General features: G+C 36.6%; 4 protein-coding genes across 13 annotated transcripts; 1 reads left to right on the forward strand and 3 right to left on the reverse strand.

Moving 5' to 3' along the window:
* Positions 1 to 13,003: 13,003 nt before the first annotated feature.
* znf217 (zinc finger protein 217) lies at positions 13,004 to 27,077 on the reverse strand. Of its 3 annotated transcripts, none has more exons than XM_053483256.1 (7): positions 26,900 to 27,077; positions 21,305 to 22,886; positions 19,864 to 19,983; positions 18,541 to 19,294; positions 16,664 to 17,211; positions 15,982 to 16,073; positions 13,004 to 14,677 (listed from the first exon to the last, which is right to left on the reverse strand). In XM_053483256.1, the coding sequence occupies exons 2-6, from the start codon at positions 22,620 to 22,622 to the stop codon at positions 15,988 to 15,990; spliced, it is 2,826 nt and encodes a 941-aa protein (XP_053339231.1). In that variant the 5' UTR covers positions 22,623 to 22,886; positions 26,900 to 27,077; the 3' UTR covers positions 13,004 to 14,677; positions 15,982 to 15,987. The 3 variants fall into 3 exon arrangements, with proteins under 3 accessions (XP_053339231.1, XP_053339232.1, XP_053339233.1); XM_053483257.1 differs by having other exon boundaries at positions 26,890 to 27,077; XM_053483258.1 differs by lacking the exon at positions 26,900 to 27,077 and adding an exon at positions 25,340 to 26,277.
* Positions 27,078 to 33,513: 6,436 nt separating this feature from the next.
* bcas1 (brain enriched myelin associated protein 1) lies at positions 33,514 to 52,742 on the reverse strand. Of its 8 annotated transcripts, XM_053483359.1 has the most exons (20): positions 52,507 to 52,742; positions 51,700 to 51,951; positions 50,942 to 51,193; positions 50,118 to 50,369; positions 49,289 to 49,540; positions 48,557 to 48,808; positions 48,018 to 48,269; positions 47,195 to 47,446; positions 46,478 to 46,729; positions 45,924 to 46,193; positions 41,012 to 41,152; positions 39,153 to 39,215; positions 38,401 to 38,436; positions 38,123 to 38,314; positions 37,918 to 37,980; positions 37,377 to 37,415; positions 36,948 to 37,073; positions 36,775 to 36,858; positions 36,207 to 36,419; positions 33,514 to 34,758 (listed from the first exon to the last, which is right to left on the reverse strand). In XM_053483359.1, the coding sequence occupies exons 1-20, from the start codon at positions 52,588 to 52,590 to the stop codon at positions 34,693 to 34,695; spliced, it is 3,393 nt and encodes a 1,130-aa protein (XP_053339334.1). In that variant the 5' UTR covers positions 52,591 to 52,742; the 3' UTR covers positions 33,514 to 34,692. The 8 variants fall into 8 exon arrangements, 7 of the variants coding, with proteins under 7 accessions (XP_053339334.1, XP_053339339.1, XP_053339335.1 ...); XM_053483364.1 differs by lacking the exon at positions 50,118 to 50,369; XM_053483360.1 differs by lacking the exon at positions 37,918 to 37,980.
* Positions 52,730 to 56,778, reverse strand: LOC128510355 (uncharacterized). Its single transcript, XM_053482578.1, has 7 exons — positions 56,619 to 56,778; positions 56,174 to 56,224; positions 55,592 to 55,670; positions 54,468 to 54,814; positions 53,889 to 54,140; positions 53,221 to 53,476; positions 52,730 to 52,758 (listed from the first exon to the last, which is right to left on the reverse strand). The coding sequence occupies exons 2-7, from the start codon at positions 56,210 to 56,212 to the stop codon at positions 52,730 to 52,732; spliced, it is 1,002 nt and encodes a 333-aa protein (XP_053338553.1). The 5' UTR covers positions 56,213 to 56,224; positions 56,619 to 56,778.
* A 6,955-nt stretch (positions 56,779 to 63,733) lies between these two features.
* On the forward strand, positions 63,734 to 68,228 carry pfdn4 (prefoldin subunit 4). Its single transcript, XM_053481919.1, has 4 exons — positions 63,734 to 63,822; positions 65,745 to 65,852; positions 65,969 to 66,109; positions 67,899 to 68,228. Exons 1-4 carry the CDS (start codon positions 63,796 to 63,798, stop codon positions 68,028 to 68,030), a joined length of 408 nt encoding a protein of 135 aa, XP_053337894.1. The 5' UTR covers positions 63,734 to 63,795; the 3' UTR covers positions 68,031 to 68,228.
* The last annotated feature ends 3,861 nt before the right edge of the window (positions 68,229 to 72,089 follow it).

Consider the following 72,089-nt stretch of genomic DNA (forward strand, 5'->3'; position numbering starts at 1 on the left):
GTTTGAATGGAGAAGAAGTCAGGAGACGTTACTGACATCAGCTCTGCTTCTGAAGCCCTGCACTTTGAGCTAATCCTGCAGAAGAACTCAATGATGGACAGCTGAATCTCTTTAGGCTTTGTTCTTTATTTACGACAGCCAGGCTGTACTACAGACCAGCGTGATTTCACAGGTGAATGCACACCAGTCCTAAAGAAAAAGCAATGAGGGGAGGAAGGGGAGGAGGAGTGAAGAGATAAAGACACTGTTTCTGAAGTGTAGATGGATGATATCTCACTTAAACAGCCTGCAAACCCCCACAACACGCTTCCTCTGCATTTAATAAACCCGGCTTATTCCTGCTTTTCTGTACAAATCATTAGCAGAGTGAATGTCGTTACATGGTTGGGGAGTCGAGCGGCTGCTTTGCTTTTGTCTTTTTAAGTGCGTTTGTTAGTAGGGAGAGCGAGACTCCCTCCTTGGAGCTACAGAAACCTTTCCCCAAGACTCCAGAGTGTTCAGTCCTGCTCGCAGTAATTTCATTCCCTCTCCCACCCATCCCCCAGTGATCTACATGCATAGTGCTTATCAACTGGATTACCGGCAGGTAAAGACACGTAACCCAATTTGTGGCTTCTCGTTTCGTGTGTGTGTAGTATTCAGTGTCAAGGCGCATTAGCCAATGCAGGGGATTGTTTCGGTGGATAGATGGTGCAGCAGCCTCCTTTCCAGCAGGCAAGCAGGGGACATCATAGTGATGCTCATGTGTGTGAAATTAAAAACCTGGCCCCTGAATGCAAATAATGTCTCAAACTTGCGATTCACTTCCAACCGCAAAGTACTTACCTGAGCAAGCCGAAAACAAAAAAGCTATTAGGCCTTAATTTAATATTCCCTTCATGTCTGCCAATAAATAAAACATAATTCCTGGATAACACTGTAGTGGAAGTGATTTTTTTTAGTCCCCTCAAAGGGCCATCTACTGTATTGTTTCTATTCTTTGCACGTCAACACAAAAGGTTTGTGGCAGCTCCTACAACAGCGACCCACAACACACTTCTCTATTATTGATTGCCCCACTGTACATCCAGCAACCGAGGTCAGCCTTCCCCAAACAGGTTTGGCGCTGCCCCCTGCAGTGATAACAGATAAAAGATGGCATAAACAGAATAAGTAAATATGCATAATTTCTGGTTTGCTGGGTGGTAGTGGGCAGAGGCCTAGCGTAATGTTTACAAGCATGCACATGTTCACTATGGGCAATTTGGAAACAACAGTTACTGTGTTTCTGTGGGGGAAAACCAGTGTAGATGAAGGAAATCCATCAATTATGGGGACAACATGCCTACTCCTTGTACAAGGTTCAGCCATAGTGCTAATCCTACAGTGCTAACCACTACGCCTCAGTGCAACGGTGGAAAGAAAAAATCCCTGAGATGAAATGAAGAGGAAATCTTGAGACACAAACATGGAATCTGTCATCTTCTGGGTGACTTTGAATTATTTAGTGTATACCTTAATGGTAAATGTTACTTAACATACCGAAAGTGTGTTCAGCATCTTGGATAATGACAAAACACCCACAATCCATCGTCAGCAGAATTTTTGTGTAGTAGATCCTCTCAGTCAGAAAATGATTCATCATGCTCCCAGAACCACTCTTTTCCCATTCAAATCCTGAAATATGCCTGAAGTAATCAGGGAAGAAAAAACTCCATTGATGTAATAAGCTGGTCATCTGTACAGAATTCAGGTCATCAGCTGACTTCATTTTATTGCCACATAACATTTCTGAGTCTAGACCTGACCTACTGAAGAAAGCCCAGATCATAACGCTGCCTCCAGAGGCTTGTACAGTGGCCACTATGCATGATGGGTGCATTGATTCAAGCGCTTCCCTTCTTCCCCTGACAGATTCATCAGATCACATGATCTTTTTGCATTGCTCCAAAGTCAAATCTTTATGCCCCCTAACAATTTTAGGCCTTTTTCTGAATAGCTTTAATAGCAAGTAGTTTTCTTATGGCTACACAGTTGTTTACTCCCATTCCTGTGGATTGTTCTCAAATTGCATGTTAAGCCCTGATCTCTACTGTTTGTTCTTTATAATGCGACTATACCGGGTGTTTAAGTGATATTCATTTATGATTTTTTTTCCCCCTGACAACATTTCTTTCAAAAAGTTGACAGATCACCACCATCTCTGCAGGGTTTAATCAAGTGTTGTTCAGTCCTGAACCCAATTCCAGTTATAAAAAAATTCTTAAATAGTTTTCTTTGCTAAATTCAACCCAATAATTTGACCCTTCTGAAACAGTAACTTTTTTGGGGCTAGGTAGTAAATATAACCTTTTAGCCTGAAACCCTTGCTTTCAGGTATCCATCATACACAGAGACTTTGAGAATACACACTGATAACTCATTATGTCATTGTCATTGTATATCAAAATGAAACACTAATAAGATCAAGTATGCTTGATCTTTTCAGCTTTTTAAGTTTAGCCTACAGTATATAACCACTATATAGTTTGCTCTCATTATTATAGGGAACTGTCTGCAATATAGGAAACATTTCTAAAAAAAAAAAAAAAGGACAATTATATTCCCAAGATAAAGATATTACATATTTTTTTACAACTTTTCATAAAAAAACAAAAAACAAAACAAAAAAAAACACTGTACTGAAAAAGCTTGTGCTTGCACATGTGCGTGTTTGAAATATTAGGTTGTTAGCAAGCGCCATTATGAAGTGAGAAAGTGAGGCAAACGAAGAGTGATTCTTCAGCGAGGAGGTGCCATGTCCTAGCCATCACAGTCCAATGGCACCTGAGGGGGAATCTCATGGCTGTCATCCCAGAAAGCCTCCTGCACTGATGCAGGCCTGCCATCTGCTCTCCATATGAGATAAAAATGAGAGATTGTCTCTGAAAAAGCATCTTTCGCTCTTTCTCTCTTACACACGCTCTCACTCTCCCACCCCTCCTTGGGTTAGCACATGCATCTGATGAATTGCTAAGACAACAGTTTGGATTAAAAAAAATAGACTAGCACGCAGACTTAGGCCAACAACATGGCGACAAATCATCGGATTCTTTTTTTGTTCTGCAGTTCTGTCTCAATTTTTAAAAAAAAGGCTAATACGGTATTTTTTTAGATACAGCCCAAACTTATCTATCCACGCCTTTGGTTTTAGCGTTGTGCACAAATTATTCTTAGCCCCAAATGAGTTGACAAGAAGCATCATTATTTTATAACACAGAGAGAGAAGAAGAAAGAAAAAAAATGTTAAAAAGAAGAAGATTGAGGGAGAGAGAAATGGAAGATGGGCAAAAGGGGGGAAAAAAAGGTCCTTCAGGGAACATGGTGTAAATGAACTTCCAGGAATGACACTGGCAAGCAATGAGGCGTGGATAGAAAATATACGCTGCACATCATCGGATAGAGATGCCGGTGGAAATGGCTTCATTGAAGTGTCAGCCCTCATCCATCAATCAATCATCCGCGAGAAACAATAACGGTCGCAGCGGCGGGGCGGCTTTTATGGGGCTTACTCATGGGTATCGGCAACAGCACTTAAGTGTGCCTCCGACATAGGCCGAGAGCGCAGGCCTGAGGTGTGTGCAGGTAGGGAGGGGGCACACTTAGCACACATGAGGTCCAGTGGTCTTGTTAAAAAAAATAAAAAATACTCAAAGCTCAGAGCAAAAGTGGATTAAAAAAAAAGTGTGTGTGGTTTCTTAGAGTTCATTATTTATGGTAAATAATAAGTTTTGTAAAGAAGGGAAGTTACTGGTAACTGGATCAGAAGATAGACACAGATTAGGCATGTATCCTAGCTTAAATACATTATTCAGGATGAACACAGGGCGAGAGGTGGGTCAGATTCAGTTAAACCCTAAACAGCCGTCACGGGGGTTTAAATAAGGTTACTACTATGTTTCTATTCTGGGGTCTTAATTTGTTCGGCAATATACCAGAAGCAAGTATATGCAAAAATAATAATAATAATAATAATAATCATCACTGCGCACATCTGTTATTCAGACCAATTGTGAATTGAAGTGATGAAGCTGAGGTCAGAAGACTGTCAGAGCCACGCTGACACTGCTAGCTTTTTCACCTTAGCTATCTCCTAGTGTTTTAAACAGATACTAATACAGATTACATTGAAAAAAAAATCCCATTGTGTGGATCAATTTCAAGCCCTGATTTCATAGATATATGTTGCCTTGTACAGTGACCCCCAAACTGCTTTTTTTTTTCCCCCTTACAAGGTAACAAGCACAAAGCTTGTAAAAGGAACATCTACCTAAGCCTTAAAATCCATACCTGTGTTATTACAGAACTAGCCTAAGTGCTTTGGGGAATACGCTGTTGTTCAAAAAGCATAACATTTCAGATCTATTCCCCTTTACAACATAGATGAAGCTCTTTTAAATTATCATTCCATTAATGGCGACTACAAACCGTTGAGTTAAAGAACGAGCGCAACACTCCAACAGTCACTTTTACTGTACGTGTGCCTTTTGATTTCCCCAAACTGAGTCTCTTGATGGCTTCTCGGCAACATGAAACATGACACATCATCCATTATTCGGAACGCATGCCTCGCTATCATAAGCCCGCTCCATATGGCCCTGGTTGTCTCCAGACACCCAAATCCCTTTCCTGAGGCCAGGGGCTGTTTTTTAGCAGGAGCCATTACATCGCTCGTCTTTCTCGGAGGGATTCGCTGACAATGATGAGCACTTGCGGCGAACACCGTCTTCCTGCCCCAAAATGTGACGGCAGATTCTGACGATCAGACCATGGCATGCTCTGCTGGCCCAATTGCTAATTCATGCAAGTTCACAATCTGGAAGCAAGGTATGTGAACGGAGAAAACAGAGAACAATGTAAAGCCTAGCTATTTGAAGATTTAAAAAAATAAGTAATAAATTACATAAACATCCTTAACAACCTTACATGATATGGAAGGCTGAGACTGATTGATATATACATCAATCCAAATTTTTTTTTACGATATTATTTTTTTATTAATTATGTAGAACACCCACCATACAAATCTATGTGGATTATCTGTTACTATAGAAACCTCAATACATTCGAACCAGCACATTAATTTAAACCTCTTAATTGAATTACAGCCAGAACTATTGTCAATCAGATTTGAGTATTCAACAGTGCTGCAGTATATATACACAGGAAACTTTGAGTTACTTAATACTTAATTACAAATCATTTGGATTGTACATTTGCAAGCCAGTTCACAGCTTGTAGTAATTCCTCAAGCATTCTCAGTTCCAGCAGTGCATTATGGGTAAAACACAGCGATTTGATTACTGACTCCACATCATAGGAGCACTTGGCCGTAATGATTATTAAATTGTCTTGTTAGAAAGGATTTTGTGCACTAAATTCCCCTGCTTGAGTAGAAACACTTATTAGGCATGAATTATAGTATATGTGACAAAGTCTGATCCGAATTGTATTTAAAAAAAAATTAAACATATTATATACGACCAAAACACAGTATTGGTGCTAATTAATTTTTGTTTTTTTATGTTTTACATATAATACAGGAAATGTGTGTGCCAAAGAAGCTTCTTCTAAAGTTTATGCCACATGAAAGTGTTCGATCGTCCCTAAAGATTTCAAGTTGCAAACAATCTGTAGTCATGTTGCAATATCTTAACAATTTTGCATTGTAGAATAATACACTTTTTCGGATTTATGTCCTTTCATGTGAAAGTTAAATTAGCCAAGTTTCTTCTTTTCAAAGATTTGAAATAAAAACAGGGAAAAATTTGTATTTAGCAAATGTTTTTCTTTTTATCTGATAAAAATATAAATGTGTATGCATATTTACAAAAAATGAAGCCTAGATCGGGAAATAATAAGCATCAAGTATTATGAAAAGTTGTGTTATATGATCCGAAAACCACTTTTACACCTAGGTGAAATTAATTTTTTTTTTAAAACAAAAATGCTCTGAATTTCTTTTTAACCAGAAATGCCTCATCATGATATATAATATGTTGAGTTTTTTGCAAGGATTGTGCAAAGTCTTTAAAGAAAATTTGAGTATGATTAGCCCCTTTATACCAAACAGCCATAGCCATAGTGGTGTGTGAGCTTCTTCAGATTGCACAGAACAGCAGCTAGAGTTTTACTGTATATGTGTGTATATATATATATATATATATATATATATATATATATAGAGAGAGAGAGAGAGAGAGAGAGCGAGAGACATATGTTTGCAATGAAGAGAGGCGTCCCTAGAGAAATTCTCGCCGCGCTCATACACATGTAGCCCATCTTGAATTTTGCTCTATTTAAATATAGTTTTTCATACAGCTGAGCAATTACTAAGGGAGGCATGAAAGAATAGTGGGAAGTGATTTGTGCACTAAACTAGCTACAGATTGGGCAAAGTGGTGGAGATGAGTCAGTTAGGAACAGCGCCATTAAAACACAATGGGTTCTTTGTAAGTGAACAGTGGAACAAAGTGAGAATCTGTTCTCAGTGGAGATCAGGCTCGAGTAAAGCACTTAAACCAAATAAGGTAGGTAAAGAAATAGGGCTTGAATTCTATTAAAGATCATTGTTCCAAAATTGAGGTCATCTGAATAAAATTTAATATTTGCTGATTTTATTTACTGATTTAAATAATTACGGATTTAATAATATTTATTCTGCAGTGCTGCTGAATTCTCACATCGAAATGGCCAGTAGCACGGCTGTAATGAAAACCACATAGTCACATTGTGGCTGGCTCACTTGGCATTGTATTATGGACATTCCACATAATTTATGCTTATTAATAAACAAATAAAAATAATAAAATGAAACATTCTTTTTCTCAAATTGCTTAACAGTCACAGAAAGACTTGGTTTGACTTTGAAGTCTGAAGCATGTCAGCACAGAGGATATTGCGTTTGTGGGTTCTTGTGAACATGCTGTATTTTTAAAGGGAACAATAACAGGAAGTAACTTATTTCGCAGATGATATGTTGTTCTTTATTAAATAAATTTTTTGGCAAATTGCTGTGGTGTAAGATGAGTAAAACATTTTAGGATATGCAACCAGCAACAACCAGCTTTGCGCTGAGACACAATACTACCCTGTGGTGTTTTATTCATCTATTTATTTATTCTTTATATAAGACAATACTTATTTACAAGAATAAATATATGTAAGTAATTTCATTTTTAGGCTACACAGGTTAGTCATGCCATAAAAAGATCATCTTCTGCCCTTTTTGTTTAGTCTGTACACCATGCCCTATGACTAAAACATGGAATGCGGATGGATAGTAATAAATAATATTCATTTATGGTGTGCGCATGACAGATTACAATGCCTGATACAGGCAAAAATAATCTCAGTAAAATAGCCCTACATCTACAGCAGGACCTTTTCTGTTCTTTTTTTTTTTTTCGTCTGCAGGGAAAACACTTTGCCCCATTTTTCCCCGTAACAACTTCTCTACCTTTAATGCCACAAATGGTAAAGCCTGCCTCCCAAATACTACAAAAGGCAATGGGATAACGACATGTGCCGCAGCCCCTGGTTGCACATAACTCTAATTAAGATCTAACAGTGTTACTATTCATTCTGTACATTACCTGCTGTGCGCCGGCCCCATTGTGCATGGCCCAGCATGCGTTGCAGAGGATGCCTGCGTCAGCAAAAAAAAAAAAAAAAAAAAAAAAACACCGCCTCCTGGAGTGAAGAAAGCAAGACTCCAAGGAAATTTATCTCTAGCCCTCGGGTGCAACCCCCCGGCACAAAATGGCCTCACAATAAACAATCTAGAGAAGGACAAATATTTACCCACTAATAGGCTTGAACTAATAAGACATTTATAATATAGTAAGACATTTCACATTTCAAATTCTGATTCATTTTCTAACTTTCATGTTCACTTCAAAAAGGCAGAGTAGCTTTACTGCAAATGAGATTTCTTTATGTATACGTATATATTTCTATAGCATGTATAGAATTGATCCATCCCATGTTACACAGGACTTTTAGAAGCATCTACAATAGAATAGGCACACAGGCATAAAGAGTAGAAAGTGTGATGCGGGGTCTGCAGAAAGCGCAGGCTTATTTAGCCAAGGTAAAAAGAATCCACTTACTCCACAACACAAGGTGATGCAACTTTCAACACAAACACGGTAACATTTGGGGCTTCCAATTAGAGCGAATAATTTATGTGTAGTTTATCACGTGCGCTCGGAATATTAAGAAATTAAACATCGAGGCTGGAACTAAAATACTGGACACAGTAGACCCACTGTGCTGCATGGGGTGAAAGCAAATAAACACAGGAAGATGAGGGGAAGAAGAGTGTAAACCACTGCTCGTTAAAATCACATCTTTTTGACATAGAACCCTTTAGCAAGACTTGAGAAGCGGAAAACTACGAAAATCATCATGGACTTTGTTGGTGGGGGTGGGGGGGTTGGGGGGTAGGCGAAACAGGAAGCGTGTCAGAGGTAGCGGCAGAAGCTGAGCTTCCTTTTCTTCTCTCTCTTATACTAACACACACACAAAGACGCGTTAGCATATTTATTAATGCAGCTACTAAATGCTTTATATATACTTAAATTTAATATCCATACAGCTCATTTAGATTAGTTTTTTTCTAATAAGCTGCAGTATTAACGCTTCCTATAATCATCACATGTATATGATCAGACATCATATGTTGGTAATAAAGAACGACTGCTGCATTTGGTTAATGCATTATACTGAACTTTGTTGTACCATGAACTATTATTTATTTCACTTGATTTTTGTTCTCTAGTTATTATAATATACCAGTAACATTAACAGGAAAGCTTCCTGTAGAAGTTTACAAATTCTGATTTATGAAAATATAAAGGCATTTTTATATTATACATGTATAGTCTCAGTGCGTCTACTAGAGAAGTTCTTATCCTTGTGAGGACATTTCATTCCCACAAGATTCAAACACACACACACAAACATACATACAGCTTGAGTATGAAGGGCTGCCAGGGTGATGCTAAGTGAAACGCTCATTTTGTGTTTGTGATTATCTGGGCCCATGGGCGATATGCCCACTAATGTGAACTAATGCAATAGATTACACAGCTAAGGCCCTGGGGATATGACAGCTAGCAGATGTGCTGTGGTTTAAAAAAATAAATAAAAAAACAGAGGAGGAAAAAAGAAAAAGGAAGAAGAAGAAGGAGAAAAGATCGAGTGGCTCTCGGGAGTGTTTAATGTGCCGAAGACTGTCCCTTGTAATTTGCTGTCGTCAGGATGTGCCAGGGTGAAATGCCCTGCCACAAGCATCACATCAGTGCGGTTCAAAGCGTGTCAGCCATTCTTCAAAACACTATTCATTAATGAAGCATTACAAAGACTCCAAACTTTTGCCCAAGTTACAGTTTTCTCTTGTGATTTATTATCGAAATCTTACTCTCATCATACGGCTTTGGTAACTAGGAGCCTACTGTTGAAACATTTCGTGTGTCGGCTCAAGTAAAAAAACTCAGCACTTTCACTTATTGGCAAAGCTTGACACCTAGTGGACACTACAATATACTGCACATAACACTTTTACCTTGTGCCACTACAACAGTTTAGAACTATTGAAATAAAGGCTCCACAAATTTGTCCCCAAGAAGTTAACAGCAGATGCTTTTTAAGCCCTGTAAATTGCGAGGTGTGGCCTCCATGGATTGGACTTGTTTGTCCAGCACATTCCACAGAAGATCCTTTAGATTGAGTTCTTGGGAGTCCAAGATTGTGTTCAGTATTTTTCCTGAACAGGGCACATTATCCTGCCAAAAAAGGCCACTGCTGTTAGGGAACACCGCTGCCATAAAGAAGTGTGCTTGGTCTGCAACAACATTTAAGTAGGTGATACATTCCATAACAATATAACAAAATAATAACAATGAATGAATTACAGAATCCTGGTGCCATTTTATTTTCTTAAACTATTTTAGCAATTTGTGCTATAGTAATTTTGTGTCGATTGAGGCCAGACAACCTTGCATTGGTACCCTCCAACCACCCCCCCGCCCTTTTTTTTTTGCCCATGACCCTATTGCTGGTTCACCGGTTGTCCTTCCTTGAACCAATTTTGGTAAATGCTAACCACTGCATATCAGGAACATGCTGTAAGACCTAGTTTTAAAGATGCTCTGACCCAAAAAAAATATATATATATTTTTATATAAAATAAATAAATGAAAACAATAATAATTAATATCCTTATGCTTGCCCACTTATCCTGTCACCAAAACATTAACTTTGACAGCTGAATAAAACAGCTTGACAGGTGCCGGTGTAACAAAATATTATTATTCACTTTGTCTTTCAGAGGTTTTAATGTTATGGCTGACTGGTGTATATAGTCAACTTAAGATATCTACCACAAAACTAAAAGTCTGAATTGGCAGTGTTTAAATTTACTAAAACTACAGAAATAAATAAAACACCCAATATGTCAGACTGTGCAATATTAAACTGATTTCTCAATAAATTAGTGCATTTACAATTACAGCATTAAAGAAAGCAATATGTGGGTTAAAACATACGTGTGCTTGCCTGGGAAATCTCTATACTACATACAATATACAGACTTTCCTGAACTGAAATACATTTCTTTCTTAAGTTCTGGCATTTTAAAAGTAAATCGGGAGAAAAGTAAAAAGGGAAAAAATTGCATTTGAGTATTCCATTTTAACGGCAACACAGTAACATTACAGACATTTTGACAGCCGGTATCTGATTATGAAACAAAATGATATAGCTGACGTCTGTTTCACTGTGCCATTCAGCTGTCCAATGTAACAACATTTTTGATTAAAGTATGTTTTCACCGTCTGATGAAAATCTAGTTTCTAGACATCTTTAGGCAGACTGTTTTTCACTATAGCATTTAGAACTGTGCAAAGGTCTGGAGTCCCTTCTCATTTCTTTATATCTTGCTACCAAAGAGCCAAACCTTTTTTTTTTTTTAATGTCTTAAGGCATAGTTCTCTAGGCTTCCTGAAGGACTTTTGTGGCTCTCGTTTTTAGTCCAGTCTCTGTACCAGTTTCAGAGAAAAGTTGTGACAAATTATTCAAGCATAAAAGAACATCTAATTTGAGAACTACTGAGAGATAGTTCATCAGGCTGGCAATTAGTAAACTGCTAATTCTGATTTGTTGGAGCAGATGAGAGGGGAAAGGAAGTTGCTGCTGAGGTTGTTAAATTAACAACCAGTTGTATATTGTATCTTTGGGCACTATACAGCCTGTTGCAGTAAAACATTTGCTCCCATTTCTTTTATTTTATCTACATCATTTAATTTAACATAAGGAAATGAGGGGTAGTGTACTGTATGTTAAACTGTAACAGGTCTTTCAATGAATATAGCCACAATATTTTTCCCCCTTAACAATGTTAAAATTTTATGTATTACTTGTTTTCAAGTGAATCCATTATGCAATGGGTCTGGATTCAATCTCTAAACTACTGGACACAAGGTGTGAATAATGAACTGTGAGTATATGAACAGACTTCCATGCACTAATTCACTCCAAAAGGCAGTGCTCCTATTGTATTTTTTTTCTTTAAGTAAAAAGACTTGTAAAAATTACTGTACTATCTATACTCTAAACTTTAAAGCACTTTTGTAAACTTTAAAGCACTTTTTGTAAGTCGCTCTGGATAAGAGCGTCTGCCAAATGCATAAATGTAAATGTATACTCACCTAAAGGATTATTAGGAACACATGTTCAATTTCTCATTAATGCAATTATCTAATCAACCAATCACATGGCAGTTGCTTCAATGCATTTTAGGGTGTGGTCCTGGGCAAGACAACATCCTAAACTCCAAACTGAGTGTCAGAATGGGAAAGAAAGGCGATTTAAACAATTTTGAGCGTGGCATGATTGTGAAATACTCAGACCGGCCTGTCTGGCACCAACAATCTGCTCAGTTACTGGGATTTTCACGCACAACCATTTCTAGGGTTTACAAAGAATGGTGTGAAAAGGGAAAAACATCCAGTATGCGGCAGTCCTGTGGGCAAAAACACCTTGTTCATGCTTAAGGTCAGAGGAGAATGGGCCGACTGATTCAAGCTAATAGAAGAGCAACTTTGACTGAAATAACCACTCGTTACAACAGAGGTATGCAGCATTTGTGAAGCCACAACACGCACAACCTTGAGGCGGATGGGCTACAACAGCAGAAGACCCCACCGGGTACCACTCATCTCCACTACAAATAGGAAAAAGAGGCTACAATTTGTACGACCTCACCAAAATTGGACAGTTAAAGACTGGAAAAATGTTGCCTGGTCTGATGAGTCTCGATTTCTGTTGAGACATTTAAATGGTAGAGTCAGAATTTGGCGTAAACAGAATGAGAACATGGATCCATCATGCCTTGTTACCACTGCAGGCTGGTGGTGGTGGTATAATGGTGTGGGGAATGTTTCTTGGTACACTTTAGGCCCTTTAGTGCGAATTGGGCATCGATTAAATGCCACGGGCTACCTGAGCATTGTTTCTGACCATGTCCATCCCTTTATAACCGCCAGGTACCCATCCTCTGATGGCTAATTCCAGCAGGATAATGCATCATGTCACAAAGCTCGAATAATTTCAAATTGGTTTCTTGAACATGACAATGTGTTCACTGTACTAAAATGGCCCCCACACTCACCAGATCTCAACCCAATAGAGCATCTTTGGGATGTGGTGGAACAGGAGCTTCGTGCCCTGGATGTGCATCCCACAAATCTCCATCAACTACAAGATGCTATCCTATCAATATGGGCCAACATTTCTAAATAATACTTTCAGTACCTTGTTAAATCAATGCCACGTAGAATTAAGGCAGTTCTCAAGGCAAAAGGGGGTCAAACACCGTATTAGTATGGTGTTCCTAATAATCCTTTAGGTGAGTGTACATAGGGTATTTTATGCAACTTCAAAATTGATTCAAAAATCAAAGATCAAATCAGACTCCCCCGGCTATCACACACCATTATTTTAATTTGCAACTGAACAGTCAGAAATACAAGTCTCACAGTTACAAAGATGTAGAAAAAAAAGAGTAAGACCAGAACGTAGGTACTCAACACTGCTGAAATCTTTGCGGCATTGCTGGTCATTTTTCTTTGTGCTTTCCTGTAGTCTGTAATAACTGTGGAAAGTCTATTGCATTTGCACTGTTCTGCTCAGTGCATGGACTTCCCAGAACTAGGACAGGGCAAAACTGCGCCAACTGATCGTACAAAAAAAATATATATATATTAGTAGTGAAAGTGCAGAAGAATAAAAAAAAAAATAATAACAATGGAGAGCAGAATAATAATCAAAACACACATTTACATATGGCGCGTATCTGTGATGCATCCATCTTAGCTAAACGAAAACATTATTAAACACTGAGAGAATCCAATACTGAGAGACGATACGGGTTAAACACTATGTACACGTACTCAATTTGAGCCACATTAATGGCTGACATGTTAATCAACAGCAGGCTTTTCTCCCAGTTAAATAGATTATGTAAATGCCGAAAAAGCACAAATTGCAGAGGAAAAAAGGTGGTCTTTCCAGTGAACCGCCAATACAAAAAACAAAAAAATTCAAGTTTATCTAATGCAGCTCACAAAAGCCCCCTAAATATCAGCAAATAAATTAACATTCCGATGCTTTCAGATTGCAACTGTAGGGAAGGTGGTCAAGGTAGTTTTTGAAAAGCAGACCATAACACAAGTTGGTCAGTAAATAAGCCACTGTCACAGGCTCCGAGAAAACATCCTACTATATATTTTCTAAAACAGACAAAGCAGGACAATCGCTCGAAAAATAAATATATATATATATCCTTAACTGGGGGGGGGGGGGGGGGGGATTTAAATCAAAGTGTGTGAAAACGCAACATTAAATCAATGGAAGCCCTCCATGGAGAGTTCCATCACAGTGGTGTTGTCTGTCAGACCTGAGGATGCCATGTCCGAGTGTCACAGTGAGAGGTTCCAAGCAAAGTCCCCATACAAAGTAAGTACACAGTACTTTGTGTCTCAGTTTCGAGACAGGAATAAAAAGAAAAACAGCAGCTTTCGTTTTGCACAAACAAGGGAAAACTGAAACGATTCAATTGCAATATCAAAAACTGCCAGAAGCTGCATGGCATAAAGTCCACCCTTTCTTCAGCACAGCATAAATAGAAATGTTTTAACATTTACAAAATATATTTTATTTATCTGAACTGAACATGGGTCAAGTTTATTTGGTCTATCCTACCTTTGTGTAACAGCATTTAGATCAAGTAGAAGAGGCACTTTTTTGATGCAACATTGTGGGTTAAAATCAAAGCTCCGCCCCAAAAGCATTTGATTTCAAAACAGGTTAAAACTTTCATAGCAAACTGGAGTGCATGATATGTTGTGTTCTGCGTTAAGTGCAATACCACATCTGTTGATATACTGGAACGTTTTGACATGTAAATTGCAACACTGTTCAAGGCGCAGTCTTGAGTTCACTCTGCCTCTTCACCAAGGTTGAGATAAGAAATGAAACCCCCACACAGCCTTAATGTCCAATCTTGGTCACATGTCTATCTCTAGGAGTAGTGTCAGGAGTAAACTTTTCTTCCAGCCATAGTTCCCATGGTTGGTTTTGTCCGAGTAGTACAAACCTAAGAAACACAAATGTGACAGGGGGCATTAGCATTAATATAAAATAAACCTGAAGAAAATTATAAAGATAGAGACGTTTAATGCTTAAATTATTTGCACCTTCATTGCATTTAAGATTTACCATTTAGGGTGTTATTCCTTTTTAAATATTGAAAGGTCCTGGAAAATACTGCAGAGGCAAAAAAAGAAAAAAATCCAACACTATCAGTTAACCTTGGTAATATCACTGCCAAAATGCATGAATTTTTTGATTAGCTGGTTACATTTCACAAAAGAAAAAAATGTGTAACAGCCAAAACTACCATGACCAGGCAATTTCAAAAGATAAAAAAGTGAATGCCTGATATCCTGATTGATATATTATATATATATATATATATATATATATATATTTTTATACATACACACAAAACACACACACACTGTATATACATACACGCACCTACACACAGACACTTTTCAGAAAAGGAAAAACTTGTATAGATAAATATCAATATTATGATATGATATTACTATTATATTAATATAATTTACATATACTGTATATTTTTCTTATCCTGAATAGTGTATAAATTCTTTGGCTGACAGTGTGCGTGCTTGTGTGTGTGTGTGTGTGTGTGTGTGTGTGTGTATTATATACATGCCAAAAAAGGTCACCATTTCAGAAGGTTCAAGGGTAAAAACCCTTCATTAAACATCAAAACCTGTAAGGATAATGCTGAACCATCAACTTTTTGGAAAAAATGTGTCAGGAAAAAAAAATTATCATCAATGGAAAAGATTCTAAATTAAAAATCACTTAAACACTTAGTCAAGTTGAATGGTGAAAGAAAAAAGAAAAAACATTAAAAACCAGAGCTATACTTAATAGTGAAAGTAAGAGCATTTCCATACACCCGAAATGTGATGTAAATTCACTGGAGTGGGACTAAACAGTTGTGTGGCCATAAGAAAACCACTTGTGAATGAGTAATAAAAAAGGCTTTAAAATGCTAGGGAATATAAAGATTGGACTAGAAATGAAAAAAAGGTCATAAGGTCTGATGCATTCTGCCTGCACCTTTGCCAGACTGGGTGGGGTGTGATCAGTGAGTCAAGAAAGTAAATGTATGAAGCAATGCACCCATTATGCATAGTGGCCAATCTACAAGCCCCTGGAGGCAGTGTTATGATCTGCCAGTGGCATCTGTTTGTCAGATCCAGGCTCAGCAGCGTTATTTAGCTTTTATTTATTCAATGCAATTATTTTTATTAATTTATGCAATTATTTATTCAGTTACAATTTTAAATAAGAAAAACCTACCATGGTCTAAGAGGTGGCGTCAGGAGGGTTGGGGTGGCTTCTCCGCTGAATGATGTTACCAGGGTAATGTGAGAAGGGCAGAGCTCTGCTCCCTAAAAAAGAAGACACGAAAAAGGCGTTAATGATATACAGCTTTCCACTTAATAATGTCATAATATTAACCAGTAGAAAGGACATTTTGTTTTTCATAAAAAAATTACTCATCTCATGGTTATTCCTAACAAAGAAATTAAAAGTAATTAAATGTACCAGATCATTAGACGTATGTTCACACTGCACTCACTCTACTCTCTATTTTACCCTGTTTAAAATATGCTAAGAATGATCATATACCGTTTCCTTAAGAAAGCAAGTTGCATCATATGGTCATAAAAGAGAACCAGTATTATGTACTTCATTTTAAATAATGGTAACAATAGTCGGTGTAGTGTTGGCTTACGACTTTTAGGAAGGAAAAAAAAAAATTTTCTGTTTGTAAGATACATTATATTTAACATAAAACCATTTCGTTTCATATATCATCTAATGTCGATCCTGAAATCTAAAATGACTAAACTAGGCTTGTTTTACAACACAGGCTTCACCAGAAAGAAAGACAAAAATGTGTTACACAATTCTGTGACAAGTGAGTACTAGTCCAAATCACTGCACAGTTTCATGGTTGCTTTACACCCTTCCTTACCAGCAGCGGGTAAATTTCCAGTCATGGCGTGGCTGGAGCCTGGTATAGCGGGTTGGTACAACGATGCACTGGGCGTGTATGTGCGCCACAGGTTGATTACGTTCCAATCTGCGTCCATGCTACTCCCTGACCCTGAGGGTGCCACACAAACAGAAGCCAAAGGCAGGTGGTTTTTCACGTTCCTGTCTGAGGGCAGTTCGGCGATTCTCCCTGTACCCTGCAGAGGCTCGGAAGGTCTCGACCTCTTGCTGGAAGGTTCGCCTGCGTCCATTTGTGCCAGGTTCCTGAATCGATCGGACAGACATGGCCTGTTTGCTTCTGGGGGCCAGACGACAGCATTCTTAGCTGGAGCTGGCTTCTGAGAGAGCGCAGGGGAGTTAAATTTCCTGTTTGTTTCAGCTACTGACTCTGGAAATCTGGTTTGGACGCTTATAACAGATTCGGCAGGCCTAACCCTCTGTGTTGTTTTCTGCTGCTCTCGACAGGTCTCTTTTGCAGGGGATATCTTTGAAATCTCTGGTTTCTTTGTACCCATTCCTGGAAGAGTCCTGTCATAATAAAAGTAACAGTTCAATGATTGTAAGGTTGAGTTGAAGTTTTACATGGACATTTAAAAAAAAAAAAAAAAATTAAAATCCCAGAATTATGTGAGATGATAATTCACAACAGCTTTGAAATGTATACCTGTACTTAAAGAAGAAGAAAAAAAGGAATAAAACAGAAACGATGTTGATGATGGGAGTCTACAGCCTCATTACGGTTATCACACCCAGGATCATCATTGACACATGATGTTTGAACCAGCCAACCTATGTCCACTTACTTGCCTGCATACTTTATGTACATTTCAGAAATTATGAGCAGCATCAAGGCCTTGTTCAGACTGCTTTGGTCCTGTTCAAACCAAATCTGCACCACATCCAGAGGTTGTTTGAAATCATCAGATTCCTAAAGATGTGTCTCAGTCTGGATGCCCTACCACCTTAAATTGGACTTTAAATACTACAACGCATTGCAGTAGTTCAAGTAGACACAATCTCTTGGGATGTCCATGTTTGAAAAAGTGGCTGGGAGATGAAAGAAATAAAGACGAAAATAAAAATATATATATATTTTGTAGGAAGTTACGTTATTATGCTTTAGAAAAATATGGCCATATACGAGAAGATATCAAATGCAGATAGGTTGACAACGTGTCAGATTTGGGCTGCCAGTCTACACAGAACTAAATCCGATCTGATCACTTTTAAATAAAAGTGTAGAAAGTCCGTCCTAAACAACAGATTTGGGAACAAAAGGGCTAAATGGCATAATAGAGCCATAATGTATTTAATGAATTCATGCTTAGCAGTATTTAACACACTGTTGAAGTCTTTATTAAACTACCTACCATCATCTTGACTCCCTTTTATAATCTACTTCTTAAATTAAAAAAATACATCTTAAAGTTAGGTAGGTCAGAAGGTTGGGTTTGAATTTAAACACTAACCACAACTCGTTTAATGCTATATACTATTTTAGCCAGATGTTTGCAGTGTGTATTTCATACACAACACTTGTTTGTTTAGCGAGTTGTAGAGACAGTGTCACATGACACTACACTCCCTCCACTAGTTAAACTGGTATTACCCCATGCAGACACCTAGAGTCAATCTCTGATGATACAAAGATGACCACAAGATCCGTGCTCATGCTATCGAGCATATGGAAGTATAATTCAGATCTAAAGGGCAGTTGTGTTTATGTTCATTAATTAGAATCAAACTCCCTGTGATTTTTCAGGTGATGCTCTTATACCAAAATATATAATTTACTTATTGTTATAAAATAAAAATATGATTAATCATGGAAGGCGATCATATGTAGAGATTCAATACCTGTACGTGTCCCGAGTTGGTCTGGAAGATTTTCCAGGTTGAGGTGTTGGGGATTTGGTCCGGCGCGGATGTTTTCGGTTGATGTGGGCCAAAGGGGCCACGTCTTTACCCTCGAGCGCTGGAGGACACCCAGTGTAGCGCTTGAGCTTTAGTGGGGGTCTGTATGGATTCTTCTTTGCATCAGTCTTCTCTTTATGTGAAAGCTTCCTGTGCATGAGCAGGACTTCGGGATAGAGGGTTTCATAAGGGCAGGAAGTGCAGGTGTTGGTCAGTAACATATTCCTAGGTACAGAGGTAGCAGATAAAGACAGGGACGCTTTGAGGGAGAGGTTTATGGGTGCCTCAGAGGCTTCTTTCCCCTCTGCCTTTAGGTTGATCGGGAAAGGGCCATTCACGTGCGGCTCGTTAGGAGGAGTGTAAGGAGTTGTAGCAGCCATGTTGGCACACTCCTCTTTGACGCGCATGACAGGGCTGGCAACAGGAATTTCTGCCTGGCTAGGTACCGCTTCATGTTTGACGCTTGCGCACACAACACTGGGGGCAGGCCATTGCTTAGGGGGTTTTGAGGCAGCCTTGTCATCCACATTATTAGGAGACTCCTGACCCTTGGCACTGTTAGCAGCAGGTGCTGTCACTGGAATGTTAGGGATCTCGGTGTAAGGCTTGTCTTTGTGACGTCGGTCCAGGTGGTATCTCAGAGAGGTCTTCTGAGCTGCAGCATAGTCACAGTATTCACATTTGTAAGGTTTCTCACCTGAAAGAAAAAAAAAGAAAAAAAAAGGAGTGAGACAACAGATTAGTGCTTACAACAAACAGTACCAAGCTGTAGAGCTGTGCGTGTTGATCATCAAAATTTAAACTAGAATCAAAAGCAAACATGCTTGCAGTGAGGAATGTTCTGATGATGTAATGTGGTAGGAATCTGATGATGGAGAAGAATATCAGAGATAGCTCAAGTATGTGCCATCATTCCCTTGCTGGATAGCGCAATAGAGTCTAGGCACAGACTTATGTGTATGCTTAGTTTCACCATGCAGTCCAGTCAGCATGGGTTTATATAAAATATCTCTTCTAGAGCAATATTTAGTACTTACAAATTCACCTTACATAAAACAACAAGTTTCAAAGTCAAATTATAGTTGTTTGCCATCCTAACAACATGTAACACACTCAGTGCCAAAGATATGTTTTGTCAGCAGCGTCATTAGAAAAAACTAAGACAACAAATGTAAAATGGCCTGTGGTGTGCTTACCACTGAAACCACTGGTTACAATAAATTTGCCTTTAAATGTTGAAAAAAAGTCCTAATTTATATCCGATACCTGTATGTGTCCTGAGGTGAATATTGAGGTAATAGTTGGAGCGGAAGGTCTTGCCACAGTAACAACACTTCCTTGGAGCAAGAATTTTCAGTTTCATTTTGTGAGAGCCTTCAATTTTATCTGCAAATAAAAACAACAAAATCATGAACTTAGACATTTTGACAAATAATAAATAAAGAAAGAAAGAAAGAAAGAAATCAGGTCATTCAATGTCCTGGAAAAATTCTTTTGCGGAATAACAATTTTAATAGCCAGAAGAGGGCGCTGTTGAGGACTAATTCCTGCCTAAGTCATGCCTTGGCCAGGACAGGAATGCAGAAGCTGTTTCTTCAAACATTCTTTAAAAGTTAATGCGCAAGCCTCAAGCCACTTTTGAAACCCTACAAATACAAACATTTATCAGTACTATTACTGCAAATCTATTTCTAAGTCTTTACAAGTGAAACTGAATCACTATTTTAGTGTGTCCTTTTTTTATTATATATACTCGATGGCTACTCACTGTATTTATCAGATCAGATTCCTCAGTGTCGCTGACTGAGCAGTATGAGTATTCAGAAGCCATGCATTATAATCATGAACAGACATTTATTGTCACACAAGTTGCTTAATTGAGACATTATTGCTTACTGAGCTCGAATTTTAATAGAACAAGTTATACTGGGCCTACAAAACTTGTTAGTGGTGTTTGTGAAGCAATACTACTAATATCTCTCAGGCTTATTATTCTTTTTTTCTGTTAATTATTCTTCTTCTCCCGTACAAAAGTTTGATGCGTAACTAGTTCCGTATGGTTTGTCATGGACCCATAAATGAGGGGTCAAATTGTGCGGCTTATTCGAGAATGGGGTGCTATGACTTTTCTAAGGGGTGGACGGTAAATTGTAGAAAGCTAAAATTCATCACATTTGTAAAGGTTTGCAAGCTTTGTTAGAACACACCCCGCAAGAGGGTATAAGTCGTACCCCTGGGGCACAAGAGGCGCCCAAATTTACCCTATTGACATATAATGGGGAAGGTGCTCCTAATTGAAAGAAGTACTCACAGTTGCATTCCCTGCAATGGTAATTTCCATAGAAGCTTTAAAACTGATCCTCACTGTGTGTCCCATGGTCATAGATATATGGGCGGGCCCGAGTTTTGCCACAGCAAGCACCACTCACATTTTCTTCAGTTCTATCTATTCTTTACCAATGTTTGCACTACATATGTTGAATCATACAAAAATGTAAGCAAACCACACCCAGGCTACTGCAAACTGGGCCGCATTCATAAACTAAATGATATGTGGAAAATCAGGATGTGGCTGTAGAACAGTCATGCCAAGTCTTGTTCTAGCACCTTTTTTGCATTAATAACACTTAACCTAACAGATTAGCAATTATTACATTAGCCATGTTATACATGTGTCCGGAAAAATAAAAGAAAAAAAAGTTATTACCAGACTGAAATGTTTCACCAGGACCACCTTCTTCATAGCCGTCCTCTGAGCCATCCTCTGCTCGATCCAATGAGGGACTCCCAGCAGAGCTGACGCTCGGAGTCCTCCCATCTACAGGTGTGGTGGGGCTCTCGGCTCCTCCTCTCTCTCTCTTGTGTACTCTGGAGTGCAGGACCAGCTGATGGTAGGTTCTGAACGTTTTGCCGCACTCCTCGCAGTCAGTGGGTTTGTCTTTGCGCAAGCTCAGACTCTTCTGCTCTGCCAAATCAGCAGTACCGAGTTTGGCCTTAAGCTCGTTCCTCAGACCCCGTCTTACCAGTTTGTCCCCACTGCTAGAGTCCCAGATAGACCCTAGCTCCTCTTTGTCTGAACCAGACTCCTCATTGTCAGAATTGGAGTCGGCATTGAGCTCTTTGCTCAGGTTGGGCCCTGCAGCAATCTTGCCTTTAGTAGCCAACTGCCAGGCCTGGTAGGTGTTGAACGGGTCCAGCTGTGCAATCCAGCGCCCAGGTTGGCTTTTTTGCTCAGCGTTCTCAGATGTTCTCTGTAATTTTACACACTGAAGAAAGCACTCCTGAGAGATAGGCACTTTAGGAGTCAGCTGGCTGTTATTACACGTGTTCTCTTCAACTTCCGGCTCCCTATTGTGCACTTTGCTGTGCTCTGCCAGCACCTCTTTGTTGAGGAAAAAAAAACCACAGACCATGCACATCTTGTAAGTCGTCATAACAGGTGATGCCGGTCGATCTTGGATGACGCCGTTGACCGTGAGGGGCGCCTCGGCATCCTGGCTCTTGTTGGATCTGGATTTGCCATGGGTCCTCATGTGATTCTTGAGGAACCAGGGCTCCTTAAAGCGCCTGCCACAAAGGCTGCAGGAGTAAATGAAAGAGTCTTTGTGCTTCCGCATGTGAGCCTCAAGCACAGCAATATTCTCAGTGGCTTGGCCACACACATCACAGCTCAGCTCCTCGTTCTGCTCATTTGGGCATGTTTTGGAGTGAGTCCTCTCGCTGGGCGGTAAGAACTCGGCCTCGACACGCAATACAGCAGGAGCGTGAAATGTAGTGGGGTGCTGGGAGAGGACGTGTGGCCCGAGATCATCCTCATGCTCAAATGTCTCCTCACAGAACATGCAGGCCAAAGGTGATCCACCCGTCACTGCCAACTGCATGTCAACCTTCTCTGCCAGGCTCTGGTGGGGTGTTACGCTCGAACCAGAGCCAGAGCTGGGCATAGTGGCACTGCTGTGGTTGAGTACGTCATGGCCTAGCCCATCAGGACCCTCCACATGTGGAATCAATGTTTGGGTGGGCATGGCAATGACAAGCCTTACTCAACACCTTCTTGAGATATGAGCCCTGTGAGGCGCTCTCATGTAATACAGTTATTGGAAAACACAAAATTCCTTTTCCAAAAGGAGAGAATGACGGTCAGATTTCACACAAACCTCCAAAAAATTGGATCCTCAAAGAGTTTCATGATGAACAGTTCAGGCTTGTCACCAGAAGGTGTTTACACGCCAAATCTCTTCAGATATCTTGTGATTCACACAAAGGAATTATGTCCTGGCAGGCAGAACCTGAAATGAAAGCAAGAGTAAAGAAAATGTCAGGTGTGGCCTTTTCTGAATAACATGATCGTCAACTTTAACAAGGAATTAACAACAGAAGTATTCATAATATGTACTTAAGCGACATACAATAACATTATTTAAAAACACAACTGATAATGCCCTGAAACATTTTAAACATGATATGAGAAGGGATTTTGCATATTATGGTACGTTCAGCTTTACTCATTACAACCTCAAACGCATGGAGCAGAAAAAATGCTTCCAGTCGGTATAATCTCTACCAACAAACTTGGAATCAAAACAAACTTGCAGATGTTGAGCCTATTTAAAAGTATGTCCCTGTTTACCGCAAAACAATCATAGTGAAAAGAATTCAGGATACCACAGTATTCAGGCATTTACTTTCACATCTGCAAATACTGTGATCCAAAATCAGAATAAGAAAAGACTACTTTCTTTCTGAACAGAAAACAATACAATAGAAACATAAATCTACCTTAAACATAAACTTTCTCAAAAAGATCAGAAAAGCCAGTAGCTCTACGTTAAGGTTAAAAGACTTGAAGAATAAAAAAAATCCACCCTGAATGATACAAATTTGAATCATTATACAAAAGTTAGTTCTGGTCCACTAATTTGATTGGACAAGCAACATCCCAAGAGTGCTGATAGTGTTGTCAGCACTGTTTCTGTTTACTCTTTGTATCACAAAGCATGTCAGAGCTTAAAATATAAAACAGATTATTTAACTGACACTGTTATAAACATGTTCTACAGGCTGACATTTAGTCTTTGAGTCAGATGGTAAAATATGAAGCTCTGTAAAAAACAAGCTTGGCTATATTGTGACTAAAAGGTCAAATGGGAAGCTTAACTTCTGATTTCAGTTTTTTTTCCCCTTTCAGCAACAAGTTGGTCAATTATAACTTTTATTACTGCAGTACCCACAATGCTGCTTGACTACCCTCTAATAGTGGTGCAGAATCATTAAGCCATTACTTAACCACTCTCTGCCTAAACACAATCAAGCACAAGTGCTCCAGTTCTTTGGTTTAAAAAAAAAAAAAGTGCTCTATAATTCATATGCTCCATGTATGCTTAAACATAAAGACTATAAACCTTCAAACTTGCATTATGATAATGCCATTTCCCCACTTCAAATGCAAACATGGAAACTTTAAATCCTTTTAAAAAGATTATTTTGCTTCATGAATCACCTCACAAAAGAATTTCGATAGGTAACTGAATTGCTTTTTCCTCCATCTCTACATCTTATGGTAGAAATCTTTCTCTATCTAAGCTGTTGAAATCTGGAACTTTGTTTCCAAGAATTCTACATTGGCTCTCTCATTAATAAGACTAGCTAGAAAATGGTAAACATGTAAAGAAGGTTCTTGTACAGGTGCCAGCAATGTTCTTCTGTATTTGTGATACAGCAGACAACCATTAACTTCCATTAATAATAAGTTCACGAAACCGGTCATGAATATTTCATATTTAGGGAGGGCTTTTCGTTTAAGATTTCATTTTATTAACCAGTAGAACAATTCTCTTTTAAGGTCTGATATGCTAATTTTATGTATTATTCCTTTTTTTAATACACTTCGAAATTCATTACTAACATCACTAGAATTGTGCAAAACTTAAAAAAAATAATAAAAAAACATGCAAATACGTTATTCTTTATATGACATCTCTATTTTTATTTTAGATTTAAGACACCTTCAAATCTGAAGACTGATCTCAGCGGTCTATTGCAAGCGAGCAAGAACAATAGTTGCAATAGAGAAGGAAATCATCTCTGCAAACTGTAAATATGTAAGTTCTGATACAATAAGAAATGTTTTTGGTTCATACACACATCGACTTGAGTATCTGCTGTACTTTGTGCTTATAAACACATTTCTGCCTACAGATACAGACATTTGGGTGACCATGGTTTTATATAACAGAACCTTGAATATTTATGGTATTTTTAGCAGGATTAACGTTTTGTGTGAAACCACATAACTGTGGTAGGGTTTGGTGAAAAATCTGAAGAAGATAGTTTTGTTTAATGAGAATTAATAAATTTAATTTCCCCTCTATCCTTGGCTACAGAAGGCTTAGACAATAATTTATTTGACAGAATGCATTAAATAGTCACCCAAAGCTAATTATTATATAAATATTAAGAAAATGCATTTAATCTATGTATCGGGTCTTTCTGGACATCCTGTAGTACTCATTCATTCATTCATTCATTCATTTCTTCCATCTTATCCTGCTATAGCATATTGAAACCACCAGAGGAGAAAAAGGCGTCCAAGAGTGAATGAATCACTTGCATCTAACTTACAGGACAGAATGGTGTCTGTCAAAAAGCGCATGTGCTTTATAATCCTGTGGAGGAATAATTGCTTTAATCGCTGCTGATAATAAACACAAATACACATCGGCTGTACATTCGTTTGACTTACTAAGGATATTAGGAAAGGAGCAACTGTTGCTCGTCTTGCTGGTTCTTTTGTCAGGGATTTCCATGCGGCCAGAGCGTATAAAGGCCATCGTGGAAGTAACAAAAGCACCCAAGTTCATCGATACTTTTAGGCAGGTTTTCAGTAAACGGTGAAAAGCTTGAAGAGTCAGATTTATCCGTTGTATTTATCAGTTATGCCTGGGCGACACAGTAGCACGGTTTCTCTATCGTGGCGTTGTATGTAGCAAGAACGAGGTGTGCACACAAATGATAAACTATAACCCGTTTAAAACTTCATCAGCCTACCAAGTAGTTGGGAAAAAAAAAATCACACACGTCCAAGAGGCTAATGCGCAGTCGCAGTTTGAGCGAAAAGTTGTTCAGCTTTAAAAAAAAAAAAAAAGGCACATATTTATGCAAGCTAACTATTCACACTTTGCGATCTTTAAAAGTTCGGTGTCGTAAAACGGTGTCGTAATTAATCCATTTTCTTCATCAACTAGTACTAGTAAGTAATAAAACATTCGATGGCAGTGTGTCTTCATCCTCGAACTGTCCTCTCTTTTCCTCTCTCTCTCTCTCTCTCTCTCTCACACACACACTTCAATAGAAATATGTAGCGACTGACCGAATAGATGTTTAACGGTTTGGCGTTGAAGACAAACAAAACAAAACAAATAGATTACAAAAGAAAATAATAGGAAGGAGAGCAGATGAGCTCGGGCTCGTAACCACCCAAACTCACATAAATGTTAAAGTCTCAGCTCGAGCCGTGGGGCCATAATTTCCTGACACGTGATCATGTCTTAAACCTGATCAGCAACTACTCTCCAAACTGTTTTAGAGATTTTTTACACACACTGGTCCAGACTGGTCCTATGGCTGAAGGACACGCTTTATGAATTTCATGTGGTTCGTTATAATCAATCAATCACGTGACACCTCGCGAAATTACAGGTTACTGTAGATAAATCCGTCTGCCTCAACGGCTTCCCTGTTATTAAAAGAAAAACGATTAATTGCTCAAATATGTTATAATACTATATATCTATTATAATCATTATTCTGGATGTTTCGAGAATTACTGCCTGCTTTGCATAGTTATATAATTTGTTTTGCATAAAAGTCACCCTTTATTCAATAATACGTGTTAAATATGAATGTAATATTCGTATGTATTCGTTTGTCACGTTCGCCGAAAGACGTAAGCATTTATTGAGAAAGTAAAGTACTGTAGTGCTTCAGGTGGAAACTAGCAGAAGAAAACTAGCAAACGAGTGAGTCACAGGTTCGTTTCAATTCACCATTCCTTGTGGGTTTTTGAACAGCATCAACAGCCTACCATGCAGTTCCTGCCTTAACTTTCTAAATAAGATAAGTTTCCTATCGCTTTACCACTTCCTACCCTCTCCAACATTATCGACGGGGACCGACCGAACTTCAGGCTAAGCGATGCAGTCGGAACACGTTAACGTTAGTCCGATATTGATCACAAAAATGGCTAACGTTAGCCAGAAAGTCCAACGAGAAAAAAAAAAATAGGGAACTCACCAATACCTACCAATATGTCCACTCGTCAGGTACTCTCAATCTATTATATCAAGTGATTAGAATATATACATAACGATATTTGTGTCACTTATGTTGTAGCCAGATAACTTATCCGGATAATAAGTTGTATTGTCAGTAGCTGCGTTAGCCAATTGTTCGCTGGCCAAAAAGCTCGCTTCCAATGTTTGCAAATCTCGCTCACTATGCAGCTGTTGCATTCAGAGGCGCGCTCCCGAGTCGCTCCATGGAACGTCACGCCGGCGGCGCGCTCACATAGAGGGCACCTAAAGTCACGTGTTCCACCCAAACTATTCTTCATCAAAACTCGTTTAGCAAAGATGCCATGCTTTATCAACCTAACCTAAGTCTTTGTAGGATTTTTCTTTTTATTGTATTCGATTTGGATTTTATATTTATAAATAGATCACAGATAGCCACAAGGACACACATTCAGAAAATGTAAAGAATAAGAGGAAGCTGCTGTTGACAGATTTTCATGTTTTCCTCTTGCAGATAAAATACAGTCTTAACATTCTGTTACGAGTACATATCGTATACGTACAGTCTCTACTGATACGTTTTTATATTTCAGGAATAGAAATAGAACCCTACGTTTTATATCTTGCTCGAGTGTTGTGTGAATAGGTGAATTTAAACACTACATTCGGTTAGGTTTCAGAAGTGCTACAAATAATATACATAAGCAGCTTTTTGATCTTAAGCATTTCGTGGAATGTATGATAAACTTGTCGAAATCACTCTGAAAATAAGTCACAATACAGCAGGAAACAGTTGTTTGCAAGAGCATGGACTAACATGTCTCCTGCACTACTCACTAATGCTACGACACGCACGCGCACACACACACATACGCCATGTGGGGCTGGGGGAGGGGGGAACACACTGAGGTAATAACAGCCCTAAGTCAACCTATGCAACTCTGTGCTATAGGTTTCTTTGTGATTTTTTTTTTATTCTTCCTGTCATGACTTCTGTGAAAGTGCAACAGGATTTTACCCAGAACGTTCTTGAAATGAGAAATGGAGATTAAACTAGTACAGCTAGTTTCAGAGTGACTTGAATATGGCATTTAGTGAAAATAATATACACCTTATATTAAAGTGCAACTAATACCTATGTTCTGTGGTCTTCTTTGTGTGTGATCTTTTTTTCTTTCTTTTTTTAACTGAGTAAATGCTAATGTGTCTTGGGGGTGTTGTAGGAATTTATATTATATTATATTATATTATATTATATTATATTATATTATATTATATTATATTATACACACACACACACACTTTACATCTTTAAAAGATTATAAGCACAACCTTTTAAAGAAAGAGTGGAACTTTTGACTACTGCACAAAAAGGAAAAATCACAGGCAATATTGATTTTGCCCATAACCCCTACCCCCTCTCTGCTCTGGGTACTGTAGTAGTAAGTAGGCTGTGGTCTGTAGTTTACACTACAGAGGTACAACTTGACCTACAATCCTAGCTGTCCTTTAACATGTAACACAGTGGTGTGATATTGAATTTGTTGGGGGGAAAAGGAGTTGACCTGGCAATCTGTGGTCTGTATCACCTTGCATTGCCTCCTTAATATTATATGCATGAGAATGAATGTGCACACACCCTCCCCCACACTTCCACCCCCATGGAGCACAAGATGAAGAGTTCTGGAATCTCCCTAAAGACCTTCTTTATTTGTTGATTGTACTTTAAGGACAGCAGGTCAGCATTAAAAAAGGATTCATACTTTTTTTGTACCTTGAGGTTCACTGATTAGTTTTTGATTTTCTAATCTAGAAATTTGTGTATTCTTAATATTAGTATATTAAGAGTATGTATATATGTGTGTGTGTGTGTAAAGTATAGTATCAGTATATAAACAATACAGCTATTTACTTATGTTTCACAGATGTTCTTTATCTTCATCCTATCCTTATTAAAATAAGTATTTTATTTATTGCAGCATGTCCTCCCTTTACATAAGAATGTTTATGTGCATGTTCAAACACTGCATTGTTCTGTAATCACATACGATGGGTGTTCAAGTCAAACCCAGGACTTGTGTTGAGATATCTGGTAAATGAATGCGTAAAATCAATTAACATTTACAGAAGCTTCAAGCAAAGTATGAGGATGAGTCTCTTATGTTAAATAATTAAATGTTGCAAATGTTTTAAAGTAGGCCATTTGTCCATGAATGACAATCCTACTCAAGGTGGTTTAGAAACCATTGCAGCCATTCCTGTGAACATTTAGCAATTGAAAACATTTGAAAATTGCTGGATAACTTTTTGCGAACTTCTTGCGTAAGAGATCCATCTTTTTGTAGGAACTGCAAACAGAATCATTCAAAAACACGACTAGCACATTAGAGGAACTCAACTGGGAGTAATTGCTACATCCTTTCTACAGTTCTGACCTAAATCAAGCAATTTCCACATGTTTGGGCCAATAAAGGAGTTTCAGCATTTAAGACCCGAAGCAGATATTCCAAGCACACCTCCAGCAAACCATAAAAACTTTCTAAACAAAGTTCATTAGTGTAGCAGGAACTACATATACAGTAAATGCAGAAATAGTACACAAAACATTAAGGTACACTCTTAATAATCAGATAGAAGATTACAATGGCATATGAACTATAGCATATATACTGTAATCAACACAGAAACAAAACAAAACAGGAAGTATGTACACCAAAGGATTTGCTTAGTTGTGATATCCTACTGACACTACAAATACCCCTTTATGCTAGGTTATATAGTATCTCTTTGATGAAAACCAGAAATGTCTGTAACCAAATCAAAACCTTCCATTCATTGCTTGCTACAGTAATACCATTGAAGAACATGCTGACTGAGTAAATGCAGTGTTGTTGCTATTCATTTTTACAAGCTTATGGCTTGCTAGTGTCTTTATTTAGAAGAAAGAGGGAGCTCTTAGGCAATGGCCACAGCTGCCAGGGAGAAGAAAAGTCGTAGAAATCCACATCAGGCCGTGTTAGTCAGCACTTACCCAAACACCTCAATGAGCTAGACACCTCCTATGTCACTTCCTTGTGTAGTGTTTAATAATGGGCAAAACAAACCGAAGGCTCCCAAATGTAAGATCATAACAACTTATTACAGTACTTGGCTCAGCTTGCTAATGAAAGAAATGTGACTTCCTTATACTTAACTTAAACTTTATAAAAGCTTGAACTAGTTTTCTTTTATGTCATTGCATCATTTAGGTGTAGAATTGTTTTTTTATCACATGTCCATTATGTATCTATGTGCCAAAGTTAGAAGTTTTTTTATGCTTAAATATTGATTGAATGATTCATAGGTCATTTATAGGCCTATGAATAAAAAAAAAAAAATCCACTGGAAAAAAATATATATATAATAAGAATATAAATATAATATATGTATTTATATATATATATATATATATATTAAAATACATATATTATATTTATATTCCTGTGGCTTTAATTATTAGTAAAAATAAAAACTTGTTTTCAGTTTTCATGGTACAACTGGAAACTTTCCAAATGCTCAAAATGCTTTACTTCCTATTTTTGTTCACTTTTTGGCTGCAGAGATTGTTCTGCATCATGAGGGCATGGGTGCATGTTTCAAATAATGTATGGGTCCCTTTCACCTTTGGAGAATTCTTGCTTCTTCCTGAGTTTCTGTCATACAAACAAGTCTAGAATGGTAATCAAAGGCACCACATGTGACATACCGAGGCCCCCCGCTCATTTGCTATTGTTGTGGCACCACAAAAGCCCTGTGAGCAGCTAGTAATCTGGAATGGGGTGTTTTATCTCTGGGGGGAGATGAAGCTGCCTGAAAAAGATATGTGTAGATATAAAAAAAAAAACTAACAGTAAAAAGTCTAAAGTGTGCAATGTATATCACATTTGTTTATATGACATGTATGTAATGTAGAAAGTTTATCATATATAGTACATTAGAACATGTCCTTTTTGCACTTACCTATAAGTCAAGCATACTAAATTTGGAATTATTTCACATTTATTTAAAAGGTTATGGTGAACAAGTGAGCAAGAATATTGTTTTTATTCAGTCTGGTGATTAGCTTAGCTAAAAAAAAACATTCCTTACGCTGGCAGTCATGTCACCTGATCCGTATGTATTTAAAGGCAAAATCATTGAGTCAAAGGCAAAATGTTCAAGAAGTGCTTGTGACACTTTACATGTTTTAATGCAACTGTAGCATGACAGCACAGCAGAATTGTCCTTTTCAGAGAGTGTGAAGTTGTCACAGTTGGGCCACAGGGGAGGGGGTGGATTCCCTCAGGGATTAAATCAGCCTGAATAGCTGCTCAAATCAGTAGGTAACAAAAGCATGAAATAGAACAGAATGCGTTCTTATTTCTTCTGACTGATTAGATTAAAAAACCAAAAGAAAGATCAGAGTAGATGTTTGTTAATACTTTAGATATAATAAAAGCCCAGTGACCTCCCCTAACAGGTATGAGCTGCATTTATGAATGTATACTGATTTAAATTAATTCTTTTTTTTATTCTATTCTTCTCTACACTGCTTTATTCTTTATGAATGAATGTAAGTCCATAGCTATGTCTGTGCTGTACTGTTAGTATTTACACCATACAATAACCACTGTATACAATTTATAGAAAAGTATTGATTGATTCTTTGTTTCATGATATAAATTAACATGGATTTAACACTGACTTTTCCTTTCTAATTCTATTGTAACATATTCTATTATATTCTGTGGGAACTCGAATATCAAATATAGTCTATTAATAAAACTAGATTCACATTCAACACTTAAGATTGAACTTTTAGCTCTGTGGTTCTGTGTTACTGAAACGTTAGTGTTATGTGAATGTGAAGGTAAATTCAGCAAGTAGCTCATGTGTGTAATGGCTGCCTGGGGGTGTGTGTGTGTTTGTGTGTTTAGTCTGGTTTTGTCTTAATGTGTCAGGAGCAGCTGACTTCATTGTTCTCCATATGATTCTTGCCATAGCCTTCGTGGAATGTTTTCTAAACAAAGTTTATTATTATTATTATTATTATTATTATTATTATTTCTTAGCTCCATAATATGCAGAGGGAGAAATGAAGCAGACAGATGAATAAATAAACTATTTTTCTACAATAGAGAACTTTAATAAATGGTTAAAATTAACGTATTAGTATTAACCAAATCTCATAGTTACTTAAAACATAAACAGTTTTTTAGAACTTAAGTAACTCAACATAAGTTGGATCGCGAAACATACACATATGCTGATAATTTGCACACACAGAGAACTATAATTACACCGAACTCAATTTCTGAAAAACGAACGGCTTATATTCCCTGCCTAAACTTTATTTAATATAATCATGCGTTGTTGTTTTGTTTTACAACAAATTAAATGTCAACTTTTGTCTGTGGAGATGATAAAAAAAAATAAAAAAAAAGGTCAGAAAAATTAGTAATAAGCATGAGCAGAATGAACCTTGAGAACAAATGCGACAGGTTAGGGGCCAAGGGAGTCTTTTGTTCTGCAAATCTTTCACTGAAGTTGCTGCTCAAGCCCAAACAGGCGGCTTTTGAAATGGAAACGTTGCTGCTGGATGCACTGTGACATGACACGTGGGGGTAAATGTTGTTGAGCTAAAAGGCCAGTGTGCATGCTGGCTTAGGATGAGCACTCGGCTTGGCAGCATATGCTGACTTTTTAATGGATGTGCCCTTTTGCATCGTGGATTATGTTGCTGGAAAAGAAATACTCATTGTCAAACTACACTAAAATGCTTACATACAATGTAAACAGAAAATAAATATCTATGTGAATAACTGTGGTTGAATGAAGTTCAACTCAACAGGATGTGGTTTGAGAGACTAAGGCTTTTAGACACCATGCTGTAGTAGAAAGTGTATGAAGAATAGAATTTGCACTAGACTTTCTATTATTACTTATGAACATATGACAAAATTTGAGCTAACTGCCTTAGACAAAGAGGAAAACACAGTTTTTGTACTATATATATTTGTTGTATCCTGGCATATTCTATATACATATATGTGTGTATTCACAACTAATTGGTTGTTACCTTCCTGCCAGGAAAAATGCAGCAATGGCTCTTATTCATATTATTCTGCAATTCATGTGATTCATTCCGACCATATTTCATTACTGAGTCTATACAATTTCAATATTGTACTCTAGACACCCACTCTTGTTGGAATTCTTACTAATTTGGAAATATAACAGGTTCCATTATTCATAAAGTGGCTTAGAACCCCTAGGGTCTTGAAATCTGATGCCTACAACCACTCTTTTCCTCTCTCTCCCTCCTTCTCTCTCTCTCTCTCTCTCTCTCTATCAAGCAGAGGGCTTTGAGGCAGTTCTGGCTGTGACACACATTAACACTGACATGGGGGCCTCCAGGCCTTCTGCCGCCCCTTTGCAATGGCCTCCCTCCCTTTATTACTGTGCAGCTGATAACACAGACAATATAGCTCTTTAGCCCTAATCAAAGTGTTTTTTTTTACATCGGATCAGACGCCTGGAAAATTGTATTGATCTGACATATTTGCTTGTAAAATCCAGGTCTAAATGAAAAAAATAAAATATGCCATGGTGTACCCTTACATTTTTATTAACAAAGATGCATAATTACAATTACAGAGACCAAAGATTCTTTTGACATTAGTTGATTACAAGCCAAAAAAAAAGTCTGTCTGTCAAATTCAGAAATAAAATAAAAATCTGAATATATGAAAAAGGGAAAAGTTCTCTTTAAATGAGCAGTAAAACAGACAGAAAATTTCCTACTCAATACTATTTCACAGAAAGCATTTAACTGGATCCACCAAAAGCCAGTGAGATTTAAATACGTGAGAAAATAAGAGAAACCAGATGGATTTTCCCCCCATGTGCTATTTTTCAATATATATTTTTATATACTTAGTAAAGGCTTGAGCATAAGTTTTAGGTAGTACCAAAAAAAAGGAGTGCCCATTTTAAAACACTAATGACTAATCTATTCAATAATAAAGCCTGTGTGTGATGTGTAAGAGTGTGACAATGATAATATGTTAGTAGAATATGCGTTAGCATGAAATACTAGCGATAGCCAATGAATGTTTTAAGAACTAACATTGTAATTATTGTTACTACCAAACAACAACTGAGTGAGAAGGTTGGAGGTTTTGATGAGACGCTGTAATGGAATGAGTAAGTCTTTGCAGATTGTTTTTACAGCCGTATGAATGATTATTGTGCACAAATGTGCGAAAATCAGGTCTACAATTTCTTTTTTTTTTTTAAATCAAAAGCTGGAAACAAGTCAGTTGTTGTAAAACAACTTGCATGTGATAACCATCATATAGAGGAGTTAATTGTATTGTGACAGTATATATTTTTTTTGCATTAATGTTCCTATTTAAGAGGAACAGCATGTCATTGTAATATTGCAAAATCACCTTTTCAACTCTCCTCCATCGCAGTTCTTGCAAAACGTGCAAAGCCTTAAGGCTTCCTATTGCGTGTTTTTATACATCTTGCAAATTTGGTCCTCAAAAGAATCAACTTTTATTAAGTGACTTAAGTGAGTATTTAAGCTCAACCCAAGAATTCTTGACAATGGGAATGAATGATTGGAATGGCCATTTATATGATACTTTCTCAGTTCACCTCAGTAGTGGAGACTAAATTGGAATTAATCCCTGGGCTCTGGTCAGGACATTCAGATAAGAATACCTATGTACAAGCAAAGCGTGTTTTCTGTGCAGATGATGAAACCAAAGCAAGGTTCTTATTTGGCCTTCTCCGGTGCCACGGGCTCCGTTTGCACTCCGGCGTCAGAATGGCGTTTTTGACCCTGAGAAACGGCACAAGCAGATGGAGACTTAGTTTTACTACTCGCTTTTGGTTAGTTTCACAGCCTTAAGCACAACTGATCATAACCTGTCTGACAACTGGATTCTTATTTAAATAAGCTTCCTTTATGCATCTAGCTCAAACATGTCCTCATTGAAGCTCACTGCTAGCACTATGACTGATATATTGGCTTGCTTTAGTGTTGTATTTTATGTAATGTGTATTTTTCACTGGCTTGGCGATGAGATGAATTAAGAAAACATGAATTACATTTAACATACATAGACTATTTCCCCATGCACTAAAATATGAGTTCTTTTCTTCTCTCATATATAATTTTATTATTATTATTATTATTATTATTATTATTTTATTCACAACTTGGAGCAATGTGTAGAAGAGTCCAGGTCTAAATAAGACCCCTTTGGAAAAGCTCTAGCACTAGTGTATGAGCTTACAAGTCTATTTTTGCAAGATGAGGTCACCTAGTGGTTAGGTTTCATAACTGTTTGTCAAAGACTCGAGAACAGTTCAACAGAAGTGACTTAACAGAAGTGACTCATTTTACAAAACTTTTCAAAATACCATGTAAGTTTTGTTTTCATTTCCACCAGACCTATAACCAGTCCATGAAGCTCTTCACTAGAGTGTATTCAATCAGTATTAGTTGTAAGTAAACTTAGAAAGTGTTTAACTATGCGAAGAATGTTGAAGAGAAAAAAAAGGCATGCAGAGCATTTTGCACACATAACAAAAGCAAGCAGATCTTTCAATCCTGATGGATTGATGGATATATTGATATATATGATCATATTATAAATATTACATTAATATAATATACATCATACTATTTTTCTTTTTCTTCTGAAGTCTCTGTACTGGCTCCCTATATGCAGTTTAGAGTCAATTTTAAGATCCTCCTTAATTTTGCCCCAGAATATATTTGTGATCTCATTAGGCCATATACAGCCTTTACTGTCCTAATGGCCAGTTACTTTAATCCCCCATTCACAATGTAACGCAAAAGGTGATCAAGCTTTCTCAGTAGTTTCCTTTAAACATCAAAGCTTTCCCACCATTGGATGCTTTTAAATCTAGCTTAAAGATTAATTTTCACTCTTTAGTCTGGTCAATCTCTCTCTCTCTCTCTCTCTCTACAACTGATGCTGTGTATGTTCTTTGAACAGCTAAAGTTGTGTTTTATGTATTTCCATTTTAATTGTATTTGTTTCTTGTTTTATTTTCGTCTTTTATTGTAGAGCAGTTTAAATCAACCACAGTTGTGTTCAAATTGTTCTTTATAAATAAAATTTGCCTTGCCTTGACTATAGACTTTTTTTGGCTGACTCTGCATATATAGATATACAGTATCAGTTGTTTGGCCTGTACCTAACCTTTAACACCACCCCCATCTTTGTTTGTGTGAAATTAAGGTTGTTTTTACTTTACCAGGTTTTTAAAGAAAAGATGGATAGAGTTTCTCTTCTCTAGTTTGCGGGAGCCGCTGGGTGAAGAATTATCTGTACTCCCCACCGACTTGTTGTCTGATGAAGCCCCAGCAGGAGCAGCAGCTGGTTTGGGCTCTTCTTTGGCCTTGGTGTTTGGGCCGGCCTCTGCAGGTGCAGGGGGAGCTGCAGCAGCTTCCTTCTTGGACTCTGTAGCCTTGATCAAAAAAAAAAAAAAAGGGGCATGTTACCCATTTCACAAACCACAAACTAAGTGGCCTATGTGGGTGTGTTTAGCAGCGAATCCGCACCCAGAGCCAAAACAAAATTAATGTAATAAGGAAAACAAGATAACTTTGCATCAAAGACAGTGTTATTGGTAAACCTGCTGTGTGTTACAATACAGGAAACCCTATACAACATAATTATGCTGTCAGTTAAGTCCAAATCAAGCATGTGACAATAGTAAAGAGGCACAACATCAAATCAGGAGTTAATCTGACCACAGCAACTTTGCTTTAGTTCGGTAATTGTTAACCAACAAAAATAGCCGCAAGGTACTGGGCATTTACCGCTCCTCCAGCACCAAGGGAGATGCCAGCTGCGACGCTCGATGCAGCTGCATGGATCCTAGAGCTCACTTGGCCTAGCAATACCTCAAATTCAGACAAGTCATTTTTACTACATGCAATCAGTCACATGTTTAACAAGCGTGACTCAGAGTTATGCCCCCAAGTGTATTTACCTTTGGTTTGAGCAAGTTGGCAAAAGGTGAGGGCTTTTTCTCTGCCTTCTTGTCTTCTGGTTTGGGTGCTGGGGGAGGTTCGGGTTTGGCACCGGCCTCAAGGGTGCTGGTCTTGGATGGATCTACCTTAAAGGGGAGCAGAACATAGCTTAAATATGAAAAGAAATATGATCATGGAGGAAGGAAATGATTAAAAAGAGATAGGAAAGAGGAACATGGGGGCAAGATTCGCAGCAGAATTGAAAGCACTAAAGAAATGACCTAAAAAACAACAACCATGTCTCCTAAATGTGGCCTGAATATGCAGTAAGATGCCATCTGAATTTCCTGTAGCAGACAGACCCACCCATTTGTTTAGAGCATAGCCTGAAAAGAGAGAAGGATTTTGCGAACAGTTGATCGTGGTGAAACAATGCTGAACTTATTTACCTGTATCCCAACTGGCTTTGCTTCCTCCTTCACAGCAGACTGTTGGTAAGCAGATATTTGGATTAACTAGGCACGGAACTACAATACCCATGAGCCTTTTCTTCAAGCTAACAAAAAAAAACACTAACCAAGCTGTTTGGAATACAATGCTCCTGTATCGATAAATGTGACATCATTGTTAAGCAAAATGAGATGACATGAATAAAACCTAAAGCTCAGGGTTTAGTTGGCTGACAGTGACAATGTGAGGTAATGGCTGCTGTCAGAATGATGTCACTGCTATGAAGTCTCAGCTGTTCATTCATTATCATGGGTGGTGTTTCACGTCTCACTGTTATAGCTCAGTATATATTCTGTCCAACGATAATTGCAATGACACATTGCAAAAAAAAAAGAAAAAAAAAGTCTTTCTTATTTTAAGACGTTCTTATTTTACGGATTAGCTGCTGAACACACCATAGGTGAAAAAGATGCAGTTATTAATCCAGTGGTATAAGTGATGGAAAAACACTGAATTGTTAAGTTCTGTTAACTTGTTTACCGCTGATGATGTCTTGGCAGGCACTTTGGCTCCACCTTTTGATGCCTTCTTGCCTAGCAATACCTTAAATTCATATCATTCTGTTATAGTCTGTAACACCATAGTCCGAAAACATCTAATACCCTAGTACAAGCTATTCTGTATTTGAAAATGATCGAAATGTAATTAATTTCCAGTATATTTTAAGCAACAGATAGGAATATACCTTTGTACGGAAGAGTTTGCCAAATGGGCTGTCTTTAGTTTTGGCTTTGCTGGGGGTCTCCGGTTCTTTGGCTAAGCCAGCTGCTGCTTCTGCCACCGGGGCCTCCTCTTTCTTTACAGCTGGCTCTGCTTTACTCTCCATCTTGGGTGGTGCTGGTGGTGGAGGAGGGGGGATCTTTGATGCTTCCTGTAACTTATGAGCCAGACATTCGGAGAATTAGCACACAATTTCCAACTTACTGCCAGGTTTAACATTGTATTACCAAAGGAGCCTCTTACATTTGCAGCTGGAGCTGGTGGAGTTTCTTTGTGTGACTGCACATTAAGGAAAAAAGAAGACATAAAAAGCTGAGATTATTTTTTTTTTATGTGTGTCAATACTGTTGTTGTTTGCAAATGTACACAGCTTTAAACAATATACTGCATGTTTTTGTTAGTCTTTTCGTCCCAGGTCTTCGGGTAGATGTCTTGCTGTGAGGCATGTGGAGGCATTGTTTGTAAAAGGCTCTTCTTTTCATTCAGCCGAAGGCCCTGACACAGCAGGAGTCGTTGATAAAAGACAAACGCGTACAGTAGTTCCAGCTTGATGAGTCATAAAACTCCACAGTTCTTTTTGACGCAATAAAGGATTAAACAGTCAGCTGGGGAATACTATAAATGACTATCAAGAACTAAAATGGCTTTTGTCGGCTCGCAGTCTACCACGATGCATTAACTTCCTAAGATTGAAAGCAGGAAACTGAAATCTGACTAAGTAACTAAGGAAAATGAATAGTGCCAATAACTTTAGCAGTGAAGGGAAAAATCTGTAAAACCTCATTACACACACACACAAAGTGCAACAAAGAGAATCAGAATCGCAAATGAGAATCAGATACACAATAAGAAAAGCTGTCACAATTACGATCTGGAAAAAAGAGTCAAATCGAAATGTTTTATTAACCATTGCATTAACATCACCCGAAGGTGCAAAAGGAGAAGGTGTGCAGTCTGTCTTAAATGATGCAGTTGATTAAGCTCAAGCGATTTACCTGTTGTTCTTTCGAGACATCAGGACTAGGCGTCGCTTCTTTCGTCGTTTTGGTTGAAGACACCTTTGAATGAAAGAGAAACATGTTTGGGTGACTGTGAAAAGCCATGAAGTCTGCATGGTTTAGCAAAATATATGACATTCAGATATATATGACATTCAGGTCAGAAGAAGTTGTTTAGTTGTAGGTCATTATTAAAGTGTTAATTTGAATATGCTGTTGTTTCTATAGTAAGAACTCACTTAACAAAGTATGTTGTAGTAAGTAGTATGTCTTTTTTTTAATTGATAAAATAGGATAGGACGGTAACTGTAGGCATTGTAAGACATTAGACTTTCTAGACTCATGACATGAACAAATTACCAGAGAGAGTGCGAAAGAAGGAATGATTAGTTTGTAGCTGCTATAATGGTTGATGTGTTGTTTATTAATAAATTGAAAATTGTTAGGCTGGCAAATTTCCTGTGCTTAAAAGAGATAAAATAATCTGTCATCCTATTACAGCATGTCTAGAAGTGGTTTATTCTTTACCTAATGTACTGCATGCATAAATAATTTTTCTATCTATCTACAGTAGATGACATCTATCTATCTATCTATCTATCTATCTATCTATCTATCTATCTATCTATCTATCTATCTATCTATCTATTTAAAGCTTTCACAGGTTGTGATATACTGTTTTACAATACATTAAATTTTACAATATAGTTACAATAGCTACAATATCATAAAATAACTATATTATCTCATAATATCTTAGATATTTTGCAATAGAAACTGTGCAATAACATATTTTTAACTGTGTATAAATATTTGTTTTTGATAATGTTTATTTTTCTTAACTTTTGTGTTTATACACTGTACAGTCACTATGTTTGCTTATGTTTGCACATTGTTCTTTGCTGCTGTAACATGGAAATTTCCCCACTGTGGGACGAATAAAGATATATCTTATATTATTTGAGTTCAGTTGGACTCATATACAAACAGACAGACAGACAGACAGACAGACAGATAGATAGATAGAGAGATAGATAGATAGAGATGTATATAGTGCAGTGTTTCACTGTTAGGCCTTAAGAACTTGCACCAGAAACGCACAAAGAGCTCCATGGCAGGGCTCACAGTGAACATGGTTTCTCATATTGAGTCAGCCATTGTCCTCTAGAGATGGCGTAGGCCTGCCCATGCTTTATCACAGCCCATCACTACTTCCAAATACACAGAACTCTCTTGTGAGCACACATTATGCAGCAAAACAAAAGGCTGCCACATTCTGACATGTTCAAAGGCTTGATTTAGCACAGGGCCAGAGGATAGTTTATGTCCTGAAAGAGATCAACTTCAGGGCAGTGAGAAAATTATAAATCTCCTGAAAAGCAGCATGCAGTATATGGAGGGTTTAGCCTACAGGACACTGATATTCATCATTAACAGTTATTATTCAATTTATCATTTATATTTTTCTTTTCAGTGCAGCAATATTAAAGACTACAGACACAGTACCATAAAAAAAGAAATTCAGTCATTCATATTCGTGTATATTGTTTATATTAATATCATTCAAATATCTAAGAATTATATATATATATATATATTGAGTTGAATATAAGGTGTTAGCAATTTATTTGGTTTTATTTTAAGCACATTCAGTAGATTTGATACATGAGCTAATTATACACCAGACATATTCTTCATTCTAACCCATTTCAACTAAAAAAAAAATAAATACATTTCAAAGCAACCCAATGCTTCATTAAATTCCAGACATTCCTCATTAATCATCTCTCTCACACTAACATCTACATTATAAAAATGGCTGCTAATTGCATCGGATAAGAATAAAATGTACTTACAAGTGTTTTGAAAAAGTTCATAACTGAGTTTTCCTCGGTGCCGGTCTGCTCAGGTTGGGTGCTGTCTTGCGTGACCTCAGTGGGATCTTCACCCTGTGGCTGTTTCTCAGGCTGTGTACTTGCCTTTATGTCTGTAGGCTCCTATAGATGAACGTAGAGAATTAGTGCTTGCAAACGCGTTACGGCCCTACAGCTGATGTGCAGTAGCTGTTAATCGGTGCATTGAAGCACTGCACAATTCCAGCCATGCCTCTGCCTACTCGGGCTCCGGCAACAATCACCCTTTCATTAATGCCTGCTTTTTCCCCCTCACTCATTGATATTCAGCAATGTTCTTGACTTAAGGCTTGTGTGTGTCTGTTGCATGCCTGCCAGTGTTGCTACTGTATATCATTTATTTAATTAATACAACTCAAATTTATACTGGTTGCAAACTTTCAGCCTAAATTCTATAGTACTCATAGTAGTTAGTATCATGTCATTAGTTTATAAGAAATTATTTGACTTTAAGTTAGATTGTTAGACTTGTGGAAAAAAAATCTCAGTATCACATAAAAGCATCTCAACTTAACTTCAGTTTAGTTTGGTTAGTTATGATCAAACCCTGGAAAAATGCTGTAAAACCCTTGAGCTAGGTTTAACCCAAAGTTGCTCCTGATTGTTTCAAGATGTTACCCATCAGTCCCATGACTCAACTTAATTTTACTATTATTTACTTAGTCAAATAGTTTACTCCAAGGCTTAAAGAATTGCAGTTGAGATTCCCTGACAATTTGTATGTTTTTGTTGTTTTATGAAACTAATAAAGGTGCTAATAAATAAAAAAATTCTTGAGTGAGTAAATGTATGTAGATAAGGTTCATTAAAAAAATAGTTTAGTTAATTGGTGAATCCCGTTCATCCATGCACACTCTGGATCTGCAATTAGCACCCAGGTGTCGTCTTCAATGCGGCCAGGAGTGTTAGTCTCATTCTTCTAATCGGCATCATCCACCGATCCAGCTTTATTTATTCCAGCGTTATCATCTGAGGTGTTCAGAGTGTTATCTTCAGACATGGGTCCAGATTGAGTAGAGGCAATTAGCAGCACAGTAAACTTCTCCGCAGCTTCCAAGATATCATAATCATCAGGGGATGATTGAGGAGCTGCATCATCATCATCTTCTATGTTTTCTTTTGTATTCTGCATTCTTTTAACATAAGGGATCAACACGAGGTTATATCAAAATACCATATTTCTTTAATACATGGATTCAGGACATGTCACTGGTCCAAAAAGAAACATATTTCAAAGCTGATAAAATCCACATCAGAAACTAAATACAGTTTACTAAAAAAACGAAATAATCTGTTATTAGAGCTGTACCATGAAACCACCCATCTTTATAGTCAATGAAAATATAGCAAATTCCATGTATAAAACCTGCATTATAATTATTATTATCATCTTTGTTATTATTATTATTATTATTTTTATTATGATTATTATTAGTGATGCTTGTGAAGCGAAGTCCCATAGTCCCATAGACTTAACATTGAGACCAATTTTGACAGATTGTAGCGCAGAACAAGAATTTTATAGAAAGATCAAATTTACCACATTTGTATAGATTTGCAAACTGTGTCAGAACATACCCTGCAATAGGGTATAAATTGTACTCCTGAGGCGCAAGAGGTGCCCAAATTTGCCCTATTGACATATAATAGGGAAAAAATCCCAAAGCCTTAACATTGATACCAACTTTGATGGATTTTAGTGCAGAACAGGAAATTTTGTAGAAGTCTTAAATTTACCACATATTAAAAGGTTTGCAAACTGTGTCAGAACATACCCCGGAGGAGGGTATAAGTTTTACCCTCGGAGTGCAAGAGGCTATGCTAACTATATGACCATGTTGCTACTGTAGCAACATCATTAAAATGTGGCTAAGATGATGCTAGTGTGATTAGCATGTTTCTAGCCTGATGTTTAGCTGATTAGCATGTTGCTAGCATTATGTTAACTAAGTATATTAGTATGTTCCATCTTAAATGTTTTTCATAAAATGATTGGTACTTTCAAAACACAGAGGTGAAAAGCAACACTTTGTTACTGGCCTGGTTTGAGGTTTTCTTTCACAATTATTTTCTATAAAAAAATTCCACTTTATTTAACTTGGCACTTTTCTCCACTTCACTATTCTCTACTATTATGCAATCATATATACAGTTCAAGTCAAACTGGGACAATCCGCACACAGCTTGGCACAGGTTCTTACGGCAAGTGCCCAGCCTGACACAACCTTCCCAGTTTATTCAGGCTTGGGACTGGCAATGCATGGAGTGGCTGGGTAGCATGGGGTGTGGCAATCCAATGTCGGCAAGGCTCAAACCCACCACTGATTGACATTTACAGAAGACTTCAAGTACCATACAATGATGAGACTTAGCTGTAGTAAAACATTTAACTCAGGCAAACAGTTTAAAGAAGACCAAACATCATTGACGATCCCAGCTGAAGTGGCTCGGAGACCACTGCAGTCATTCCTGCGAACATTCAGTGAGTGTGAATGTGCGCACGCCTTTTCCTTGAAAATTGATGGATAACAAACTTGCAAAAAGACACATTTGTCTGTAGGAACTGTACACGCAATCATTTACCAACACCACTTGCACATTACAGAAACTCGTCTGGGAGTTATTGCCACATCCCCCGTACAGTCCTTACCAAGTGATTTCCACATGTTTGAGCCATTAAAGGAGTTCCTGGGTGGCCATCGTTTCAGATGTGAAGCCGGCAGTCCGATCATGGCTCCGGCATACTGAGAATTTTTTTTACTTTGATGGTATCCAAGCACTAGTGAAACACTGGGATAAGTGCATTAGTGTAGCAGGGAATTACATTGAGAATTAAAAGTAGTTTTTACTCTCATAACAGTCTTCTTTTAATTTGCACAAGAAAAAGTCCCAGTTTGACTTGAACTCTTCTCATATTTGTAAAGACATAAGGTGACAGTTTAGCAGATCTTTAGCCCAATATCCATGATTGTAATTTATCTGCTGCTATGTGTTTTTTAGTTAGTTTGTATAGTGAATATTTTGATGTTAGCTGACATTCCAGAGATTACGCTGGTAATGTTACAAATTTACCACAGGTATCTAAAATTAATCAACTCTTTCACACTTTAAGTAAATGTAAAAGTTTATACTTTTATAGTTCAACTAAAGTATTTAATTTTGCCAAATGATTTATTTGGCTAAATATTTGGATAAGGAATGTGCATACTATATATTACAATCTACAGTAGTCAACAATGCCCTGACATCATTTCACTGTCGTCATAGTTGTTTCATTTACACAGACTGGTGATGCTTCACTTCTGATTTAAGAACATCAGATCAATTCACCTTTGGCAAAAAACAAAGTCAAGAAATATTTAACACTGTATTAAACATGCATTTGCACTTTCAAAGTTCCAAAGGAACAAAGAGTTCCAAAGTTCCAAATTGTTACAATTGTCTTATTAAATTAGCAGCTGGGTTTACTATTAATATCATTAAAATAATAAAAATAGCTTCCTTGTTACATTCTCAAGCATGTTTTCCTTTTAACCCTAAAATTGGCTAAAGTTATTATTAATTAAATAATTGGCAAAGATTATTATTATTAATTAACTAATTAATTGGCTTGTTAAAAATCTATCTAAGGTCCACATGAAAGCCAGGAGGCAAACAGTGGAAAAAGTCAAAAGCAAACGAAGTTAATAGCCAAGAATATACCATACTATAGGTAGAAAGTGGATTTAGGGGTGACTTTTTTTTTTTTCTTTTTAAATAGACTTTTCTTCCTATGGGTTTTAGTAATTATCTGGATCTCAGTAACAATAACAGCTGAACTCATATGCCACACTATAATTATTACTTTTTATATTATTATTATTATTATTATTATTATTGTTTTTAAAATTATTTAATATTATTTTATTTTTATTTATTTATCTATTTTTATGCTTCTGTGATATTGAGAAGAACACAACATTTGTATAGCGAGATAAAAATTGAAATATTTGAGAAATGAGAAATAGTAAGCATATAATTGTGCAAAGAAAAATTCCCAGTGTATATAATGTATGTATGAGTAAATGGTTAAAAATCTACTCTGAATTTCTTAAATAAACACTCTTGGTATTAATTCAACTTTGGGGATTTTGCAGTATGTCCTTAGGCTGCATCCAAAATTGTATAACACTGCACTAAATAGCATGGCATTAGTGTTATCCCACTTTGTATGCATTACACCATTAGAGATACATCTGGTTAAGTATGTAGTTTCAGGAACATTTATCCTGCCACAGAATGAAATTGCAAAAAAAAAAATTCACATCCCCTATTTTTTAAATAAACCAGATAAGTTAATTTTAAGTAAATTACATAAAAGCTAAAAACCTTAAACTTAAGAATATAATCAGACATTTGGGATGAATATTATATCTTTATATACGAATGGGTTAAGTATTAATTAGCACAACTACTTAGTATGCATTATAAAAATATTGGACATGTTATGTTATATTATGTTGTGTTATATTTTCTATCAGAGACTATAGATGAATATGTATACTGTATTTGTGGGGGTTACTATGACAACTAGTTAATTATATTTATGTAGGGTTTATTATTATTATTATTATTATTATTATTATTATTATGTAAGATTTTGCAACATTATGCATTTATCGGAATGTTTGAAAGACAAAGTACGTTATATATAATGCAGACAAAGTTAAGGTTTTGTTAGTTATTAAACTGGAGTTTATTGCAGGAATTTACAAAGGGCACAGATAAGGTCATTAAATTTAAAGTGTAACACATACAAGGAAAATATGTGAAAATGTGTGAAATATGTAAAACACTCATGAAGTAATATACTTACAGGAATCTGGCTGTCTGTCTGTACTTTAGGGACAATTGCTAGTTCAGCAGCCACATTAGCCTCAGGTTCAAAACAAAGTAGCCCAGAATTCTTCTTAAACATCTTATTGAACATGTTGGGAGTCCCTGCTTGTTTAGATGTGTCTTTGGCTGGTGTACTGGACTCTGCTGATACAGTTACACCACTGACTTGGATTCCAGATGTTTCCACAGACACAGTTGGAGCTTTTACTTGGATGCCATTAGCATCTACTGATGCTGGTGTTGGCTTCTGGAATATTTAGGAAACGTGAGCATATAATAATATATTTGGGCCACATCCAAAACTATTATTATTATTATTATTATTATTATTATTATTATGTTTAATAGAAAAAGTACATGGGTCATTTGTAATAGACTAATTTAAAATTTTGTCAATTATCAAAATAGTAACAGCATGAAGTCTACTGCTCCCATATACCTTAAATGAGCTCATTACATTTCAAGTGTAACACCTACTGTACAAGAGACTGAAGTGAGATATGTAGAAAAGTCATGAAGTGATGTACTTACAGGTATCTGGCTGTCGGTCTGTAGTTCAGCAGACACGTTAGCCTCAGGTCCAGGAAAAACAAGCTCAGACTTCTTCTTAAACATCTTATTAAACACGTTGGGAGTCCCCGCTTGTTTAGGTGTGTCTTTGGCTGGTGTACTGGACTCTGCTGATACAGTTACACCACTGACTTGGATACCAGATGTTTCCACAGACACAGTTGGAGCTTTTACTTGGATGCCATTAATGTCTACTGATGCTGGTGTTGGCTTCTGTAATATTGAGGAAACGTGAGCATATAATACTTTATTGGGGCCGAATCCAAAAGATTGTAGAATTATATTATGTTATGCATGAATGATTCTGATACTAATAAGCATTACTACTTAATATACACTATGCCCTTTAAGACATGTTCTAAAATATTTATAGACAAGTAGCTTGTAATAAGATTTTTCAATCAGTGAGTGAAATTGCGAAAGAACATAAATGTTTAAATAACCATATTTTTTCTGTACTACGGCCAATAATAATTAAATATTTATTATTATTATTATTATTATTATTATTATACATAATGCATTAATCAGAATGTTTGATAAAAAAAAGTACATGTGTAATTTGTAATGCACAATAATGTAAAATTTTCTTAATTATCAAAATATTAACAACATGCAGGTTACTGTACAAGAGACTGAAGTAAAATATGTAGAACTCTCATAAAGTGATGTACTTACAGGTATCTGGCTGTCGGTCTGTAGATCAGCAGACACGTTAGCCTCAGTTTCAAGAGACAGTAGCCCAGACTTCTTCTTAAACATCTTATTGAACACGTTTGGAGTCCCCGCTTGTTTAGGTGTGTCTTTGGCTGGTGTACTGGACTCTGCTGATACAGTTAGACTATTCAGTTGGATACCAGATGTTTCCACAGACACAGTTGGAGCTTTTACTTGGATGCCATTAATGTCTACTGATGCTGGTGTTGGTTTCTGTAATATTTAGGAAACATAGGAGCATATAATCACATATTTTTGTGCCGCATCCAGAAGTCCATAGTATGATACTAAATTATATATGAATGGTTTCAGCATCAATTAGCACAAGTACTTAGTATCCATTATAAAATATATGACATGTTTCAAAAATTTTATGGACACATAGCTTTTAATAAGATTTTTCTATCAGAGAGAGAAATTATAACAACAACAAAAAAAAATCCAAGGGTTTTAAATAACAATTTATGCTTGTGTCTTTTTACTATGGCAAATATTATTTATGTAGGATTAATATCTTTATAATAATAATAATAATAATAATAATAATAATAATAATTATTATTATTATTAATAATAATGCATTAATCAAAAAGTTTTACAGAAAAATTGAATATTGAATTTGTAATGCAGAAATTTTAAGAATTTGTCACTTATCAAAATAGTAAAAAAAAAAAAAGAGTTTATTGCTCACATATACCTTAAATAAGCTGATTAAATTTCAAATGTAACACCTACAAGGACAATATATAAAATATCTAGAACTCTCATGAAGTGATGTACTTACAGGTATCTGGCTGTCGGTCTGTAGTTCAGCAGACACGTTAGCCTCAGTTTCAAGAAAAGGTAGCCCAGACTTCTTCTTAAACATCTTATTGAACACGTTGGAAGTCCCCGCTTGTTTAGATGTGTCTTTGGCTGGTGTACTGGACTCTGCTGATACAGTTACACCACTGACTTGGATACCAGATGTTTCCACAGACACAGTTGGAGCTTTTACTTGAATGCCATTAGCGTCTACTGATGCTGGTGTTGGCTTCTGGAATATTTAGGAAGCGTGAGCATATAATAATATATTTGGGCCGAATCCAAAACTATTATTATTATTATTATTATTATTATTATTATTATTATGTTTAATAGAAAAAGTACATGGGTCATTTGTAATAGACTAATGTAAAATTTTGTCAATTATCAAAATAGTAACAGCATGAAGTCTACTGCTCCCATATATCTTAAATGAGCTCATTACATTTCAAGTGTAACACCTACTGTACAAGAGACTGAAGTGAGATATGTAGAAAACTCATAAAGTGATGTACTTACAGGTATCTGGCTGTCGGTCTGTAGTTCAGCAGACACGTTAGCCTCAGGTCCAGGAAAAACAAGCTCAGACTTCTTCTTAAACATCTTATTAAACACGTTGGGAGTCCCCGCTTGTTTAGGTGTGTCTTTGGCTGGTGTACTGGACTCTGCTGATACAGTTACACCACTGACTTGGATACCAGATGTTTCCACAGACACAGTTGGAGCTTTTACTTGGATGCCATTAATGTCTACTGATGCTGGTGTTGGCTTCTGTAATATTGAGGAAACGTGAACATATAATACTTTATTTGGCCAAATCCAAAAGAGTGTAGAACTATATTATGTTATGCATGAATAATTCTGATACTAATAAGCATTACTACTTAATATACACTATGCCCTTTAAGACATGTTCTAAAATATTTATAGACAAGTAGCTTGTAATAAGATTTTTAAATCAGTGAGTGAAATTGCGAAAGAACATAAATATTTAAATAACCATATTTTTTGTCTGTACTATGGCCAATAATAATTAAATATTTATTATTATTATTATTATTATTATTATTATTATTATTATTATTATACATAATGCATTAATCAGAATGTTTGATAAAAAAAGTACATGTGTAATTTGTAATGCACATTAATGTAAAATTTTCTTAGTTATCAAAATATTAACAACATGCAGGCTACTGTACAAGTGACTGAAGTAAAATATGTAGAACTCTCATGAAGTGATGTACTTACAGGTATCTGACTGTCGGTCTGTAGTTCAGCAGACACGTTAGCCTCAGTTTCAAGAGACAGTAGCCCAGACTTCTTCTTAAACATCTTATTGAACACGTTTGGAGTCCCTGCTTGTTTAGGTGTGTCTTTGGCTGGTGTACTGGACTCTGCTGATACAGTTAGACTATTCAATTGGATACCAGATGTTTCCACAGACACAGTTGGAGCTTTTACTTGGATGCCATTAATGTCTACTGATGCTGGTGTTGGTTTCTGTAATATTTAGGAAACATAGGAGCATATAATCAGATATTTTTGTGCCGCATCCAGAAGTCCATAGTATGATACTAAATTATATATAAATGGTGTTAGCATTAATTAGCACAAGTACTTAGTATCAATTATAAAATATATGACATGTTTCAAAAAATTTATGAACACATAGCTTTTAATAAGATTTTTCTATCAGAGGGAGAAATTATAACAACAACAAAAATCCAATGGTTTTAAATAACCATTTATGCTTGTGGGTTTTTACTATGGCAAATATTATTCATGTAGGATTCATATATTTATTATTATTATTATTATTATTATTATTATTATTATTATTATTATTATTATTATTATTATTTATAATGCATTAATCAAAAAGTTTTACAGAAAAAAATAATATCTAATTTGTAATGCAGAAATTTTAAGGATTTGTCACTTATCAAAATAGTAAAAAAAAAATAGAGTCTATTGCTCACATATACCTTAAATGAGCTCATTACATTTCAAGTGTAACACCTACTGTACAAGAGACTGAAGTGAGATATGTAGAACTCTCATGAAGTGATGTACTTACAGGTATCTGGCTGTTGGTCTGTAGTTCAGCAGACACGTTAGCCTCAGGTCCAGGAAAAACAAGCTCAGACTTCTTCTTAAACATCTTATTGAACACGTTGGGAGTCCCCGCTTGTTTAGGTGTGTCTTTGGCTGGTGTACTGGACTCTGCTGATACAGTTACACCACTGACTTGTATACCTGATGTTTCCACAGACACAGTTGGAGCTTTTACTTGGATGCCATTAATGTCTACTGATGCTGGTGTTGGCTTCTGTAATATTGAGGAAACGTGAACATATAATCAGATATTTGGTTCAAATCCAAAAGTGCAAATTTAGTACAGCACTGTATAAATTATATTCAAATTGTTTCAGTATTACTTAATAATAATATTAAAAATAAATTGTATTTTTATTTTTACAATGTCACAACATTTATTTCCATTCAGTGTGGCATTAATTTTTGGCCGAGATCAGTTATTAATGATTGGAAAGTCTTCTTCAGGACATCCCAAAGGATTAGGATGTCCAAAGTAGGAAGGAGGGAAAAAAAAAGAAAAGGAAGCATGCATAAATGTGATAACCTGGTCACTCAGTCCATAGTTTATGCTCCCCAGTGAATTGGAACAATTTTTCTTCAATTAGTCTCACTAACAAGTGGTTTTCTTATAACCGCACAGAAATTCAGTTCCAATCCTGTGAGGTTTTGTTGCATTGTGTGTGTGGAAAATAAATAATAATAATAATAATAATAATAATAATAATAATAATAATTATTATTATTATTATTATTATTATCATTATAAAGTGATTCGCAGACTTCCGATACTCAGTCTGTACTTACAGGTATCTGGCTGTCGGTCTGTAGTTCAGCAGACACGTTAGCCTCAGGTCCAGGAAAAACAAGCTCAGACTTCTTCTTAAACATCTTATTGAACACGTTGGGAGTCCCGGCTTGTTTAGGTGTGTCTTTGGCTGGTGTACTGGACTCTGCTGATACAGTTACACCACTGACTTGGATACCAGATGTTTCCACAGACACAGTTGGAGCTTTTACTTGGATGCCATTAATGTCTACTGATGCTGGTGTTGGCTTCTGGAATATTTAGGAAATGTGAGCATATAATACTTTATTGGGGCCGAATCCAAAAGAGTGTAGAACTATATTATGTTATGCACGAATGATTCTGATACTAATAAGCATTACTACTTAATATACACTATGCCCTTTAAGACATGTTCTAAAATATTTATAGACAAGTAGCTTGTAATAAGATTTTTCAATCAGTGAGCGAAATTGCGAAAGAACATAAATATTTAAATAACCATATTTTTTTCTGTACTATGGTCAATAATAATAATAATAATAATAATAATAATAATAATAATTATTATTATTATTATTATTATTATTATTATTATTATTTTTGTTTTATTATACATAATGCATTAATCAGAATTTTTGATAAAAAAGTACATGTGTAATTTGTAATGCACACTAATATAAAATTTTGTCAGTTATCAAAATTTTAACAACATGCAGGCTACTGTACAAGAGACTGAAGTAAAATATGTAGAACTCTCATAAAGTGATGTACTTACAGGTATCTGGCTGTCGGTCTGTAGATCAGCAGACACGTTAGCCTCAGTTTCAAGAGACAGTAGCCCAGACTTCTTCTTAAACATCTTATTGAACACATTAGGAGTCCCCGCTTGTTTAGGTGTGTCTTTGGCTGGTGTACTGGACTCTGCTGATACAGTTAGACTATTCAATTGAATACCAGATGTTTCCACAGACACAGTTGGAGCTTTTACTTGGATGCCATTAATGTCTACTGATGCTGGTGTTGGCTTCTGGAATATTTAGGAAACATAGGAGCATATAATCAGATATTTTTGTGCCGCATCCAGAAGTCCATAGTATGCTACTAAATTATATATGAATGGTTTCAGCATTAATTAGCACAAGTACTTAGTATCCATTATAAAATATATGACATGTTTCAAAAAATTTATGGACACATAGCTTTTAATAAGATTTTTCTATCAGAGGAAGAAATTATAACAACAAAAACAAAAAAAATTCAATGGTTTTAAATAACCATTTATGCTTGTGTCTCTTTACTATGGCAAATATTATTTATGTAGGATTATTATTATTATTATTATTATTATTATTATTATTATTATTATTCATAATGCATTAATCAAAAAGTTTTACAGAAAAATTAGATATCTCATTTGTAATGCATAAATTTTAAGGATTTGTCACTTATCAAAATAGTAAAAAAAAAAAAAATAGAGTCTATTGCTCACATATACCTTAAATAAGCTCATTACATTTCAAATGTAACACCTACAAGGACAATATATAAAATATCTAGAACTCTCATGAAGTGATGTACTTACAGGTATCTGGCTGTCGGTCTGTAGTTCAGCAGACACGTTAGCCTCAGGTCCAGGAAAAACAAGCTCAGACTTCTTCTTAAACATCTTATTGAACACGTTGGGAGTCCCCGCTTGTTTAGGTGTGTCTTTGGCTGGTGTACTGGACTCTGCTGATACAGTTACACTACTGACTTGGATACCAGATGTTTCCACAGACACAGTTGGAGCTTTTACTTGGATGCCATTAATGTCTACTGATGCTGGTGTTGGCTTCTGTAATATTGAGGAAACATAGGAGCATATAATCAGATATTTGGGCCAAATCCGAAAGAGTGTAGAACTATATTATGTTATGCACAAATAATTTTGATACTAATTAGCATTACTACTTAATATACACTATGCCCTTTAAAACATGTTCTAAAATATTTATAGACAAGTAGCTTGAAGTAAGATTTTTCAATCAGTGAGCGAAATTACAAAAGAAATACATGTTTAAATAACTATACTTTTTTCTGTACTATGGCAAATAATCATTAAATATGATTTATTATTATTATTGTTATTATTATTATACATAAGGTATTAATCAGAATGTTTGATAAAAAAAGGACATGTGTAATTTGTAATGCACACTAATATAAAATATTCTTAGTTATCAAAATATTAACAACATGCAGGCTACTGTACAAAAGACTGAATTAAGATATGTAGAACTCTCATGAAGTGATGTACTTACAGATATCTGGCAGTCGGTCTGTAGATCAGCAGACACGTTAGCCTCAGTTTCAAGAGACAGTAGCCCAGACTTCTTCTTAAACATCTTATTAAACACGTTTGGAGTCCCTGCTTGTTTAGGTGTGTCTTTGGCTGGTGTACTGGACTTTGCTGATACAGTTACACCACTGACTTGGATACCAGATGTTTCCACAGACACAGTTGGAGCTTTTACTTGGATGCCATTAATGTCTACTGATGCTGGTGTTGGCTTCTGTAATATTGAGGAAACGTGAGCATATAATACTTTATTTGGGCCGAATTCAAAAGAGTGTAGAACTATATTATGTTATGCACGAATGATTCTGATACTAATAAGCATTACTACTTAATATACACTATACTCTTTAAGACATGTTCTAAAATATTTTTTGAGTAAGCGAAATTACGAAAAAAAAACAGACGTTTATAAAAAAAATATTTAATTTGGTTAATGTATATTATTATTATTATTATTATTATTATTATTATTATGCATTTATACATATGTAATTTGTAATGTAAAATTTCGCTAGTAATAACATTGAGGCTATTGCTACGTAAAATAAGCTCATTAAATTTCAAATGTAACACCTTCAAGGACAATATGTGAGATATGTAGAACTCTCATGAAGTGATGTACTTACAGGTATCTGGCTGTCAGTCTGTAGTTCAGCAGACACGTTAGCCTCAGTTTCAAGAGAAGGTAGCCCCGACTTCTTTTTAAACATCTTATTAAACACATTGGGAGTCCCCGCTTGTTTAGGTGTGTCTTTGGCTGGTGTAATGGACTCTGCTGATACAGTTACACCATTCAATTGGAAACCTGATTTTTCCAGAGACACAGCTGGAGCTTTTACTTGGATGCCATTAATTTCAACTGATGCTGGTGTTGGCTTCTGTAATATTGAGGACATATATCAAGTGCACATTTAGTATAGCACTTTATAAATAATATAAAAAGGGTTACAGTATTACTTCACACAACTATTTAGTTTGCATTATGCTATATGGCACATGTAGTATTTAATAGGTAACAAAATTAAAAAGGGAAAATACAAGGGAAAAAAATTACCTCCAACAGTTTTAAATAAATATCTATATTTGTTTGTGTATTTTTCAACCATGCAAATAATGATTTACTATAATTTATGCTAAATAATAATAATAATAATAATAATAATAATAATAATAATAATAATAATAATATAAAGTAATGTACTTACAGACTTCTGGTTCTCAGGGTGTACTTCAGGGACGATTGCCACTTCAGCAGCCACGTTAGCCTCAATTTCAGAAGAAAGTGGCCCAGGCTTTTTTTTAAACATCTTGTCGAACATGTTAGGAGTCCCCACTTGTTTAGATGTGTCTTTACCAGTTGTGCTCAACGCTGGTGGATTTTTTTGCTCAGCTGATACAGTTACAGCACTGACTTTATTACCAGCTGTTTCTACGGACACAGTTGGCATTTTTACTTGGATGTCGTTAGCTTCTACCGATGCTGGTGTTGGCTTGACCGTGACAGTTACAGGAGGAGGTTCGATGTTCTGCTGCACTGATGCCTTACAGGTTACTAGAAATGAGTAATATGTGAATTAAAAGTCAACCAAACAAACATGTACTGAGCTCTATACAATCATGTATATGCTGTAGCCACCTGATTGGCTAATAGCATTAGGGTTTTCCCACTCTTGGTTCTGTGTTTGCTTGTAATTAAATGGCTTAAAAACATATATAACTATCAACAGTAATTAAAGAGATAATCGCTGATTTGCATGACATGTCTAATAGTAAAATGCAAAACATGCATATGTCGCCTGTAATATAGAGCCCTATGCCTAAACTCTAGTTTGTGACTTTCTTAACCACTCCCTTATGAAAGCTTTGTCGAAGGTGTTACCAGTCATTGCAAAGGGCTTATCCAACACTACCAAGTGTACGCAAAGCTTAGTAGACTTGTACTAGAGTGCTTTCCAGTACACATAAACGCAGTGAACTAATTGCACACCCATGAGTCATGAGAAGTTGACCACAGCAGTGTCTGATTCCTCTTCAAATTCTTTTATAACATCAACATTTTCTCAAGGCCCCATGCTCCATGCAGCTTATTTGTTCTAATCGATGTAGATGTTGTATGCACAAGAGAAACTCAAACAATATTTGTCTCACCAGCCTACGCCCAAAGTTTATATAGCAACAGCGTGCCCTACTTTTAAGTCTTAAACACGTGGACGGAGAATTGGTCTTTAAACTTTATTTTTTTAAACATCTTCCCGAATAAAAATATATGACACAAGTGACAGCTGATAAGATTTGAAACATTTAGGTTATGTTACAACAAAATGCCTACCAGTGTCGGTCAAATCCAAACCAGACATGGCGTGGCCATTTGCTTCATCTTTTTTGCCCTGTTTTACATTGTGGTCTGCCTGGAAAAAACAAATACAATAATATAGGAAATGTAATAGCCATGCACATGATTATGAGTTGTTGACTTTTAGATTTTAAACCCTAACCCTAACATTTTCAACAGGATATAAGGCATAAGGCATATCAAGATATATATATATATATATATATATAGGTTTTAAGCATATTTTAAGCATATTTTAAGCATATATATATATATATATATATATATATATATATATATATATATATATATATATATAAAGCTACTGGTATCAAATAAAGGAAATAAAAGAAAATAAAAGAAAAGAAATTAATCATCCTGGTTAGATCCTGGAGGTAGCTTGATTTAAAAGTGTGTTGTTTAATTAAACATTAACATCGCTCAGTGTAAGGGAGTGCACTTCACATTCTGCAGATAATTCAAAGCTAAGCTTGATACAAGGTCCAGCTCAATTTAATATTTAAATGGCTTGTATGAAAAGAGAACAGGATTTAAGAAATGCACACAAATCTTTGATACCTCTGGTTGTGTTATTGTAACAGACTGCCCAATCCCCATCTTGATATCAACCTTGGGGAAAAAAACAAACCATGAAAAAAAAAAGAAAGCCTGTATTAAGGAAAATATTTGACTAATTTCAAAATCACACATTTTGTTAGTATTGAACAAAAGCTGAAGAAACAGCATTTTTATTTTAATACAAAGAATACTTCTGTTGATTTAATTTCTGCATTATTGACAGGAATGACCACAGCGTCTCATGTCTGATTTGTTTTAGTATTGATGCAATTATTGATATTTTTTATACAAATGATTCCTTTCTTTTAACCAATACATTTATTTTATATGTATTGTATGTATTGTATTTATCACATCATATTATTCACATGATGTCACACATGGCTACTTGAGTTCATATGTTAAATAATATTAATATTAATAATAATAATAAAAAAGATCTTACCTGTCTAGTAGCTTTCAGGCCTTTTAGGTGGTAGTTTGTCCTGAAACTTTGAATAGTAATCCAGATTCCGCAAGTATGACCATCAGTAAAGTGTGACTATCAGTAAAGTGTGACTATCAGGAAAGTGTGACAAAGCACGCATATACCTACCCAAAAAATGGGTTGGGCCCAAAATTTTGCAACATATATAAGAGCCTGGTTTCGGCTTGCAGCTCAGGTGACCAATGTGTTATCTCTCACTGATAGCCCTTTCTGATATCTATTGTGCTTTATTAAATAAAGAGAACTTCAACCCTGCAAGAGAATCATACAAGCTAGCAAGCTTTAAGTCATGTATTTAATCAATACACACAGCAAATGTAGAGCAAACCTTCCCCACATGGTGCGCTCAGATCTGTAAGACTAAGTCAAGTCTAAGATCAGTCCTAATTTTTTTTTTCCAGGCTGTTGTGAGAGCACCTTATTAGGAAGATGTTCTTTCTGTCTTGGGTGTGGCTGCTATTAAACAGGATGTATGAAGGATATTTATACACTGGCTGAGCCACTAAAAACAAGGTGTATTTGCTTGGCATGGCTCTTGCCCATATGTGCAACATGTGATTTCTTGGTACTATATTGGTACATAATCATATGACAATATTGTACAAATAAAACAAAATAACACATTTACTAACAAGTATCTGATCAAAACATTAGCTGATCTAATGTTTCTAACTTATGCAAGTAATATGACATTACACAATGTAAAAAAAAATGTGTATCCTAAAATTACACATGCAAACTCAAGAAACCATATGCAAAAAAATCACAGGTCCTACATGTGAAAAAAAAAGGAATAATGTGTTAAACATTTGACTTCTGAAAATAAATGAATGATAAATTAACTAACACAATCTTTTCACAATCAATCAATCAATCTTTATACATCCATGGACACTATGGACAATTCCACACACATCTACCTTCACATCTACACTACATGTTTACGTCTACATTCTGGACCATTGCACAAAGACACTTTAATAACCATTGCACACAGGTGCAAAAAGTGCAAAAAGTGAATCATGTGAAAATAAACAACACACGAAAAGCATCTCATGTGAAAATAAATTCTTTATGTTTATGGTGGCACAGTGGTGTAGTAGTTAGCACTGTGACCTTTCACCTTGTGGGGCAAGGGTTTGATTCTGCCTTTGGTCTGTGTGCATGGAGCTTGCCTTTTTGTGCTTGCTGGGTTTTCTTAGGCTACTTTGGGTTTCTCCCACAGTCCAAAACCATGCAGATTAGGCTAGTTGCCCTTTCCACACTGCCCGTAGTGTGTGTATGTGTGCGTGCTCTGTGATGGATTGGCACCCTGTCCAAGGTGTGGCCTTGTGCCCAAAGTCTACTGGGATTGCTGTACAGGATATAGAGATATAGAATATGAATGAAAATGGGTAACAAAACATATGAACAAATGAATTGCGGGAAAGAAAAATGTGAAAAAAAAAAACATGACACAGTATACAAGGTCTATCTGGAAAAAGTCCAGCCATTGTTAATATAAATACAGTATTGATGTAACCTGGGAGCCAAGGATATGACTGGAATGTACACATACATGTGTGAACAATGCCGACTTCACTGTACAAGTCAATGGGGCCTTAAATGCAGTTAAGTGAACATGTGCACTGTGTGGCAGTCTCATTCAAAATGACTGAGCAAGTAGACATTTCGAATCTGCACCAAATTTCGCATCAAAGGTTTTCAGGGATGATGTAATCAATGCAGTGCAAATAAAAGCGTGGAAGAAATACTTCAAAGACGGTCAAGAATCTGTCAAAAGTGATCCCTGTTCTGGATCTGTATATACTGTAGTGTTGTAGTGTACGAGCTGCATTCAGCAAAGATTGGCAACTGACAGGGAACCAGAACTAGAAACATAATTAGGAGAATATTACAGTCATTACATGTCTGAACACTTCCCGGACAAACCTCCTATATTTCTAAAAGTCACATACATTTCACATGTGATTCTTTTTATGAGATGTATTATGAGATGTATGTAATATGTACAAATGGAAAATGTACACTACCGTTCAAAAGTTTTAGAACACTAGCAAATTTCTTTTTTTCTTTGTTTAGTGATTTATTTTCTACAACAATACTGGGGATTTCAAAACTATATTTTAAAATGTAAAGCTTGTGAACATTGACTGTAGCTCATTATCTGAGCACGAGAGTCAATTTTGCTTGAGGTTTTCATCTTCTTGTTTTGAAACACTCACTGTTGATGGTGATGTTCTGGTTTCTTGGGACACTTCGTGGCTCACTCTCGTCTTATAAGGTCCAAAATAAAAAAATTAAAAAAAAACTGCACATATTATCCAGGAATCATTTGAAATACATTTTAAAATAGGCATAATTTAGGGGGATGGGGGTTATAACCCCCTAATAATTAAAAATGGCCATTACACCAAATAAATAAGTAAATAAATAAATAAATAATAATAAATCCCTCCCGCCCTGGTGTGTGATATTTGGTTGCATCCAACAATCCTCAGTAGCCAAATAGGTTTAAATCTGGGTTTAACCCCAAAGGACCCAGTGTTAAACCCAAAGTTACGCCCGTACTTTATACTTATTAAAAAGTGTTACTCAGGGTTTAGATAGGTTCTTGGGTTCTTCACGTCTGGACTTGAATGACTCTCTGAAAAGAAAAAAAAACATTTACAGTATATGTGGAAACCTTTATGGATGAGAGCCAATCCAAATAACTCTATTTTGCTAATGTGCATTTCCTTGTGCAAATAGATTTCCGGAGCAAATGCTAATAATTGCAACACACACAAAGCTCCATCTGAAATCATTATTAAGATCCATTGTTCTTTACTTCGGTATGTTAAGTTATATATTAATAACCTTTTTTTAAACTTTTGCTGTGATTATAGGAAAAAATGTGTTCTACCTTTTGATTTGTTATTGTTATAGATGACTCAATGGTGTTTTCACAGACAGTATAGTATAATTCCTATATAATACCAAAGGGTCTGGTAGGCTATTCTGTTATATCTGATCTTTGGTATGAGCAGAGTTGGTCATGCCATTATGCACAAAGTAATACCTGTATGATTCTTAAAATGATACTGCATTCTGGCTGCTGTGGTACAGTAAGTCACTGACACCCTATCCAACTCATTCATTTAACCATTTATTCATTCATTCATTTTCTATGCCATTTATCTTGTACAGGGTCATGGGGGGCTTGAATCCTATCGCAAGAGAATTTGGGTATGAGACAGGGTACAGCCTGAAAAGGATGCCAATTCCTTACACTACGAGCAATTTAGGCTTCCCAATTAATCTAATCGGGATGTCTTTGGCATGCAAAGGGAAACATGCAATTTTTACACACACAGACCTGAGCAGGGAATTAAATTCTCAAGAACACAGCACTAACCACTTTGTTACTGTACTAAAAAAGTGATTTATTTATTGCATTTCTTTATCAGGGGTTTATGCCTATTTACAGCAATATGAGTCAACAGAAAATCTTGCACTTCTTTATTCAATGATAATGAAATTATAATTATAAAATAGTCTCTCTGTGTGTGTTCAACAAAAGCAGACTCTCTGCTTTAATGTGTAACCATGTAAAAAATATTCTACTGTAAATGGGCCGTCTTTGGTATGCGCGGCCAGAATAGTTATTGAGGTACAGTATGGATGCTATTGTGTCCTCAAGCAGAGCCCTGATGTCACTGGCAACACAGTAGCGTTTCCACTGTACTGTGTTATGCTGTAACTATTTATAAACCACAACAGTCGTTTGTTAATCAGTCTGTCTGGAACCCTAGTGTTCCAATGTAACAGGATAAAATTACAGCAACCCACAGAAACCTAACTATTAGTCCAGAATAAGTGAACTTCCCTTTTACACGAGTTCATTATATCTGAAGGTTTATTGCACATTTATGTGGGTGTACTGCCAGGACCTGCAGACCTCATCCATTACAGACGTGGTTGCATTTTAATGTAGTTCGTTATTATACTGCATAAGTGCTTACAAGTATATCTTGGGAACAATACTGAATATGAGAATATCCTTTTTTTTTTTTTACTGTTTTGCTCAGGAAAAGCAATGCACTTATTGCAAGCATTGATTATAGTTCTTTATCTGACTACAAAAACAATTTTGCTTCATCTTTAGATTTTGAAACTCTCCAGTCTGCATCAAATGAGAAATGTTGTGACTCACAACAACCCATGAGAGACGTTGTACTGACCAAGAATCCATCTGGAACACAGTATACGCTCATTCTTCAATTTGTGGACATGTGCTGCTTGGAAGCCTCTCTGAAAGGGAAACCATTTATATGTGGGAACATTTATGGTTTTCCCTAGAGAGCTAAACCACAGACCAGCTCAGAAAAATAACCATTTATTTTCTCTCACTCATCCACTCATTACACTGTTTATCCTGTTTAGGGTGACAGGATGCCTGGAACTTATCACAGGGGACTCGGAGCACAAGGCAGGGTACACCCTGGATGGGGTGCTGTCCATTGCAATGTTAGCATGTACACACTCACACACACTTTTACACACTATGGGCAATTTGGAAACGCCAATTATCCTACTTCGCATGTTTTGGGAGGTAACTGGAGTAGCCAGAGGAAACACACAAAGCATGAGAGGGAGAACATGCAAACTCCATACACACAGACCCGTAGGCAAGATTTAAACCCCTGATGATCTTCAAACCCCCACAATAGTCACCCTTGGCCTTCACGGTCCCTAGTTGGACTACAGAGGGTCCTAGATGAACGGATGGATGGAAAGCCTGTACACTTCAGAACGACATGAAGGGCTTTCCCAGAAAGTCTGTGCTGTGTGTTTATTTTACTACAGTAAATTATGTTTGTAAATGTATGTAATTCTATTTGACGAGTTGAAAAAATAAACATACCATTGTTTACCATTAGTTGTTTGCTTTGCTTTAGTGGAAATTCTGCTCCTAATTTAAATTTGTTAATAAATAAATATTTTTTTCTTACTGTGTTTTTGGATCTAGTGTGTTATCTTTTAAATATTTCAGGAAAAAAAACTTTAGGTCTAATACCTAGACATAATATTATGTACACATTTAAACAATGTTCTTGTGGAGCCGGGCTCTGAATCAACAATACACAAACTGCTCTGATTCTGACATATTCTTCAAAAGTATTCTTTGCACTCATTTCAGGAATTCTGCACAAAGTCAATATAGTCAAGATGCCTGAAGTTAATTAACGGATATACAAAGAACAAAAAGATTTCCTTTTACTCATACTAATTTTCATTTTAAAATTATGCGAAGCTTGAACAAAGAAAACTACTCACACAAAGTTTATAACCCCATTTAATAGATTTTTTTTTTTTTTGCCATAAACTGCCTCAGACCGATCAGCTGTTGCTCAGAGTTCATAATGTGGTAATAAATGTAGGCTGGAGTTACAGTGTAAATGTCACATTGTAAATGTACACAGTGGAGGCGGAAGAGAAATTCCTTTCTGGTTGCCCTCTGCCATCACGAAAGGAATTCTTCAGACATGTGAGGCATCGAAAGCCTTAAAGGCCCTCTCGGAATTCCACTGTGTACAGCCTTATGTGGCTGAGAATTGAACAAAACAAAACAAAAGAACAATAATTTTTGCATAAATAAATAAATAAATAGATAAACAGCATTATGATGTCCATGCATAGCTGTAATATGGGATGATATTGGTGCGCTGACCAGGTATACATAATAAAATAAATCATCATAAAATAAGCTGCAAGCATTGTGCTAATATTTGCCTGAGGGTGCAGCAAGCTCGCTGTTTACAAAGTGGATGTTTCCGAAAAGGACACAGAGGAACAAGATTCTAAAGTAATTCCAAATGAGCGCGTCTGTAATAAAAAAGAATAATGTTTGACGTTTTAGCGTGGAATTGGCCCTGTGTACTAAATTTTTATCAGTTTAGTGCTACATTATTTACAACATGTTTAAAGCTACCAACAGCCCAAGGGTAACTCTGAAGGAGCTGGAGCAATCCCATGGTATACCAGAGAAGCTATTCACAAGACAATAGCGGCCCAGACATTCAACAACGCTAGGCTTTATGAAAGTGGCAAACCATATACAATCCTGTGGAAAGTTTGCCTAAAGATATGTTAGACTTATATGAAAAGACCTGTGGATCTGATAATAAAATATTACAATACTACTACTACTACTACTAATAATAATAATAATAATCTACATTTAAGGCAACCTTAAACTGAAAGTTTCCACAGTAAGGCTTAGTGTAAACATTTAGGCATTCAAGTAAAATCGTGATATGATGAAATTTCTTTTGAATGAAGTTGTAAAAACTATGTGATATTTACCGAAGACTTAACGCGAGAGGTTTAAATGTTTTAAAGTAGGCCCGTATGTCCATGATTGACGATTTCAGCCAGAAAGGTTTGGAACCCATTGCAGTCGTTCCAGTGAACATGTGAATGTGAAGCAGGCATATTGAGAACACTTTCTACCTTGATGTCATTCAAGCACTAGTGAAAGAGGGGTTTGGGGATTATACAGAGAAATAAAAGTAGTTTTACCACCTTTAAAAAAAAAAAAAAACCCTCATATTTTCCACAATTTTATGTTTTTGTTCTTATATTTAAATATAAAATTATAATTATTTTATAATTCTTTAATTTTTCTTTCTGTCATTGCTATAATAATAATAATAATAATAATAATAATTATTATTATTATTATTATTATTATTTTCTGTTTAACATAACTAACACTGTTTTGTCCACTAGGTGTCAGTATTTCTACACCTGTCTTACTCACTTCAACTGTTTTTCTTTTATTAATAGATTTGCCCCAAAACACGTATCTTATTCTATCTTCTGTTTAACAGTTAAAACAAACAATAAAAAAATCTAAGGAGACTGAAATTAACACAAGCTTCAAAATAATCGCTTAAGATTTACTGACAACAGGCATTATTTTTCCCCACCCGCATTGCGATAAATTCCGGCTTGTGTACCGGGATTGATTTAGTAAATAATCCAATCAGATTGTGAGTATGAACTGTTAGCCAATCCCAGAGAGGGAGGCGGGGTTTGTTAGAAATACGGGTTGGACGAAGGCACTAAGGACTTCCATTTCCGTTTTAAGATGGCAGCCACCGTCAAGAAATCTGTTGTAAGTCTGGCAAAGCGTTGTGTTACTTTTTGTAAATATATTTCTGGACAGTTCATGTTTGGGTGTGCCTAGGGTTTGGGGATTTACGTCAGTGATAGTTTGTGTGTGATTATGGAGACGTTTTATTCGCTGGTAATTCCCTTGCTAGACCGTTAGCTAGTGAGCCATGCCCATAAGGACCAGGTCCGGCGTTAGAGGCTCAGTGTTTAGCAGCACTACACACTGTACACCTTTAACAAGCACATGCAAGTGTGTATTCTAAATCTGAGTGTGAAACATGTCTGAATATATATATATATATATATATATGTGTTATATTAAGTAATGTTTATATGTTAGTTGATGCTGTATGTTCATTATGCTATTCTATATTGATGCCACAAGAGTTTCAGTAATAAAAAACCCCAACAACCTTCAAGCCCAGGCCATTTGCCACCAACAAACACGCCACAGTCAAATTCATCGAAAGCGTGTTTTCTTTATTGTGATGTTTGATGTGAAGCTCTTGACCTGTATCTGCATGATTTTCTGCACTATACATCTGCCACATGACGGAATACATGTGTGTGAATGAGAGGGACTCGAGAGGATCGGTGAGGCTACAGGGAGCAGAGGTAAAGAAGGTGCAGGACTTTAAGTACTTAGGGTCAACGGTCCAGAGCAACGAGAGTGTTTAAAGGAGGTGAAGAGGCGGGTACAGGCAGGTTGGAATGGGTGGAGAAAAGTGTCAGGTGTGTTGTGCGATGAAAGAGTATCAGCGAGAAAGAAAGGAAAGGTGTACACTACAGTGGTGAGACCAGCGATGCTCTACAGCTTAGAGACAGTGGCACTGAAGAAAAGACAGGAGGCAGAGCTGGAGGTAGCAGAGCTGAAGATGTTGAGGTTCTCTTTGAAAGTGACAAGGATGGATAGGATCAAGAATGAGTTCATCAGAGAGACAACCCACGTTAGATGTTTTCGAGATAAAGTCAGAGAGGCCAGATTGAGGTGGTTTGGACATGTTCAGAGGAGAGATTGTGAATATATCGGTGGAAGGATGCTGAGGTTGGAACTGTCTAGAGGAAGACCAAAAAGGAGATTTATGGATACAGTGAGAGAGGACATGAACTGTCCGTGAGCTGTGGCGACCCCTGAAAGCGAACAGCCGAAAGACAAAGAAGACATCTGCCACATGATTGGCTAATTGAATAGCTGCCTGCATGAGCAGGTGTTATTAAAATGGACAATGTGTGCATATGCTGATTTCCAGTAAAGACTCCACTTAGCTAGTTATTGATCTACGAGATGTTAAAAGAAGTGCAGTGGATGATAGCATTAGTGTGAAATGGGGATGAGAATCACCCGGGATCAGCTGACATGATGTATCATAATACTCAGGTGGTGATTCAGTTTAGATTGTGATTCTGTTGTTAGTATCAAAACTTTATAAATATCATGATAATTTCAGATTTTATTGGAATTCAAAACACACTTAGTAAATACAGTAGTACCTCAGCGTACAAATTAATTAATTCTGGTGGCTAGTTTTTAAGGGGAAATTCAGTTGTTTGCCTAGGGCAAGGCGGGGCAGATTTTTAGACCACCTCAAAGAAAATGTAAATAAATAATAATAATAAAAGTAAATTTTGATGTCAGTAAGGCGATACATGAACTGCCCCCTCTCCATGTTTCTAATAATTGGTATTCCCAAATTGCCTGAAATGTGTGAGTAAGTGTGTGCTTGTGCGTCCTGCGGTGGATTGGCACCCTGTCCAGGTGTCCAGGCCAAAGTGAATTACCACAGGTGCCATGGGTAGTTGAATAGCATTGTGGGTAATGAAGTAAACTTACTCGGTGTGTGTCGTCTTTAACCTTTTATTTAAAATTAGGGAGAAAGTTCTGATTTTTGCACTGTAGTTATTAAGCACTTACCTCCATCTCAGGCGGTCGAAGATGTCAATGTCACGTTTGAAGACCAGCAGAAGATCAACAAGTTTGCTAGGAGCACAAATCGAATGTCTGAGTTGAAAGATGAAATAGAAGCCAAAAAAGTAAGTCCTTGATTTTGCTGTTGACCGGGGGGGGAAAAAAAAAATAAATAAATAAATATATATATATATATATTGCTGGTAATTATTATATTTACTTGTTTTATTTTCTTTCTCAGAAATCTTTACAGAATTTAGAGGATGCAAGTGATGACCTTATGATGCTGGAGGACGACGATCTTTCCATCCCATATCATATCGGAGATGTTTTCATCAGCCACACTCAGGAGGAGACGCAGGAGATGCTTGAGGCTGCTAAGGTCAGGAAATAGCCTTTATGGTGCAACTCGAACAAATGGTTTTACAGATCAATTAGTGGTGCAAAGATTAAACTGTTTGAAAGTTTATAGAAAATACAACCAATTTGTTGATTTTAAATTGGTTGCATGTGTGTGTTCTGAACTTTGACACACTTAAAGAGCTGATATTTTTTCCATTTGTTTAACAAGTTACTGCAGGTCTCAGAGCTCCCCTAATGTGTGTCGGTTATGGACCAGCTAAAAAACTCCCACAGATAACGTGGATTACTTTCATACCTCAAAATCCATTTATTTTACTCCTGGTTTAAATGGCCAGTTTCAGTGTCTCTGTATGAGGGGTGTGCAAGTCAAACCAGTACATTTAACTGTGCAGAATATCAGAACAGTTTTGTTTAACACACTTTTATTTAAGACTACTTTTATTTTTCTTCATATAATCTCCTGCTACTCTAATGCACTTATCCCGGAGTTTCACTAGTGCTTGGATACCATCAGTGTAGAAAGTTTTCTTAGTATGCCTGAGACATGGTTGGACTGCCTGCTTCATGTCTGATCCACTGGTCTCCCTGGAACTCCTCTTACTGTTTTATGGCCCAAACATGTGGAACTGGTTTGAAGTGATGTCCGAATTGTATGGGGGACGTGGCAATAACTCTCGGACAAGTTCATGTAAGCTTTAAATGGTGTTGATGACAGATTATGTGTACAGTTCACACAGACAGATTTTTCTTTGTGCAAGTCGATTTTCAAGGATCAGATCCACTCCCTGAATGTTCATGGGAACGACTGTAGTAGGCTCCGAGCCACCTCAGCTAGGATCAACGTTCATAGACGTACGGGCTTCTTTAAAACGTTTGCACCCTTCAAATTTTTTACCGTGGCTAAGAGTCTCTAAGAATCACCGTACAGCTCTTAAAATCTTCTGTAAATGTCAACCAGACTTAAGCCTACATTCACAAGGGTTTTTAAATCCTGGTTTGGCATGAATGCCCCAAGTAAATGAGCTACTGCTGAGCCAAGCCCCAACTGGAGAATAGCAGAGCTGAGCAACAAGCCAGGGTAGGTAATTTATGAGCTCACAATAAGGGGAAAAATCTAGTGTCCCAGTGGAGCAGTATCTTATCTTATCTTGTCTTATCTTAGTTCCTGTATAAATGTTATTTTAGAAATGTCTAAGACTGTGTTTAAATGTTTAAAACTATTTAAAGTATCAGTTAAATATTAATATAATTCATAATGGCATTAAGCTGGTCTCATTATAAGAGCTGTTGTAAGGGGAACCCCTCAATATACTAGGGTTGTACCTCAGGACTCACAGTAATTAAAGTGTTAAGCAGCTAGCAATGCACATGGTTTGTGAAAACAGAAGCAAAAAGGCACAAAGAAGCTTTTTAACTTTGCACATGTAGACATAAACAATTTTTGTCGTCCTCAAGACTAAGATCATGATGTATGAATATTTTTTTTAATTTTTAATCTCTTAGGCTTGCTCTTTAGTATTACATGTAGACATAAACAATTTTTGTCGTCCTCAAGACTAAGATCATGATGTATGAATATTTTTTGAATTGTTAATCTCTTAGGCTTGCTCTTTAGTATTACATGTAGACATAAACAATTTTTGTCGTCCTCAGGACTAAGATCATGATGTATGAAATTGATTGTTAATCTCTTAGGCTTGCTTTATAGTATTTAAAAAAATCTATTTTTGGCTTTTAATAGTTGACATCAAAGATGGAATTTATCTAGCCTATCATTAAAAATGTTCTTGATCTTCCCATGTCTATAGGAAACTCTAAAAGAGGAAATTAAATCTCTGGAAGGTCGAGTGGCATCAATACAGGAAGTGCTTGGAGATCTCAAGGTCCAGTTGTATGCCAAATTTGGGAACAACATTAATCTAGAAGCAGATGAAAGCTGAATGCTTCTGTATTTGGACTTTTTCACAAATGGACAACGTTCAGTTTCCTATACCGAGCTTACAGCAGCACTAGTCATCGCTTCAGTCTTGTAGGAGAGGATTTGTTTCTGTATTTAAAATAGATGTATTTCTTTTAACAGAACAGGCTGATTAAAAAACAACAGTTATTGCTGTTAAAATAAAGTACGAACTGATGAATTCCCTTGAGTGTTTCTTTAATTTCAAGTGATCGGTTTGTGGTTTGACATGCCCAAGCCTGTTTTTTTCACTAGTTTGGTTGTTTTTCCCCCACAAGCTTTTAAAATGTATCTTGCAGCTTTAAATGTCACCCTTTTAAAAGGTTTGGGAAAAGTTTTTCGAACTCTGTGAAACTACATTATGTCAATGTGTTGAGGCCTGCCTGCTTTAATTAATCACTAGGCATTTACTGAAGAAGTAAAAAGTTGTGAAGATCACGTCTGAAAAACATACATGAATAATACAAAGGGGGTGATTAATGGAGTGTTTGAGATCTTGTGAACCTGTGAGATTCAGGCAGCAGCACTGCTGTAACACTCTGTTCCCAAAGAACATGCCAAAAAAACATCTGACATAATGTGAATGGAATAAATAAATTATACTGCTTACAGCATACGAAAGAGGAATACTCTCACCGTGGGCTAGTACCTACTATTACTTCTGTAACAAATACTAGATTTTAGCCATAACATTATGACCACTAACTGTAGCTAATTAGACAACATTGATCATAAATTATTACATCAGCATACTGGTGACAGGATTATTGGCCTCAGAATCTCACTGGTCTGGTCTGATCAAACAGAAGATTCAAAGCACAATGCACTTAAGGTGCAAGGCGACAGTTCTGACCAATAAACCTCCATGCAGCCTTGTGGTTTTAATATTAATGATATGGCTGATCAGTATATAGACCATTTGTTTTGTTTTTTTGTTTTTTAAGTGACAAATATAAGATTGCATGTTGTGCTTATAGACCATGTTGAGATTTCCTTATGGTGTACTCAAGATACAAAATGAATAAAATTTGGTGAACTCCTGTCTCATTACAGATGTTCTGTGAGCTTTGGGTGAACCACTCTGACCTCAAACCCATTCCTCCTGTGTTTTCTTGGCTGTATGCTTTGGGTCATCTGAAGCAGGTTTCTTTTCCAAGGACCTCCCCATATTTTGCTGTATTCATCCTTCTCTCAATTCTAACAAGTCTTCTTATTCAGCCCAAAGACTTTGTTTTTGGTGTCTCCCATATGCCTTGTACTAGCCAGTCTAGCATAAAGATCTGATTGATGGAGTTTGGTGCGGGTTCTCCCATCTCTATAGAGTACTTCTGAAGCTCCCTTAAAGCTTTTGAGGTTCTTGGTTACCTCACCAAGCAAGCAACATCTCGTCTGTTACTGAGTCAAAGGACTCAATTTCACAATAAGCCCACTGTGTTCCCCTGAACACTCAGAACATCATAAATTATTTATAGCTTGCCCAGATCTATGTCTCAACATGAATTAATCAGAGAGGTCTACAGAGAGATCTTTGAACTTCATGCTCTATGAATTTGGGAGCCACATACAAACAGGTGTGTGCCGTTCCAAATCGTTTCCAGTCGATTAACTGTGCCACAGGTGGACTTCAGTCAAGTTCTGCAAACACCAAATCAAATCAAACAGAATGCACCTGAGCTTGATTTGGAGCACTTTAGCCAAAGGTCTAAATGCTTGGCCAAATTAGATATTTCGGTTGATTTTTAAAATGTTTGCTAAAAGCATGTGTATAAATTAATAGAAAGAATTGGTTCAAAGTGAAGGGCTCTGAACGATAAAAGTGATTCACAATCACAATTGAATTTCAATAACATTAAAACCTGCTTTTCTTGCCACTATAAGAGCTTTAATCCATCGTGACCTGGACTCCACAAGACCAGTAAAGGTCCTGAGGACCTGTGAAAGTCCTCAGTGGTGTCTGGAAAGTAAGACATTAACAACAGATTCTTGGGATCCTGCACTTTATAAGGTGAGGCTTCCATGGATCAGACATGTTTGTCCAGCACATCCTACAAATACTTGATTGGTTTGAGATCTGAGGAATTTAGAAGCTACATCAAGAGTTTAACTTTTTGACTTATTTCTTAATCCACTCCTGAACGATCTTTGCATTGTGCCAGGAAACATTATCCCGTTAAAAGAGGGCATTGCACTTAGGGAATACCGTTTTCATGCAAGGGTGTACTTGGTCTGCAACTAGGATTGGGTTTCATTTGGGTTTTTTACAATACCGGTGCCAAATCAATACTTTTAAAACAGTACTGGTGCCTGAACTGATACTTAAAAAAGAGCGTCTTTTTTCAGTTGGGAAATAATTTTTCATGTTCGTTACGGTTCTCTAAAACGTCTCAATTTAAGAGAACCAGAGTGCAAATATTTCATTCGATCACTCAGGCAGTTAAGTACCACCTGAGTAAGGAACAGAAATATGCATTCTCATTCTGTTCTAATACATAACGGTTATATGGGTACCGGTGCCATATTTGCACAGGTTTCAATACCCAACCCTACAGTATATGCAACACTGTTCAGTTAGATGGTACGAGTCCATATGACAAGTAACATCCATGAGAATGGTGGTTGCCCACCAGAGCATTGCAGAGCCTCCAGCAGCTTGTTATCTCTTCACAAAGATAGTTATGATGGGTCAGCACACTGACCTTTCTGGGGCTGCATTCCCTGATACACAGCGAGCTACAATGCACTGTGTGTTCTGACATTTTTTCTATTATAGCCACAATTTTCAGCAAATTTGTGCTACAATATGTCTCTTGTGGGATTGTACTAGACAGTCTTTACTAGACAGCCTCCCCCCCCCCCCCCCCCCCAACCGTGGTTGCCCATTACACGCTTTAACAATTGTCACTCTTTGGACGATTTTCTGAAAGTACTAACCACTTAATCAGAAACACCCCACAAGACCTGCAGTTTTTAAAATACTCTGCTCCTGTCATCTACCCATCAATTTGGTCTTTGTTAATGTCAGTCATGCTGTTATACTTGCGCAATTTTTTTCTGCTTCCAACACATCAACTTCAAGATCAGACTTTACCTGCTGTTCAATATACAGGTGCATTTCAATAAATTAGAATATCATTGAAACGTTGATTAATTTCAGTAATTCAATTCAAAACGTGAAACTCATATAGATTCATACACACAGACTGATATATTTAAAGTGTTTATTTCTTTTATGTTGGATGATTATGGCTTACAGCTAATGAAAACCCAAAATTCAGTATCACAGAAAATTTGAATATTGTGAAAAAGTTCAATATTGGAGACTCATGGTGTCATTAGTGTAATCAGCTAACTTGTCAGTTGTCCAGAAGATGATCATTGACACCCAGCACATGGAGGGTAAGACACAAAAGGTCATTGCTAAAAAAGCTGTATCCAAGAACATTAATAGAAAGTTGAATGGAAGGAAACAATGTGGTAGAAAAAGGTCCAAAAGCAACAGGACTGCAGCCTTGAGAGGATTGTGAAACAAAGACCATTTTAGAATTAGAGGGAGATTCAAAAGGAATGGACTGCAGATGGAGTCAGTGCATATGGAGATTTACTGAGGGGTAAAATACCATCCTGACATGTGATATTGTAATGAGATAATTTCTTCATGCCATCATGCCATATTCACATTTACATTTAGGCATTTGGCAGATGCTCTTATCCAAAGCGAGTTACAGAAGTGCCTTAAAAAGTTTCCATCTTTGGATAGATCTTTACACTGGGTTACTTACCAATACCATCAGTCATACACTTTTGGGGGTGTGGGGGTTTGGTAGCCCAAATATTGGAGAAACAGATTCATGTTAAGTTGTCATTCAAAGACTTCGCTGTACGGCCATCTAGAGGAAGTTCATTCCACCACCTGGTTGGCAGAACAAAAAAGAGTCTAAATGCATGTCTTCCACGATCCCTGAGAGATGGTGGGACCAGCCGAGCAGTGCTGGAGTATCGGAGGGAACGTAGTGCGGTGCAAGGTGTGATTACAGCTACGATG

The sequence above is a fragment of the Clarias gariepinus genome, chromosome 22 (assembly GCF_024256425.1).
Source record: "Clarias gariepinus isolate MV-2021 ecotype Netherlands chromosome 22, CGAR_prim_01v2, whole genome shotgun sequence".
Lineage (NCBI taxonomy): Eukaryota > Metazoa > Chordata > Actinopteri > Siluriformes > Clariidae > Clarias > Clarias gariepinus.

What these genes read in the sequence shown, in the direction of transcription:
- znf217 (XM_053483256.1), bottom strand. Translation starts at nt 22,622, where the DNA reads ATGCCCACCCAAACATTGATTCCACATGTGGAGGGTCCTGATGGGCTA. An exon ending in TCACCTCAGGACACATACAG is followed by an intron (nt 19,295 to 19,863) that starts GTATCGGATATA and finishes TTTTTCTTTCAG; the next exon opens with GTGAGAAACCTTACAAATGT. An exon ending in CCAACTCGGGACACGTACAG is followed by an intron (nt 17,212 to 18,540) that starts GTATTGAATCTC and finishes TTATTATGACAG; the next exon opens with GACTCTTCCAGGAATGGGTA.
- bcas1 (XM_053483359.1), bottom strand. Translation starts at nt 52,590, where the DNA reads ATGTTTAAGAAGAAGTCTGAGCTTGTTTTTCCTGGACCTGAGGCTAAC. An exon ending in AGACCGACAGTCAGATACCT is followed by an intron (nt 48,809 to 49,288) that starts GTAAGTACATCA and finishes TCAATATTACAG; the next exon opens with AAGCCAACACCAGCATCAGT. An exon ending in CAAAGCCAGTTGGGATACAG is followed by an intron (nt 37,074 to 37,376) that starts GTAAATAAGTTC and finishes CTCCCCTTTAAG; the next exon opens with GTAGATCCATCCAAGACCAG.
- LOC128510355 (XM_053482578.1), bottom strand. Translation starts at nt 56,212, where the DNA reads ATGGGGATTGGGCAGTCTGTTACAATAACACAACCAGAG. An exon ending in ACCCTGAGAACCAGAAGTCT is followed by an intron (nt 54,141 to 54,467) that starts GTAAGTACATTA and finishes TCAATATTACAG; the next exon opens with AAGCCAACACCAGCATCAGT. An exon ending in AGACTGACAGCCAGATACCT is followed by an intron (nt 53,477 to 53,888) that starts GTAAGTACATCA and finishes TCAATATTACAG; the next exon opens with AAGCCAACACCAGCATCAGT.
- pfdn4 (XM_053481919.1), top strand. Translation starts at nt 63,796, where the DNA reads ATGGCAGCCACCGTCAAGAAATCTGTT. An exon ending in CCACCGTCAAGAAATCTGTT is followed by an intron (nt 63,823 to 65,744) that starts GTAAGTCTGGCA and finishes CCTCCATCTCAG; the next exon opens with GCGGTCGAAGATGTCAATGT. An exon ending in ATGAAATAGAAGCCAAAAAA is followed by an intron (nt 65,853 to 65,968) that starts GTAAGTCCTTGA and finishes TTTCTTTCTCAG; the next exon opens with AAATCTTTACAGAATTTAGA.